The sequence below is a fragment of the Athene cunicularia genome (genome assembly GCF_003259725.1).
Source record: "Athene cunicularia isolate RWA chromosome 4 unlocalized genomic scaffold, athCun1 chr4_part2, whole genome shotgun sequence".
In the NCBI taxonomy this organism is placed as follows: Eukaryota; Metazoa; Chordata; class Aves; order Strigiformes; family Strigidae; genus Athene; species Athene cunicularia.
Genome location: NW_020799099.1, coordinates 26268040 through 26340128, shown reverse-complemented (window position 1 = coordinate 26340128; position 72089 = coordinate 26268040). Strand labels below are relative to the sequence as shown.

General features: G+C 37.4%; 2 protein-coding genes across 2 annotated transcripts in view; one reads left to right on the top strand and one right to left on the bottom strand.

The window, feature by feature from the left end:
- The window catches only part of ASIC5 (acid sensing ion channel subunit family member 5), a 14668-nt gene extending 3685 nt beyond the window's left edge, over window positions 1–10983 (top strand). Inside the window, exons 3-10 of the mRNA XM_026848092.1 lie at window positions 212–443; window positions 1569–1688; window positions 2660–2809; window positions 3404–3551; window positions 5042–5098; window positions 7175–7343; window positions 10083–10174; window positions 10784–10983. Coding sequence (XP_026703893.1) covers window positions 212–443; window positions 1569–1688; window positions 2660–2809; window positions 3404–3551; window positions 5042–5098; window positions 7175–7343; window positions 10083–10174; window positions 10784–10983 — 1168 coding nt within the window. The remainder of the gene's footprint in view (window positions 1–211; window positions 444–1568; window positions 1689–2659; window positions 2810–3403; window positions 3552–5041; window positions 5099–7174; window positions 7344–10082; window positions 10175–10783) is intronic.
- Window positions 10984–29273: 18290 nt separating this feature from the next.
- On the bottom strand, window positions 29274–67965 carry GUCY1B1 (guanylate cyclase 1 soluble subunit beta 1). Its single transcript, XM_026847766.1, has 13 exons — window positions 67852–67965; window positions 56539–56639; window positions 55360–55478; window positions 50307–50504; window positions 41663–41893; window positions 40135–40251; window positions 39189–39322; window positions 38181–38378; window positions 36170–36407; window positions 35211–35351; window positions 34344–34498; window positions 33900–34026; window positions 29274–30568 (listed from the first exon to the last, which is right to left on the bottom strand). The coding sequence occupies exons 1-13, from the start codon at window positions 67914–67916 to the stop codon at window positions 30545–30547; spliced, it is 1848 nt and encodes a 615-aa protein (XP_026703567.1). The 5' UTR covers window positions 67917–67965; the 3' UTR covers window positions 29274–30544.
- Between the last annotated feature and the right edge of the window lie 4124 nt (window positions 67966–72089).

Genomic DNA, 72089 nt, shown 5'->3' with positions numbered 1-72089 from the left:
AGGAGGTGTCCATTTTCTGTGTTCAAATATAGAAAATACCTCCCTAGAAATAGACACTTGTTTATTCATGTCATAGAGAACCACGTGCAGCATGGTGGGCAAGAATCACTTACAGTTTGCAAGCAGACAACAAAACATGTCAGATTTGGCAAGAGCAGCCTTGAGATCAGTCCTATAACTCTGCAGAAATCTTTCTCCTTCCCACTGACAGGTTTCAAGCTCATGCAGTAAGCAACCTCAAAATAATTTTTTTCATTTGGAACATCATTTCTGGAGTTCTCCAGAAATTTGCTGTGGAAGAAAAATATTCTCAAGAGCTAAATGATTTCCTTCTTGGGAACCAGAACTTCAGCATCAAAGACTTTACAAGGAAAAATGGGTTTTATCTGAACAGCAGCACGTTACTAGAATGTGAATTTTTTGGAAAGCCATGTTACCCACAGGTAAATATGCTTATTTTACTAAAACAGTAGCATGGAGGGGAAGGGGATATATTCTCATCACTCAACTTGAGACAGCTAGCTTTGCCAGCTACTCCCCCTGCTTTCCCTTTACAGCCAGACAATGGAGGAGAAAAGTCCTGCCCTATATCACACTGAGGACCCTGATTCTCCCACTGAATGCAGAGACAGCCTGCTGAACTGAGCTGTAAAATGGGATTTCAGTCTAAACTGGTCTCTGCCTAGTGCCACTTCAGCACAGATAGCAGCCTTTGAGAGCTGTCATACCTCCAGGCTGTATCTAACAACCTTTTCCATAAATAGCCTGTAATGAAGGTCAGTTTGAATGGATTTTTTTTGCATTTACATGATTGTGTATCTTTGTTCTTGAGGTCAAGAACATGGACAGCCAGGGTAACTATATGCAGAGTCCAGAGGAATTCTAAATAATGAGGTGAAAATAGCCCATCTTTGGGAATTTTGGATAACAACCAAAGAATGTAATCATCCCATTTAATGTCGATTCTTCCATAAAGCAATTTCCAATTTAAATAGAAAATGTGAATATGAAAGGTATATTCTTTCAGAATAATCTATAGATATGTGGTAGCTTCTAAAATTAGGCATAGGTGAGTTCTCTTAACTGAAAGACACTAGTGCTAATAAATAAAACTAAAGCAATGAGATGCAGTCATATTAAATGCTGAGGCAGCTTTGGGGAAAAATGCAAATACTGTACTTTTGTATGTAACACGACATTTAGTTTTGAAACAGTCTTCACTAAACATCTACTGGAAGAATTTAAAAAGTTATATTGAAACTATACATTCAAAAACAATGTAATGAGTAAAGAAATACAACAGGACCTCATTAAATTATTCTGAGCAGCTCAGGTATTAATAAACAATGTGAAATTTGTCCTTTATAGTTAATTTTCTATAGAAAGGGAATAAATAATTTTGAATACTGTCATCAGTTACCACTTTTCTGACTGTAATATTTAGCACTGCCTTTGGGGGGAAAAAGCCAAAGCAACCCCAGTAATCCATCTCTTGAATTGTAATTCACTAAGAAAGCTTCAAGTGTTCTTTCTTTCATTTTAGTCTTCCCTATTTTCCTTTATTGAAGGATTTTGAACATGTTTTCACTGAATATGGAAACTGCTTTACTTTTAATCACAATGATCTTCCAGCAAGAAGAGTGAGTTTGTCTGGAAGAGGATTACATTTGCTTTTTGATGTCCAACAGGTACGCGTATCTTAAAGATTATAAACAACAAATTGTGTAATAACTTGTAGATAGACAAGTAGAGGTGTTTTGTTTTGGGTTTAGTTTTGTGTTTGGTTGGTTTTACACAGCCCTTCAGAATTTCATGCACAAAATTCTATATCAAGACTACTTCTGAGTGAGAGGGTAACTTTAAAGGAAAGATCTAATACAGACTGAAAAAGTCAGAATTATTATTGACTCTGTCCCCACCAAAATGGTTCTGAAAGTTGTGAGTGAGCATATTTCTATACATACAGAGTTCACTTACAACTGAAACATGTCATTTGTACAGGCACTTCAGGGTAACATAATTTCATTTTAATAAAAAGCCCAGTAGGAAACATCATATGGTGCCAATTTCTTAGTAATACCGAATTTTAGTAGTAGCAGCAGCAGCAGCTGTAAGTGCTCAATGCCAGCTAAGATCTGGTCCCTGCACTGTAAATAGTCTCTGACATTAGAATTGTCTTTGACCAACAAAAACCAGAAAACTGAGGGAATAACACCTTGTGAGATCAGGGAAGAAAACTAAAATCTTGAGTGATAAGTGATTTAAACATTCACTTTTTTTCCTCTAGGAATTATGAGACAGGAGTGACAGGTTCTGGAGAGAGTAATGCAAAGTTTGCTGAAAAGGGATAGGTAGTTGCAAGCAGAGGAATAAATATTCAACTTATGAGTAAATGTTCATCTATGCCTACTTGCTTTTGAAATTGGGAAATAACAGAATGAATAAAAGACCTGAAAGTTTATAATGCCTGGAAGAAAAAGCAGAGATAATCAACAAAGGAAATCCAAGTCAGTTTGCTTCTGTACTTTTCTGTAAATTGTCAAAAATGTGACTACAGACACAAGACCAAATAGAAAAGCATAGTCCCATTTTAAATACAGCTAAAGCATCAGATGGTAAGCAAAGCCAAAACTCTTTTAAATAATTCTTTTTGTATTAGGAACAATTCACTGATGAACCTGCTCTTGGTCATACTGATGCCGGTATAACCTTTGTTATCCATTCACCCAAAGAGCTTCCACGCTTTGATGGTTTAGGTTTATTAACACCAGTCGGCATGCATGCACAGGTTGCAATCCGCCAGTTGAAGGTAAGGACTTTGTCCGTTAAGGGGAAATACTGGTCTTTACTCTCTCTAATTATCTTCTGAAGTGTGACAATGAATTAGATATTTTTAAGTTAAAATATTCATCACGCCAAAGTGACTTCTAAAAAGAACATTTCCTCCAGACATGAAGAAAGTTGCTGCTATTTTTGGAGGGGGTGTCACTGGTCTTCATAACCTGTATCTATTAATGTCTTTCCTTCCTAACATCTTACAGTCTTGCTGGCATATAATGATACAAGGACACCACAGCATTTCCCCATGAACACATTCTGTTATGATTAAGGTTGTCTTGAATTCCTGGTAGAATCCAAGTGGAGGGGACTACGCTTCTGCACGAGGGTCTCTGATCAAGCCCTAATTTTGCTGTGAGAGAGGAGATGATTTTATAACCCCAAAAGCACAAACTGTAATTGCCTCTATTTAAATCACAATGTTACTGCTTCTGTCCTCAAACAGGCTTCCTTCAGCACTTGAAAATGTGAGAAAACATCTAAATTTAAAACAGAGACATTATATATATATATATATATATATATATATATATATATAAAATCTTCTGTTATTATTACCCTACAGTCAATTATCCAAGAATACCCCTGGGGAGAGTGCAAGCCTGATATAAAGCTTCAGTACCACAAGATTTATAGTACTAATGGATGTTTGCGGGAATGCAAAGCCCGGTACATACAGGACTGGTGTGGCTGTTTGCCATTCGTTCTTCCAGGTATTTCTCAGGAATATCATCATGTCATACACTGATCATGTTGCTAGGACACCTCACCTGTTTTTGAACAGCAAAGGAGATGGGGCACATGTTTGAGGGATATCTACAGCTGGGACTAATTAATTTTTTTTATTTTTTTTTTTCTTAATTCAGAGAAAAGAAGATATTTGGTCAGTTCTAGACCTATCATCTGGGTCATTGGCTATTCTTAAGATCCAGACCAAAAAAAATTGAAAGAAAAGATTATGCCTCAGGGTTGTCAGACAAGTCTGTAGGCTTCAACCTGACTTCCTAAAGAGCTGGTACTAAATCCATAAATTTTCATAGATTTTCACATGTACCGTAGAAAATCTACTTTACAAGTGTTTAGCAGCCACAGCAGAACTGATTGCTTGAAAACAGAAACTGAGGTCCTCCACATGGACAATGGAAAGAGACTGGCACCAGAAGAGGTCTCTGCAAAAAAACCAAAAAGCTGCATGGAACCATCTAATCAGCCTGAAATGCAGAGTACAGGTGTATGCTATAATATTCCCCTCAAAAATCCAGACATCTTAATCACTCTAGAAATGTAAAGCAGTAACACTGAGTCCTGATCACTCTCCTCCCTCCCACCTTTTCAGCATTAAAATTAATTATAATATTGTCACCTCCCTCTGAAGCAAGAGCTGGAACCCAAATCTCTGCTCTCACAGCTCTTTTTTCACTATTAGTGGGCAAGAAAGCCACTGTCACACCTATCCTTTCTGCATCAAGTATCCCCAAGCAAAGTAGAATGTTTTCACTAAGGGAGCAATCTCTAGCCTTTGTTTGACAACCTTTTGGAAAGGAGTTTGGCAACATCCTGGAAACTCTCATGGAAAGGGGTTTGAGAAGGAAATTAAGTCTAGATCTCCCATCCTCCAGGCGAGAGCTTTATACTTTGACAGCTAGAGGGCAACACCTTCTCTAACTGTGTGATAAACTACTGAGTAATATTTCCATGCAAGGGAAGAATTAGGGTGAAACGGAGACCATCTGAAATCTGGAAGTTTTGCTGTTAGCTCAGGGTGCTATCACATACACCTTAGGTCTCCAAACACCTCCTGCATGAAGTTCAAAACTTTTGCTGAAACACATGGGGTGTAATTATATATCTTGTCTACCCTACTTTGTTTTTTCATTTCCACTAGGAAAAACAGAAATTCATGGCTTTAGCAGGCTAACACAGAGCGAGCCACAATCTTAAAGGCAGTTCTAGCTAGCACACATAATAAAGATGCTTGCTCCAACAGCAAGCCTCCTGGTTTGATCTGTTGTCCCTTTTCACTACGTACCCCTTTTGGTGTTGGTAACCACACTGTGCCCAACTGAATTGATTTCTCCATTGTATAATGACAAACTTGAAGGGGTGAGCAGGCTTTGATGACATTACATTTTAGTTTAGTACAAATAGAGCTAAGGGTTAGATCATTAATTGAAGTTCCTAAAGTGTGTTGTTTATTTTTAAGGAAATGGAATAGAATGTGATTTGCTGAAGTTTTACAACTGTGTTTATCCAGCAGTCTGTAAGTAATAACTTCATATTCGTATTTTCCAAGCCAATTCCAAATAGTAGACAATATCTATCAATTAAAATAAAATACTGAAAGTAGTGCTGAAACAGAGTATACCCCAGTTCATTTAATATTCTGAAAATAGAGACCAGAGCATTAAATGCCAATTTAAAACAAAACCAAAAACACAACAACAACAAAAAAATCATTTTAGTAATCAGAAATGGTTTAAAATGGAAAAATATTCAATTAATCTGTTTTCATATATCAAGCCTCTGGCTTGCATTTTTGTCTCTTCATGGTATCAATCATCTTTCAAGCTACAATGTATTTTTTTTGTTTGAGTCAGAGAAGTGAACAACACAGTAATAACAGGTTTGTTAACTGATAGAAAGTATAATTCAAAAATCATTGGACTTCAAGGTTTTATCTTTCAAAAGTAAAATGAATTATATGTTTTCAAAGTGCTCCAAATGCAATTCATTTCCATAAGCAAATCATCTGCACACTGTAGATATGAAATTTGTAAGTCACTACAACTGACTTTCTGGAAAATACTACAAACGGTAATCTGAGAAGTATCTTTTTTAATTGTATTGGATTCCGTTATGTAACATGAGTCACTTCCTAACAGAATGGATGATTAAGGTACCAAGTAGATTAAGAAGTTGGGGGGGGCCTGTGTGGGGATTTATTTCTGTTTTGATTAGGTGTGTATAACATCAAGGCAAGATCTACTACTATGAAATAATGACTATTTCTTTTTCCTGGGGCTCTTGAAATAGATTCCACACTCTTATATAATCATGATCTTTGATAGCTTGTCATGGTGTAAATACATATTTTATTTGATGGATATTCTGTGACCAGGTTTCAAAGAAACCACTGAGCAACAAACAAAAATGACCCCCAATTCCTATCAAGGATGGATAGTATTCAGAGCTGGACCCCAGAAAAAACTGGCATCGTAAACCTGGCTTGTAGGCGTTTGGTCCCCAGGACCCCAAGTTAGGTGCTAAGTCTTCACAGGAGAGGTTAGACATCTGGTAACAAAACCTCAAATGAGAGCACACTCCTCCAGTATCTGTGGGACCTACTATTGGTGACAGCATTTATTTTGGGGACTCTAAAGGCCAGCTATCCAGACTGAAATCCACAACCCCAGCATCCCTGGAGAGTTCCTCAAATCCTCAGCTAACAGGCTGAGATATCTATTTCCCTGCGGTTTGCAAAAGTGAGAAGCCCACACTCAGAGGGAACAGACACAATGACCACCACTGCACCAGGACAAACAGACCATCAGAAGCAGGAGGTTATGGTATTCATCTCAGAGTAGCAGATGGCTTCAGGTGATGGCTTATGCTTCAGGAAATATTTATGCCTTACCATTTTTCTTCCACATGAGTTTTCTCCAGTTTTCCAGATTTCTATGGCTCTTTCTTTCTGTTAGAACATCAGAGGAATGGCTACTTTCATGAGCAGTCACACCTGCAGAATTTTATGACTTCTCTTTGGTATTTGAAGAAATAAAGCTGTCCCTAAACCCTTTTAGCTGTCATAAGCCCAACCACCAAATGGCAGGCAGGGGTTAAGGTAAACCAAATTTAGCTTACCGAGATTTTTACGTAGTTATCAGATGATAGCAAGCTACAACTGGCATTGCTCTGGCAGCTGTTTCTATGCACTGAAATGAGCTAGGCAGACATCAAGGCATCAAGACCAAGGATTATATACCTAAATATGTAATCAGATAGCTAGCAAAGAACACTGAAAAGTCTTCTGTTGTCCTACTGTTTAACTGTGGATGAGAAATAAGCATATAAAGTTCTAATGAAGGCAGAAAGACTTACAAAGGCTGGATTTCTTTGGAAAAAGTGACCAAAGAAACCCCTCAACTCCTATTACTGTTCACCAGTTTGCCAAGTAACAAATACATATTTGTTCCTTCAAACTTAGTAAGTATCTGCTTTTCTTGGGATAACAAACATTTATCAAAGTCAGTTAAAAGTAATTTCATGTTTCTAAAAAAGTTTTAAACGGTGTGCTTTTTAAGGAATATTATGTAAATTCCCTCTCCTGAAATTTCAGATGATATAGAGATAAAAGGATTATGTACAGTAGGAACCCACAATTCCACGTGCCCTGCTCCATGTGAAGAAACAGATTACCCTACCACTGTCACCTATTCAAGTTTTGGAGGACAAAAAGCCATAAAATACTTATCTGCAAAATTGAAGAAAAGCCCAGAATACATCAGGTAATCCTGCTTAACACCTTGTCCAATAAAGAAATTATTGGTTGATTGTAATTGATAAGACTAAAGAACATACGATGTAAATAAGATCTTTTAAAAATATTCTTATGCATGGTATTAATAATGTTGTCTGTGAGATAAAATAATCTGACAAAATTTGTTAACATTTATACCTATGCATATATATAAAAAATATACTTAGATACATCTAAGACTTGTGGATAAGATAAAATAGATACTGCAATTAAAAAGTAACATTCTCAATTACCTTCCGTGTCATTGATCTTTTATAATGAAGGGTTTTTTAATCACTTTTGCCATTAAGAATAAAGAAAGGGCAGGGTTATCCACAATCCACATAGTCAATCCATCCAATAGGGAAGATAAATCTTCACCCTTCCACAGCTGAAGTCAATGAACAATTTAAATAGAAGCTACATAAAGTTGTTCTATTCTCTCAACACCTTCCCAAAGGAAGCTTCATAAGCACTAAAGAGCTAGGTTTTATTGCAGCAGTAAAGTCACAAGTGTAACAGTCTTTCTATTGTTAGTATAATTCACTAATACTATTTATATTATAAAAGTTATTTAGAAAATATTTGGTAGAATATTAATTCTCATAAGGTAGCAGAAGAGTGAAATAACATGGTCCTATCTGTGCGACTGAAAATGCTAGACAGCAAAAGAAAGTAAGCCTATAACCAAAAGAAGAGACCTTCTATCATGAAAACATGTCTCTACAGTATTGTCTACACCTATTATCCAGGAAGTGGTGGTAGAATTTATGCATAGAGCTGTGTTGCTCAGTAGTAGCACTGAGCTGACATCTGCATACTTTTAAATTCATAGAAGAGAGATCATGTATGCTTATGCTTTAATAGAGCATATGTGCCTTGCTGTTACAATAAATTGATGCCAGATTTCATTGCAAACACAAGCATTATACATCCAAAAATAGAATGATTTCCAGATTTTTTGCTAGAAAGATATAATCTAGTTAAAGAGCATTTTAAACAGTTTTATAGACTGAATTGCCTCTTACTCACAGACATAGATGTCAGCAGTACAAGTAAGTATTGACAGGTGCTGCATGAACTTAAGGTATTCACAACAAAATATGTTTATAAAGAACTGTAGAAAATTTGGCTAATTAAATGTTTCAGTGACTTCAGTTTTCTCACTCTTGAAGCCATCAGTCTGCAATGTTTGCATATGTTTATTTGTGAAAAGAAACTCTGTGAATCGTAGAATAGTTTGGATTGGAAGGGACCTTTAAAGGTTTTCTAGTCCAGCCCCCCGTGCAATGAGCAGGAACATCTTCAACTAGATTATGTTGCTCAAAGCCCCATACAGCCTGACCTTGAATGTTTCCGGGGATAGGGCATCTACCACCTCTCTGGGCAACCTGTTCCAGTGTTTCACCACCCCCATCATAAAAAATTTTCTCCTTATACCTAAGTCTGAATCAACCCTCTTTCAGTTTAAAAGCCATTACCTCTCATCCTATCACTACAGGCCCTGTTAAAAAGTCTGTCCCCAAAGGAGATTATGAAAATTAAATCTGTTGTTATATGCTAAAGATATTAATCCTTTGAGGACATTTTATCTTTGTTGATTATTTTATTGTCTGTAAACATCATGCACAACCCAGTAATTATTTAATTAAGCAAGTGAAAATACAGAACATTCCCCTGTTACCAAGACTTAACCAATAGGAATCCTACCCACATATTAACGGGTGCATACTCTGAACTATACAACGTAGAGATCTATTGATTGCTGAAGATGTAAGAAGGGAAAAGTTAAACATTTATTGGATAGTTCTGCTAGCAACTCCATGACAATGGTAGAAAGTCTTATTAATAAGATTATTTTTATTACTCAGTGCTACCTGAAATTTAGAATTATCACCTGAAGAGATAGAAGTGATTATTTTGTATAGCAAACACTATTTTCATGAATATTGTTAATGAGCTCGTTATTGCTGTCAACCCAAAAATCTACTGTTGGTTACATTCCTGAAGAATAATTGCTACTTTTATTCTTAAAAGGTCAAAGCATTATGTGTGCAATCAGTTTTTGTGTCTCTTTTATCCCACATCCATTATGTTAATATTCCGTTTAGGAGTTAAGCAGAATCTCTCTGTAGACATGATAACAAAAAGATGAGGTCTTTACTCACACTGAATCATTCTGCAGGTCTTGCTCCAACTGAAATTTACCTACTCTTCTGCTTTTACAGCAGGTAAGAACAAAATTAGGTAAGCAAGGCTAGTAGAAGAGGGTAGAAACACACATCTGAGTATAGGACAAGGGCTCTTCTGCACAAACATGCTAATTGAAATAAGCATATTTAACTAAATTTGCAGTTGCATATAACCAAGAGTGGTAGACTACGCTTCCAAGCACTGTATCCACTGTAGGTCAGGATGTCTGACACTTCCACCCAAGCTTATCCGTGACCCTTAGCAAGCATGAGTCTATCTCACAGTATAGATCTAGAGTTACTTTTTAAACACAGCATGAAAATCCACTCCTCCAATAAGCTCCTGTTATAACCATGGTTATTAGGACACCTTTTTTTTTTCCTTCAGTCATCTAATTAATTTTGCTAACACTCATCTAATTGTTCTTTAAAGGACATCACCACTCTCTCTGAACTCGGTCCATGCTGATAAATGTTGGTAAAAATGAACAACACTCCTGATGGTCTCAAGTAATATTGTATGTATTTGTCATTAGGCAGAACCTTGTGCGTATTGACATTAAATATCATGATCTGAGCTACAAAATAACACAGCAGCAGAAGGCCTTGACTATATCTGAGTTGCTTGGTAAGTGAATGTTTAATATTTATTTATTGCTGATTAATAATTAATATAAAAAGAAAAAACACACACACAAACCAACCCAGTTTTTTATTCTCTCCCCTCCCAAGTCATAGCCTATGTGGGCTTCTAAACAAAAAGCAGTATCTTTTATATTATAATGATAATAAGCATGTCTGCCTCATGGTCATCTTTGATACTGTTTCCTGTCATTCCCTTGAAGAACCTGAAGTTTGGACAGCAGCTGAGAGTAACAGTTAAGTTTGGCACTAATTCATTTCTGTATCACACACAGGACTGTAAGAATAGTGAAGCTAATGGGATTTTGGAGGGGAGAAGAAGCAAGAAAACAGTTAAAAAGGCATACAAGCAGAAAGTATTTTAAATATCTCCTTCACAGTAGGATGTGTTGTGTTGTACTTGCTTTATTTAGAATTTTAAGAAACACATTAGTCTTCTCCAATAAACATTCTTAAGAATATTAATTCTGTTTTCTTAAAGTGATGGATTATATATATTGAATTTATTTAACACTTGAACCCAGCAGGGTTTTGTCTGCTTGCTAGACTAAACCAAGTGCTTGGGATGACATATGTTTATTTCCTTCTATTACAGCTGATGTAGGTGGCCAGCTTGGATTGTTTTGTGGTGCCAGTATGATTACAATCATAGAACTGCTCGAGTATATTTTTACTAACTTTTGCTGGATGTGCATCTTTCTTCTATTGAAAGCTCCTGAAATGCCTCAATGGAACAATCCATCCCAGAACCAACCAACACGCAAAGAAAAAAAGAAGGGGATACAAGAGTGTTAGTGGCTTGCAGAAGCACAAAACTGATTGTTTCCTTTCCTTTTTAAGTTACAAAGGAGACAGTAGTATTTTGCATTACTCCCTTCCCTGCATTCTTTATTCTTCCTGCTTCTTTTATTGCCTAGAACTATTTAACTGTGCTAAGTAACTTAAAAAAAAAAAATGAACTTCAGAATGTCTCCTTTCTCATGTAAAGAAAAATGTAATCTTCACCTAAAATTTTAAATTACCACCTTTTTTTTTTTTTAATAACATAGTAAGTGGTACTGACATACAGTGTAACGCAGCATTTCTGATCCAGCTTTTATCTTCTGTATTTTGAGTGAGAAGTAATACGCATGTCAAATTAACACACAGGTTTAACCACCATAAAGACAGAGCATTGCTGAAAAAGCAGATTCCTTATTAACAACAAAGCCTTTGCTAGTAGGTTACCACTGTTACATGTTCCAATGAAGAATATCATAGCTTTGCCTATCAGAATTAGGATAACATCAACTTCTACAGTGTATTATCTGAAATGCATCCAAAAAAAAAATCTCATTAATCTACCAATTACTATAGAGAACTATAGGGCATCTGAGTGGATGGTAAGTGGTACACATAGGCTAAATTCAGCATCTGATGTCATGAGAGATGATAATAAAGACTAAAGGCTTCATCTATGTCTTACTAAGAATCAGTAAGAATTTTTTCAGCTTTGGTGCTGAATCAGGCTTCCTGGATGTTTATTTCTTTAAAAGTGTTCAGAAAAAATTCTGCACTTTCCTACATCTAAGTGGGCCTATGAAGCAATAGTGGTTTAGAGTCTTATGTTTTTACAGATGACTTTTGTTGTGATTAAATAAACTTCCAAAAAGGTGTAGCGTAAATAGACACCTCTCACACACACGAGCTCATAGAACAAGAAGCGTGCACCGGAGAGGGGGCGCTGTGTTCTTTTTAAGTATAATATCTTGGTAAACAGCATAATCATTTTAAAATGTTCGAGTTAATAGGATAGGTTCATTTCTCTTTATACAATGAAATTATACAGCGTTATCTTTAATACAATTCTTTCTCTGGAATAGGTCTCTGACTACAGCTCTAAACAAATCCATGCTTATCCAAGTCTCCTGACAGAGTCTATCAATCAGAGCTTTTGATGCATTTGGAGGTGCCAAACAGAGCCTGGATGGAGATCCTTTAGGAGAGGCAGACAAAAGAAGAGTGTTGTAAAAGATGCATCCAAGACTAATTTTAAGACTACATGATAAAGGATTATTCTGATTTGAAGCACTGGCTTCTACTCAGTTAATGATACATAATCGTAATAGATAACTGTTCATTTGAAAACTTCCAGACCATTGTCCAGACTTCAGACTAGCACTGCATAGACTTTGCTAATCAAAACATTTTTACATTAGAAAGCTTACAAAGGCTACATTATACTAGTCTGTGCCCTAGGCTCTGCAACCCTCAGGCTGCCCAGGAGCAAGGTTCTGTGATCTTAAGTAATGTCAATGCTGTACCTGAAACTCCAGGTGAGCAATCAGCCATAGTCATGCTCTATAATTCACACTGTTCTTCCCTACCAGTCACTTAAATTCAGCGACTAATAATAAATTAGTTTCTACAAAAAAAGTAGTAAGTGTACTTAATAAGCATCCAAGTCCTTAAGGTTAGATGGAAATAAATGAAAATGCTACCCCTTTGGCCATCATTTGCAACAGCTTCCCTTTAACATAAGCCCTAGGGTAAGCAATTCTGGGAATACATTAAATGTTCCTGCTTTCCAGAAAGAGATGCCTTGATTTTACTCCTCAGTAACTGCAGGCTTGAGAGACCTTAAGGTTAACTTACAGATATTTGCTCTGTTCTTTTTTGTTGGTCATTTCTGCTGGGACATCCCTCCCCTCACTATTACCAAGCACATGCACACTAGAACAGCAGCTGTACAAAAAGGTCTATCTAACCCCACTGCCTGAGGTGTGTATTTGCCAATGCAGAGGAAGAATGGAATACTGCAATATTTCTTTGAAGATTTCTCTTCGCCTCAAACAGTTTGTAGCTGTGAAATTATTGATTCAGGAGAAATTATGGTTTTGGAAGTAGGAATCAGGTATTATCTGGCTTCTGGATAAAAAGAAAAGCAGGGGAAAGATTAAACATAGTGATCTAGCACACTGCATGTCAGAGATCAAAGTGTTTATAGCTATCAATTACAGTGATTTATTTTTGTTTGCTTCTATTAATAAGGGCTAAATAAAATTAGTATTTTAAGGAATAAACAACAGAAAACTAGTATTGTTTCTGCTGTGCTGAAAGTTCAAGGGAAACGAAGCCCAGAACATGCTAAAGAATCAGCAAAAAATGCCAGTTCTCGGAAAGGGACAGTGCTTGCATCTTCACTTAGTTTAACAAGACTTTTAAAACTACTTTTGCTTACTCCACTGACTTTGGACAAGGGCAGCTGAAATCACTGCTTGGTTACAGATTCTTCTAACATATATGGCAGAAGGAGCTCTGAAGAAAACACAAAGACTGGTGTTTTGCCCAAGGTCAAAAGTCACAGATTCGGATGGGGTTTTTTGGTTTTTTTTTCAGCAATGGCTTGTGATGAGGTTATAAAAAGCAATTGATTCCCCAGCACAGCTAAATATAGCAAACGTGCTATGCAGCAAAGAAGGAGGTGTTTTTGATATATGACTACTGTTCTATTAAGACAGCAGAATTTTAAAAAGATTTAAGAAAATATTAGGCTTCACTGGATAGGTAAAGATGATGTATCTATAAGGCCAGCAGAAGCAAGGTATTTTAAGAGTTTGATCAGATCTTCCCACAATTTATCATTACTTTGCTGCTTATTTGTACGTTTTTCCTTTTCACAAGTGCACATCCATGCTTCAAATACAGCTGTCAGCAAGCTTTTCCTGCTAATTGTTTGATTCTAAAACGTTGATCCTAACAATGAAATTAGTGACATGATTGGGAAAGCCCCCTGGGCTCCTTCCAAATCCTTGCCTGATGTGCACAAAGAGATGCAACACAGAATTTTGTAGCTAGAAACACATCAGCTTGAAGATGACACCCTGCAACTGGCCCAAAGTACTAAGTGTTGCACAACAAATAAAATAAAAATGGGACATATTTTAAAATGCATTCTGCAGGAATCATCAAACTTTGTTTAACTTTGTTTATTCTCTGCAGAGAATATAATGCTGTTGCATACAACAACAATTTTCTGAAGACCAGAGGAAAGCAATTGGGTGGTGTGGATAATGACCTGCATTTGGTTGCTCTGGATTTTATGTCCATGGAGTACTGTTGCATTCTCTTATGCATTGCATTCATTTTCACACCCTTGAGCAGCGGATCAGTGTATCAAAGTAGCTCCTGGTACAAGGAAGACAGCTTTATAATCTATCAGACAGAGAACATGCCATGATAGACTGAGGTGGGGTAAGGTTGGAGATTGTTAAAGATCTTCTGATCTTTTGACAAGTTTCTTTAGCTCATTTCCTTCTTCTAACTAAAATAATTCACAAGACTACTATTGCAATATATGGGGCAGACATCTCTAATTAGTGCCAGAAAGTAAGGGTTTACTCGAGAAGAAATTCCAATTTTAGCCAAAGAGCTCAGGAAACATGCCTGGTACTTGCTTATTTGGCAAAGCCAAATGAACACAGAATGGCCTGTACAGAGAAGGATTTGGATCAGGGTTTTGTGCAATACATTAATTCACTGCAGCGTCTCACCAGTAGATGCCCCACTCAGCTTGTGAACAGAAGCCTAAGGTTTCTCATATGTGTGGAACCGATTTCTTGGTATCTATTATGGAATTACTCAGTATAATTTAAATCAGATTATTTCCCTCTGATTAATGATGTATGAGCTGGGAAAATATTTCAAAGAAGTTGCTGGCAAACCTGATGTTACTTAGTCTGAACTAAGTGACAGTGTCTTTGCTGCACAATGTTTAGAATAATTACTGAGGTAAACAAACAAACAAAAATATACAGCCATCCCCATTCTGCATCAAAATAAGATGATCAAAGTATCTGTTTCTTAAGGAGTTTATAGAAGCCAGATGATCTACTGTTGCTTAAGGTAAAATAAGAATCTCCTTAATCCTCACCAACTATTTAAACTGAAACTATAAAGGAAAAAAAAAAAAAGTAATTTCCCTATACAATTACTCAAGTTTGAAGCTAGTTCGTTGTGTCTACCCTCTATCCCCCAATACAAACGTTTGCAGTGTGTGTAAAGATGGTGCTGGCAAAACTTCAGGAAAGCAGCCTTCCTCACCCAAGTACCCCATGGCAGCGTTATGCAGCCCCTTGGCTTCTTACAGCTCCTTTCTACTTTAGCACTGCTCTGGGGTTGCTCTGTATTTTGGAAATCCAAGAATTATCATGCAATTCTAAAAAAATCCCAGTCCAAGATAAACCATAAATGTTCACTCATACTGCCTGTCAAAGCACACAGCATTTTAGAAGCATATATCCCTTATCACACTATGAACATTAGTACATCGTCACCATAATTGTATCCCAAGTTAAATGCTTTCTCCCCAACCTTATACTATAGTAATTACTGCAATGTTGAAACACAACTAGGTTATAAGTGATAAACTCCATATGAATGGGGAACTGTTGTAGGTACAGGGCTAGCATCACTTCTTGTTGATGTTGCTTATGATCATCCCAGTTCTGTTAAACATCTTGCCCTGTAAGTCCCTTTATCTGCCAGAAGCTCACTCTGCTAACTGCTCACTAGAAGTGAAGTCACCACAGGAAGGGAATCTTCTTTAGAAGAGAAAAAATCCCAAATGGCCCTTCCTACTACACACACACACACACACGCCTTGGAAAATTTAGTAATACTTCCAGTACACTTTAGGGTTCTTGATGAAAAGGTTTGTACTCCACATTACAATCATTAGTATTTCTGCTTACTTTGTGACACTTTCAAAGCCACTCTCAACCTAGCCAGTTTTAAAAGGATGAACACCTAGATTAACACAGGGCTCAAACTAAGCACAGCATTGTGTTCCCTTACCTACTTCTACCTATTTAAGACTTGACAAATAGGCATTCAAGGCAGGATTGATGATTATATGTTTGACCATTGCTGATGTATCTATCGCATACTTAAAGGCTTCATTTTACACAGCAGATCAACTGAAAATAAGAAGGAAAACTTCTGTACACAAGCTGTGAAAAATGTGGGCTGCTCAGGGCTGCACATGTGCCATTGAAAATGCAGTAACTGTTCATTAAAAATCAAAATTTTTTTCTGGTGTTGTTCAACTCAACCCATATGCCTCCCACAACAATGACTCAATTCTTAATGCAGTTTCCATAACTGATATTCCCAATGACTTTAGCTAAAAATTTTAGTATAATCTCTTTTCCTGGGGTAATCAATAGGTCTATGTGCAGAAGCTGCCAAAAAAAACATATTTAAAGCCTGCTATGACTTCTGGCTAATGGGACTAGCCCTGGTGCCCTGGAATATTTTCCTGTTGGTCACTTGGCCTGCCACGTTTGTAACCCTAAATGAACCCTTAATTTTTCTAGCCACCATCTGTAGGTCTAATATTATTTGTTACAGACTTGATCTAGAGTTCAGAGGAAATTTTCCAACACAAAAATGCCAAACACCTTCAGACCATGCCCATGTAAACTTACACTTCACTCACAGATTGTGCATGCTCTATGCTGGAAGTGTTACATCACATTTTGATCTTTTCCTGCAGGCTGAACAAATGGAATTTTGGGGGGTTGTTTTAGTTCAAGCTTCTGAGCAATGTATGAATAAAAATGGCAAACAATGTCCCATGTGAAACAAACCAGATATGAGAAAAAAAACAAACTATTTAACTGAAGAGCCATCACAACATGTCTGGTTTAAGACTAATTGTAAGAAGCTGTTCATTGTTGAAACATGAAAACCTAGCAGAGTAACAATTGTGAAGGGAGACATGATATGCACCTGGTCTGTGAAGGAGCAGGGGGCACTGGTGGGTTTGAATAGTGCTGAACAGCCCAGCTTCCTGCCTCCCAGTCATTTTGACACCTTTGAGTTCGCTCCAGCAAATACTCACCCACATAAACTCTGCTGGGGACACTAACAAATACTGGATTATGAGGTTTATATTTAAATTTGCAGACAATCTATTCATTATTGCTGATACATGACTGAATTCTCTCTGGTTGGCATTGCCAGTTTCTGCATATCCCATGAGAAGTTTTTAGTACAATAAGCCAATAAGAAATTTTTGGCCGAAAATTATGTCTGGAAACCTGGAATACTATAAGCAAGTTAATAACTGTATTCAGTCCCAAAGATACATCCCATAGGGAAAATAATCTTTTTGGGGAAGAGAAAGGGGTAGTTTCCAACAGAAGAACATATTTCTTGTGACATTTCTGATGACAGGTATGGTTCATATCTTTGATGAAAATCAGAAGGGCTGAGGATCCAGACAGTTTCACTACTAAAGAAAACCCTAGATATTTGCCTTCTTAACCTCTGTGTCTTTCCTAACACCAAACAGGAAACATACCTTCTAAATGCAGAGCCTGTTACTGAGTTTGCACTCATCAATGGAGTTAGACTCTGTTAATTAACCTAGCTAAAATAGGACTAGGTTTTGGATTTGTGCTGGAAACAGTGTTGATAATACAGAGATGTTTTAGTTGTTGCTGAGCAGTGCTTACACAGAGTCAAGGCCTTTTCTACTCCTCTCACCACCCACCAGCGTGTAGGCTGGGGGTGCACAAGAGGTTGGGAGGGGACACAGCTGGGACAGCTGACCCCAGCTGGCCAAGGGAATATTCCACACCATATGACATCATGCTCAGCAATATAAAGCTGGAGAAAGAGGAAGGGTGGTACATTTGGTTTGATGGAATGTGTCTTCCTAAGTCACCCTTATGCATGATGGAGCCCTGCTTTCCTGGAGGTGGATGAGCACCTGCCTGCTGACAGGAAGGGGTGAGTGAATTCCTTGTTCCACTTCGCTTGTGTGCCTTTTGCTTTACCTATTAAACTATTTTTATCTCAACCCACAAGTTTTCTTCACTTTTACCCTTCCGATTCTTTACCCCATTACACTGGAGGAGAGTGAGTGAGTGGCTGTGTGGAGTTTAGTTACCACTGGGGTTAAACCATGACGTAACCCTAACAGGAGCTTTCATCAGCAAATATATTTCAGACTTAAACTGCATAATTCTGACACTGTTCTCTCAATAGAGCAAAAAACAGAAAACATCCACAAACAGATCAGTCATTTACATGATTTCAAGACCAGTCCTAGGATGTCCTGAAAGGAAGACATACAACAGTCACTTATTAATATGGATTTCCTTAACAACAAAATTCTATGCAACAGTGGTTAAAGCTAGCCAGATTCTGCGGGGTTACATCCAAGATAAAATTTGACCTTTTTTTTTTTTTCTTCCAGTCTCCCTGTCTGGATTTAGAAACACTAACATACCCAAAGAAGCTCTACTTTCAAATAATCAGCTGAAAGAGATGGAGTGTTAGTTTTTGAAATTGTTCAGCAATCAGCCATAAGGACAGAAGAGCCATCCTGCTGAGAAAGCTGCAGAAGAAATGGATTTATATCACATATACTTGACTGCATGTGTTTGGCTATGTATTACAACAGATTAATGAAATAACGCACATACAGAACTTATTAAAATTAATGCATAGTTCAAATGCATCAACAAATTATTATTTGTCCTAAGGAGTGTGAAGGACAGCAGAACAGACAACAGATGCTAGGCAGCTCTCAGACTCATAAAACCAAGCAACACCTCTTTTGGCCATACTTACAGAATCAGTTAGTGTCCAACTTCTTGTCCCTCCTTTGCTTGCTAGAAGTGAGAAAGCAGCAACATCACTTTGTACCATTCCTTTAGGTGCCGACTGGGTGAAAATCCCCATCAGGGACCAGAGCCTCCAGCACCTTGCATGTCAGCATCCCTCACCAAGGTTCCCCACACACCCAGAGCCAGGCTCCCTCAGCCACAGCACAAGACAGGTGCATTCCACATATTGCTCCTCATTCAAATGCCCAGACAGTAAGAGGGGCCTAAATGAGGCCTAATGCTCTGAAAGCATCGTTTCCTTTGTCCTGCAGCCTGCTGATTATCTGTTCCACCTGTCCTTGTTAAGATGGAAACAGCCAGTGAAAAAGTCACAGCAGTGCTGAAAGCTATTCCCTGACTGAGCTGTGTGCTGGTGGGTGGGCTGTTCCTTTCATCATCTAATTTCCTCCTCAGGTCTCTATTCCCTGACTGCTACTAAATTTTTTTGCACCAAGCCATGCACTGATAAAATTCACTCACCTGCATATCAGTTTGAAGAAAGCTGCTTTTTATTTTTCTATGGGCAGGGAGTTTTCCAGCATGTGTTTATTGTTTAGGAGCGGGAGACATTCCAACCTGACCCAGCTACAGTGGTTGGTAATGCTAATGACTTATGGATGTTTTCAAGTACAGTGAGCAAGTAAAACAGTTCTCATAAATGCAACCCAAAGTTCATATCTGCATTACTGAGATACATAAAAGGGAACTATTACATAAACAGGTGACAGAAAGAAGCAAAGATTCTTTAACATCAGTCTATCCACATCCTCAAAGATTGTGCAGTAGTTTGAAGATGATAGAACTGTAAAACAAAAGCATTAGATTCAGGGACTTTTGACATACTCCAGGTATAAGCAACAGTCTGGAAATAATATGATAATAATGTTTCTTTTTTTTGTGAGTATTTTCAGACCTGTTCCCAATTTAGAGACACCTTCAGTAACACTTGTCTTAATAGAACATTTTCTGTTTATTCACCAGAGGGCTGTGGTCAAAATTAACATAAAACACAGAAATAGATGTGTAAAATGGACTGCTCTGCATTGAGAGAGATACTGCTGGTTAGTAGAAACTGGAAACTCCTAGCAGAGAAGTGAGCGTTCCACAACAGAAGCCACTCCTGAAGTGCTAGACAAATTCATCATGGTAATGCTCTAATATAACACTGTCTTGCAGCAATGTTGCAGCTGCCACAAGCCTCCAAGTTCATGTGGGCAATAAAATTGGCCTCTCTGCAACTGAAATGACATGAAATTTTTTCCATGAGAAACTATCCATGGAATATGAAATGAAATGTTTAGAAAGATGTGGTAGTATAGTATCTTTGGCTTGTAAGTCTTCAGCAATTAAACCAAGCAATTACATCTTAAAATAGGATCTGCTTTGTAACACGTTTTGCTTGCTTCTAAGGACTCTTTTCTCCCAAGAGCTTCCTCTAAAGTAGTTATGGGAATACTGTGTGCTGCCTGGGAAAAGTTTAACTCATTTATCTTGAATTAAGTTTGTTATATAACACGGTTGTTAAAGATCAATGGCATTTTAACCATTTCTTAGATAGATACCAGAATATTTTATCCTCATTCAAAATGGTAGGTGATGTTACATCCTTTTACGTGACAGCTGTTACAATGCAAAGTATCAACACATCCACCAGAGGCAAAAACATCTGGTTTGTGTATTCCTGAAGTAAAATGTAATGAACCACATGATGTATGTTTTTGAAATAACATTAATACCATCAATTAGATGAACCAGCCACAAACATTAAACTGACTTCTTAAGTCTGAAGCAGAGTTAAATGAAGTGAAGAAAGGAAAGGCTTGTGATTTTCTTCGGGGTGGTGAGGACAGGCAGGGGTAAGATGAGAACTGAGCACTTAGTAAAAGCAAAGCCAATGAACCAAAAGGATGGACAGTGTCCCTTGACAGGTATCCAGCATGGCTGGGGGACCATTTGCCCAGGAATTAAAGTTCAAGCGAAAGCAATTGCTTTCAAAAATAAGTACTCTCCTCTGTAACAAAATTGACCTTTCTTTTCTTCCAGTGACCAAAGCAAAGCAGCAGTTACTTCCATGGTCCTCCTTGGGAGAAGAATTTAGTACTTCAGGAAAGTAAGTTCCTCCAGCAGCTACTGACTTTAGATTTTGCAGTCTGTAAGCCGCTCTTGCTACTCTATGCTACTGTACTCAGTGTACAGTAATGAGTGCCCAGTCAAAGGTGCCTGTTCGATCAGTAATTAATTCCTTATCTTTTAAACAGGAGTACTGCAGGCATGGCAGAGCACCAACTGCCTGCTTGTCAGGAGAAAGCCAACAACTAGCATGGTGCTGTGCTTTTTCCCTAGCAAGTATCTGCAAGGTCCTGCTACCTCCAACCAAAAGCAAGCTTCCAGCACCCAAGGCAAGACCTTTGCTCCAGGCTGATGGCCAGCTGCTTCTTTTCTGTGCCCTTCTGCCAGGATGGCAACAGCAAAGGGAGATTGACAAGCCCCTGGAGGTGCAGTCCACGGTGATGCCTTTGCCCCTTCCCTGGCTGGCAGCAGACTCTCTGCCCCTTGATTTCCGATCAGATTTCTGGGTGTCTGTTCTGGGTGTCTATGCAGTGCTGGGACAGAAACACTCACCAGAATCAGATCACCTCCCGAGGGCCTTACTCACCACCTGCTCACAAATCCACACCTCCTGAGGCACAGTCCTTGTTCAAAAGGGAAGAGATGCAGTATGCTATCTGTGCATGTCACCGACCCAACGGGGGTGTACATATTAAAGTTGCACACTTGGTAGGTAGGCACAATCTCCTGCACCTCCCTTCTCCTTTTCCAAGTGTGGGTTTCTCAAGATTAGGCCATTTTGAGAGTTGAGGAGGAAGGATAATTGAGCATTTGCAGTCAGAGCTACACTGTGTGCAGGTTCTCCTCAGTTAATTTTGCCTTTTCTTTCTCCTCATTCCTGCAAAACATCTGCAGTCTTATGAATTATCTCCCACCATGATCTATCTGTGAAAATGAATTATCCCTACAGTCTGTTTGTTTTATCCAGAGTTTACTGGCTGCCTTCAATGAGAGTTTTTCCTGGGTATTAGTTGCAAATGCTGACATCCTGTAACACAGCTAACGGGACTGCAGTCCCTGCTCTCTGTAGGGGTGACAGCTCAAGACAATGGCAAGCAGCCAGAAGGACACAGAAAGAACACCCACCAGACAGGAACACTGTGTATTGTGTTTGTCTTTGTGTCACAGCCTAACAAACATACAGTAACTCAGCACCAAACACACAGCCCATCAATTAGCTCCTCTTTTCCAGGGAGAGCTTTATCTTATGATCATGTATAAACAGATAATAAATATTAAAAATACAATAGGGTAAAACTATGCAGTTCACAGTACCTGCTTCTACAGACTTCAGTTTTTAAAAAAAGCCAAGCAAAACAGACACATTTCTTCTTCAGGCTTCTCCTGCTCCACCCTTGGATGACCTGTTTGAGACTGTTAATGGTCCTTTCTGCTGGGGTCAGTGCAAAGCAAAACCCTACTGTTATTTTCCCCCCTATGTTTTCTAGCATGTGTTACTTTCCCTTTAACCAGTTTTGAGTTGCTGCCCAAGAAAAATTACTCTTCCCGCTAAAAATTAACAAACAACAAAAGAGAAGCCTGGACTAGTTGAGCAAATGTCTTATCAAAATTTTTCTGACAATGTTGCGGCACTTCAGCAGATGGCATCCACTGCCAGGCTGAGCATCAGCACAGGTCTGGAGCAGCTGCAGGTCCTGGATTTGGGAACAAAAGCCTCGCACCTTTTTCAAGACAAACACAAGCTCAGCAATGCATCTCATTGCCTGCTTTATTTCAACTGAGAAAAGGTAAGGTTTCCTTTTCTAAATTGTGTTCCTCCATCCTGTTTTGTTACGGTTTTACACAGTGAATTGAAATTATTTTTCAGATGGAGAGTATATTACCCAGTGGGACATGCAGGTACCTCTCCTCTGGTTTTGTTTTTTCCAGGGCATTGTCTTGTTATATGTAGAAAAAGTATTCCTGTTAATTAGAAGTAAGACTACAGAGAAGTAAGTCTTGGCTCTCATGCTGGAGAACACAAACAAGGGGAATCTGAACTCATGCACTGCAATGCTCTAACAGAGCACCTCTGCCAACTTCACTACCATCACCTCAGGATGGCACTCAAAAGTCAGGTCTGAGTCTGACAGCTGTAGGCAGGACTATATACAAAGCAATTGCTGTGGCTTTATTCTGTCAGCCTTGAAGAGCTTACAAAACCTGATGCAACAGTCTAATGCGATACCCTTTTTTTTTTTTCTTCAAAACTGTTGTTCTACACAGATTGCCTGGTATTATTGTAGCAACAGGGGGAGAAGATATTAACACCCTGCAGCATTTAATTAGAAAAAATGACATCATCTGACACAGAACAGACTATTTCATTAGACAAGAAGGAACATAAAAACCAGGGACTGGCAGCTGTGCCAGTAAAAAGCTACCGTTAGATTTATTGCTTGGCTACTGTGTGATCTCCCATGTCGCAGCAGCTCTTCATTTTGCAGGTTCTTTCTGAACAACCTGTTGGATAACTTTTTAGCCTATTGAGGCCAGAAATTAAGAATGTGTAATGAGAAAAGGAATCAGTGGCTTTTTAAAGTGTTAGGTTCACTTTGGCTCTTTTTGATAGGCTATGGCACTTAGTCCGAGAGTAATGTTTTCTACTTTTGCGGTGCCATGGTGGCAGAAAAAATGTAGTCCAAAGATAAGGAAGTATCAAAGTTAAAATGTGACATACCTGGGAATGCAAGAGACAATGGAGATTGTCTCTAGCTGTAGTGCTGTGTTTTCCAACTAAAAAGTGAAGTTAAGATTTACCCACAGATACCACAGCAGGAAAATTAATCATGCCCAATAATGAGAATAAGCAAAACTAGGACAAGTATTTCATAAGCAAATGTTGACTTTTTCTTGTTATCTCCATGATAAAAACCCAATTAATTATAGCTTAATTAATGACATCTCTACTTTAACAGTGTATGTAAACCAAACCTTAAATTTACACAGTATGAACTGTAGATGAGAAAACAATGTTTGTTTGCAATCTGAGACACTTTTTGATCATTCTATTTTGAGCTCAGGTGTTCCCCTCCTGTCCCTAGCTGTACCCTTCCCTGCCAATAATTGTGCTCCTGATTGCTCATACGTTTTATGTTAAACAGAAAAGAAGGACTGCAGGGACAAGGACTAGACAGTGAATACCCAGACCCCACACAAGTGCCTTAATCAGGATTACTGCAATATTGTTGTACTTGTTGTATAGACCTCATGAGTATCGTCTTTTTCCATGGACATAGGCTCCAGCAGCAAGGAAAGAAGAAAGATGGCTTACACAGAAGTTAGTGTGAGATAGATAGATGGATGGATAGATAGATAGATAGATAGATAGATAGATAGATAGATAGATAGATAGATAGATATTTAAAACCTGATGGGTAGGATGATGTGGGAAAGGAAGGCTTTGTGAAAAGGCATGTATCCTCACTTTGTAGGCAAGTTTCTTATCCTCTAGATCATTACACAATTGCCCACAAACATACCCACAATGTGACAGAAGTCAAGGCTTTGGTTTCTTCTACAGGCTGTTAAATCTATGCCCTCAGTGGAAAAAGGATACTTACTCTCCAACCTCCTTAAAAAGGTTATTTGAAAATCAGATTGTTTCTGAACACTTTGCAGACAAAAACTGCCATTTATTAAGTTGACTTGCACAAAACATCTGAAAATAACCTGCTTTCTTTTCTTTTCAGGAACCTTATACACCATGTTTAGATCTTATGAGAAACAGATGTGCATTTCTTCACACTTAGTACATTGCATATTCAGTAAGATTTATGAAGGTGGTTTGATTTTTCACACCGTTCATTACAACACTATGCTCATACCGATGTTAAGGGCTCAAGCCAGCAATACTGAAACCTAAACAGAATTTTATTTCTTGTCTGAAAACTATAGCCATGTAGTTTTTGTGGGGGATTTTTGTTTGGTTTTTATTTTTAAACAAAGGCTCAAGGACTATTGACTGAATTGGTCTCCAGTTCAGGATTATCATTAACACCAGCTAGGAACTATGAAAACTTTCAGTCTTTTGTCTGCACTCAGCTAAGTTCTGTCATTTTAATCACAAGTCAATTGTTTGAGCATTAGACAGGATACTACACTTATCAAAATCCATTTTGGAAGGCTAGAACTACCCTGAGAACCTGTGGTATAAAAAACTACACAGGCTTCATGCCAGAGGTGTCCAACATATGAACAGATAAAAACAAATATATGCTAGCATTGGCTGACTGCTGAAAGTTCACAGACTCTCATCACGCAAAATCGCTTCCCTTGAAAATACAATTGTACTGTAGCATAAAATTTGTACTAGGCAGTTTATATATATTGAAATACCCATAATCATTTGGGAAAAAAAAAAAAAAAACAAACCCAAAGGCAATGTCAGTCTGACTGCTAGATATGTGGAATATCTGGAACAAAACCTTTGTAACAGAGAACACACATCTTCCTCCCAGAATAATAAACACAAAATTGTTCTTACATTCCCTGGTTGTTATCTCCAAAACAGTCACATTGGCAGAAAGACCCATTGGCCATTATGATGAAAATGAACATTAGCCTTTTCCTGCTAATAACAAACAATGAATTGGTGGAGACAGCACTCCATTGTTGCAGTTTTTCCACAACTGTCACCCAAAGCCAGCCAGAAGTCTGAAGAACAATAGAGAAAAAAAAACAGTGCCTTGTCTGTGCATCTATAGATTGGGGAATGGAAGCAATTTTTTTGTCTTTACAGTTAGATTAGCACCAGCTGTGTTTACTGGCTTATTACTTGCTCCCCCTCTCGTTGTCAGGTAGGTGCATGAAATGACAACAGTTCAGACTCTCCCCCAGGAAACAAAGTATCTTGTTAATTAAAAAATAATAACACAAACCCTCTGTGTGTCCCTGGCACTCAAATAAAACAGGACTATAAATCCAGCAACATCCCTTTACTTAGAGATGATAAGCCAACACAGTGACTGACAGAATTCATTTACAATAGCCTCAAACCTCCCCTTTGTACCACTATGCTGACTGCCTGATAACTGAAGAACATAAGTACAAACTCTCTTCAAGTTCTCATACTGCTAGAACATGATGACCTAACATACTTATTTTAAAATTTTTTTTTTATATACGATGGCTCTGGAAATGCACTGAATAATGACTTTACAGTTTGTGACAATATATGTATAGTGTTGAGCTGTCTACGTGGTGAATGAAAAACACATTAGGATACAGATACCTGAGGACCTGCTCTGGCTCCGTGGAGATAGGTGTTGACAAGGCTATCAAAGTTTCAGAGTACAAGAGCATATATTGCAGTGCACAGCTTGGCTGCAGCACACTCAGATGTTTATTAGCTATCGATTTTACTAGAATAAAAGGTTCTGGGGCCTCAAGCTCCACCCAGCTCTTACTCCTATCAGATGCTAGCATATTCCTTCCCATTTCCTTCTTGTGCAGATGCTTGTCTTTCAAACGTGAGCTTGTAACTAGTCAGATGTGTTCTGTACAACCACCTACATTAAACACCATAACCAAGTCATGAAAAAAATCTCACATAACCTAATTGGGTTTTGCACTTTTATCCTGGAGGATGTCCTTTATATGTGTGTATACATACATATTGAAAAAACATATATATATATATATATATATATATATGTATATGTATATGTATATAAGAGCTAAATTACCTTTTCTGGGTGCCGATGAATCACTGCTCACAGTGATGCCTTTGTGAAGTAAGAATAAAAGCATGCAGTTCCTCTAAAAACAAACTACAGACCAACAGCATCAGGGTGACTTAAGACTTCTGGGCAATACTTTTCATCACTGTAGCCAGGACTAAGACACACACTGCTGTTTCCTGTTCCTACAAACCTGTAGTGAAGGTGAACAAAAAGTCCCCATATCCTATAAAGTTTAAGTGTGCATTTAGCTGGACTTAGTAGATGGTCCCAAGAGAAATAACAGCAATAAGGACAAAGGCCACTACTTTCATGAATAATGCATCACTCTCTTACATCATCAAATCTGGGGGCAAGGGAGAGATGCTATACTTTGAAGATCATTACAACTAAGAGCCATGCAATAGTTTGTGATAGCAATCAGACATCAGAGCTGGAGTCCTGACATTCAGTCTTCTGCTCTAGCTGCTGACTTGTTTGTGCTTTCCAGCTACATTCCACTTATGACATCTGTGGATGTGTTTGCCAAAATGGCAAAGTCTGGAAGCCCACAATCTCCTGAAAGAAAATGGAGCTCTGCTTGTGTATCTTTGATCTGTCCCCATGCGTAACTTTTCAGAAACATACAGAGAGTTAAAAACAGCAGTATTCCACCCATGCCCGTCCCATTTATTGAAGTTTCAAGATACTTTTCAAGCTATTCTTTTTTATAAAGCCTTTCTAGTTCCCTAATCACAGCAGTACAACATTTAAATTTTTTTCTAAGTAAAAAATAAAATAACTGTCATAATAATCCTGTAAATAGATGTCCAAATGAGCGTGTCATTGTTTTTTCCAAAAAAATTATCAAACATAAAATTATGTGCCCAGAGTTTGTTCCACTGAGGACTGGATTTAGTTTTCATCTTATGGCATACAAACATAAATACCAACTGACTGCATAAGGCTCACAACTTATAACATCCCAACAGAGCCTGGGAAAACTGTACTGGTGATTAAAAAGTAAATATAGTAATCACACAGCCCTCTTACTATGCTAGACATTATAATATTTTTGCTAAAAAAGTAAACACACATATCTGCCTACTCATATAAATTGTTTAAAAATCAAGTTTTGATAGAATTCCACATGGGGAAGGTCAATGAAAAGATCAGCATCTATAAATATGGTCATATTATCACATGGCCTCGTAGGTTGTGGAAGTCTTTATAATGTAACTTCTAAAGATTGATAGTATGTGCTTAATAAGCTTGCCTCAAGATTTACTGAAGCCAGTGAGAGTCCTTTTGCTGTTTTTCAGGCCCTGTATTAGGAAAAAAAGGGAGTATATTATCCAAGAAACACTAGTAACCATCAGACTACTCAGTATTACAGTACGGAAGCCAGCTGCAGTGCCGACTTTAAGATCTGCTGTAGAATGTCAGAGTTCCCTGCATGGCCACAGCCTTAGTTAACAGAACCCCAAATTCTTTTGCATATCTGAATTCAAAGGAAAGAATATGATCCATAAGATTACATACAGATAAGCATTCCATAATCCACAGTCTCATTGCTGAGTTCCCCTTCTCCTTGTTTCAACTTTTTTACAAAAAATACTAAAATAAAAGATGCTTGTAAATGCCTTTTGAAGCAGACTTTGGTAATTAGTCTGCCTCAAGTTTCATCTAGAGCTTCTATTGAAACAGGAAACCAGCACAGTTAAATAAAACAGGCAATAGAGACCACATAAAAGAACTAAGTACCTGCAGAAGTTTATAACTGTTATCTGAGAGTAATATTTTAGTATCATTTTAGTAACTGAATACGGCATTTAAGTAAAGAAACAGTTTTAGTAATGAAAGTGGTTAAGTGTCTAAATCATACTGGTTTCCTTGAGATAAAAGAACACAATATATGAGCTATTATTCTAGTGCTTTAAGACATTGGTTATGTTACAGAGTAGCATAAAAGGAGCTTTAATACTCTGAAATGATTCAGAAGGTAAAATATAAACTCATACCATTACTTGAGTTTTCTGGCATGCCATCTTTCATCAGCTTGAAGTGTAATACAGAAACTTCAGTTACTTCACATCCATTTGTGTGAATTATGTCAATGCACAACCACAGCTGTCACAAGTCCCGTCTTTAGGAGTCATCATTAAAATTTTGGTAAGTTTGATCAACTTCAAGTGCAAATTGCTGTTGAGTATTTAAGAGAGCAAGGGCAATCTCTCACAGAGTGCAGGGATGCGTTGCTGTCCAACAGTGAGATGATGGAAAGGAATGTCTGTGGCTTCCTCCCTTCATTTCCCGTTCCTAAAGCTTTGGTTGGTAAAGTACATCCTGCACAAAGTGGGCAGCTAATAATTTTAATTGTTAAATATTGTTTAAGAGTTTCAAAGGAGTGTATGCATTTTTGTGACCTCATCTACTGTTTTTGTAGCATTAATCTACACAGTTTGAACACTACTTTAATCCAAGGATGTGATCCATTAACCTGAATGTGGGAGACTCTTGGACATTTGTAAACACTGGAACAATGACTCAATAGTTTATTTAGAATTGGACTTCAAATTATGGAATGAAGAACATACTTGTTTTGTATCAAAGAATGAAATACAGCTTTCACCAAAAAGAAAATCCCAACATTTCTATGTCAGTGGAAAAAATAATTTATTGCCATTTCTTTTGCACATTAACATGAAACATTTATACATATATATTCTGTGCTGATAAGGTATACTGGATATAGACAATTTCTATACACAAATAATTGCACTATCCTATTTTTAATGCAAATATTCAGAAATTATCAGTCAGATAAGAATGGGTATTATTCACATAAAAATGAACTGTATGTTGAAGTTATGAAAGATCTATGAATCTGAAACCTCATCCACTTTTACTAACTGTATCAGCTGATGAAAGACACTATGTCCCCTTAACATCCCTTAGAATATTATCAGTGCCTCCCAAGGAATAAAATAAGATCATTTCTGAAAATCAGAAAGACCAAATCAGAAGGCAAACATGACAACCATGTCCTGGCAGTATGACTTCCAATTCTGGGGGCTCCATCAGAAAAGAATCAAAGCACTACAGGTAGTCTAAAATTGTCCAGCAATCTATTATTAACATGACAACTGAATTTAGTTAATATAAACCAATGGAAAATACACTGCAAGTGAACAGCATTTCAGTAGAAGTACATTGGCACATGCTTCAAATGGCAGTTTCAGACAAACAACTGCCCCTGTTCAATATAGAAAATGTTTACATAGTGTCTACAAAGGGACAATGCAAGATTATACAAAAGAGGAAACTTTTTCTAACCAGGAATTTACAGTGCATGAAGTGTTATTCACAAAATGAATGGAAACATGGTCATGGCAGAACTAAATCTGACAAACATTTATACAAGAATTTTCATAATGCTGCTTTAGGTATTATTTTTAAAAATAGTTCTTTAGGTTCATCGTTCTGCCCAACAACTGATATACTTATCTTTCCAGAGATGTCACTGATTCACGTAACCACTATACTTCAGAGATGAAAATGAAGATGTGAAGCATCAGATTGAAGTGGTTAGTTGTGGTGTGCATACTACAAAATGTTATCCAATCTTATATGGTGGTAGGAAGGGCCACATGACTGACGTGCAAAAATGTGTATCAAAAAAAGGAAAGTTTGAAATACATGCTCATAGCAGAGATAACAATACCAATCATTAAGGAAAAAAAAAATAGCAGGCGAGCCTGGAGAAAAATGGTGAGTATGATTTCAGAAGTAGGGCAAAAGACAATGGTACTGCACATGACAATGGGAGATATGATGTGAAAAAACATCCATAACTCAACCTTACTTCCTGGCACCCTGTTTGGAGACAGTATTGTACCCTATCCAGCGTCTTCTTCCTCTTCCCTCAGCTCAGAAAGCATCTTGCTTTGTTTCCTTGAGTGCATGCAAGTAGAATTTGAGAAGTAAGGGATTTTCTTTGAAGGAACAACATGGTGGGTCAATGTAGTGACAAAATACATTTTACAACTTGCAACCAGTATCAGTAAACAGTAAAAATAATAAAACACAGCATAGATAATGCATGTATTTCTTTCTTATGTGTTGTATGTAGGAACCTAACTCCTACATTCCCTGAAGAACTACCAGCTCTGACAGATATTTTTAATTTGTTCCCATCAGTAATGTGGGGACATGGCAGAAGAGAAAGATATTTGAAAGTGGGCAATGATGGAAATTGCAGTCAGACATCTGAGCTCTCTGCAAACTTTATTTTTTACAATAAATCTGTTTCTCAAAAGAGAAGGGGCAACTGAATCTCTGTTAAAATAATAATAATAGTAATGATTAATCTTATAACATGCAAACAAGTGGATGCAAAATGAGTAATTGGTCACAGCTGCTTTTGTTCTATGTATATTTCTGATGCAGTTCTCATTTTTGTTGTAATGGTATCATGAAAGAGATATTTTAAGTGGAAAAAAGTAAAGGAGCAGTTCTTCAACACTGATTCTTGTAAATCTGGTCCTTCTCAGAAGTAACTACTGCTCACGGTGACTAGCATCAGAGATGCCAACTTTGGAAGCAAGTTTGAGGTATGCTGAGCTGTTCCAACCCTATCATTTTCTACAGGCCTAGCAGAAAGAGCATATTTTAAGCCTTGGTTTCCCATCTCTATATCAGCTGTAAGCATTCTGTCCTCTTTCCTCACCACATATTAATTACTGGGCTTCAGGGTAAAATATTATGCTGATAAATTTGAAAATGCTAAACTGAAAATCACTCTCTGAGAGATATAATGACAAGAAAAATATATTACTAATATGAATCTAACCTAGATTTAAAGATATTGGAAGTAGAAAAGATAATGATAAAAGAATAATCAACAAAAATATCTTCAGGATGATTTAAGAAATATTTTCATGTTTACTTCTATAAGCCACTTCTGCAATAGTCTGGAGTGACCTCTCAGGAAATTTACCATGTAGTTTCTGAATACATGTTAACATGCCATATTTATTGTTACGAACAGTCCCCCTGAAATTAACAGCACTGCACATGATAATACATTACCATGTGTACATGTTTGAAAGGTCAGAGAGAATAAGATTCTGACAGGAAAACCAAGACTACACTCTTGCCTAAAGCAATTACTCTAAGGTAATCAAACACAAAAAGTTGGTTATCTGATTTCTGCTTCTGGACCTCAACTACTATGTATGGCCTATAATGTACCAGAAGTAACATGAAGAGTTGTCACAAGACAAAGAGAAACTGCAAACAGTTCAGAAAATCTTAAAGGAGTAAAACTCAGTGCATCTTTTTGTGTATGGACAGATGAAATTGTGCAGGGAGTGAAAAAGAATTAAGACACTAGAGGATTATATTCTTTCACTTTTCAAAATCACCTCTGACAAAATGATTATCAGTTTCAATCACCACATGAAGTTATCATTCTAGTCTCCCATTCCTCCAAATTTACTAGAATTTAGAATAGATACCTATGATGGGAAAAGTCCTTCTACCTGTAAGAATTACATGCATATCTGATTTTCAGAATTAATAAAAACTAACAAAAATTAGAGAGGCTTTTTGACTGTGATTAAACTGAGTCTTATGTGCTCCTGAAAATCAGGTTGACAGTATTTTTCTGTCAGGTTTATTCCTTCCTGCCCCTATATCCCCCTACACAAAGCTCAATAATTAGACAATAGTATCATCAAGTACCTCTCAGGACTGCTGTGAGGATTAACAAAACCAACTGCTGTACAAGATCTCTAAAAGGAGACTGCAGTATTTAAAATTCTGAATTATCTGAACATGTGTGAGGCTGAAACAAGGAAAATACCCACCTGACTCAGTACCCTTCTGAAATTTTACATTTAAAATTACAATGTGCCCTGCTACAAATGATAGGACATAATTTATAATGCAGAAAAACGTGAAAGGTGTTTAATTAAAACATATTTTAAATACAACTATAGATTTGAAAGAATGGTAGCCATGTGAAATTATAGTTAATCTTGATATAGAATAAAAATAGAAAAGTATTATCAAAAGTGGCACCCAGAATATTATTGTAAGTAATATATACTAAAATACAGATTTCAGCAGAGTTAAAGTACAGGCTCTCCCTTGAAGTTTAACACTGGGGCTAATGCTGGGAGTTACCATAAAAAACTCAGTATTCATATACATGGGTACCAGTGCTAATAAATCTGCACTACGTTTCCTAAAGAGCCAAACAGTTTAACAGCCTAAATTTCATTTTCAGAAGCACATGAGTATTCAGATGTGTCATAGATTTCCTGTGACTTACAAGAATTATTTCAGCCAGGGTAATGGATGACTTTATTTTAGTCAGGTGTATTTTTAAGATTAAATACATTAGCTTAAAACTCAATTTCTTTTTGTATTACTTTCAGACAAAATTCAAGCTATGTAAATTACTTTTACCCTTTTTTTCCTCCCTGTTGGCAATGGACGGACTATATGAACCTGCTCAGCTATGGCAAACCAGCTGGCATACTGTAACCTGATGAAGTGTTTGAGTTTGTAGCACACTTAGGAGTCTAGATTTCATTGGCTTTTAGTAAGATTTTGATTAATACATGCCCAGACTTCTGAAATTGAGACACAAACTTAAAGACCACTCTGTGCTTGAAGAGCTTTACCCTACATCATTTTCAGAAGAGGATTTAGGCCCATATGTAATTTAGAAGAAATAGTTTTCACCCTGTATGTTTCTAAAGCGAGACCTCTATCATGAACAAGCAGGTCCATCTGGGGTTAACAGACTACCATACACATCAGGTGTGAACCTGCCTGCAAGTAGTTGCTGGACTGTTGCCTAAATATCTGAAGGCACATTTCTTCACTCAGCGTAAGCAAATGGTGAATTTTGAAGTGCTGATAACCAAACATGTCAGCTAAACAGAAACAGACACTATATTGAAAAATCTAGTACAGTGGAGAAATCTGTAAGAAGAGGGAGATATAAATATTTAAACACTCAGCATTCCCTCAAGGACTTTTTAAAATACAGAAGTATTCTTTCAGGGACTGCACAAACTGAAAAGACAAATAATCAAGGACTTTAATGTGCCGTCAAGATAGTAAATGCATTAATGAAATAGTGTTGTACAAAACTTAGTTTTTGCTAGGGAACATTTAGTTTTGCAAACGCAAATGGATCTCAGTGGTTTAGATTAAATTTGTCATGCTTATGCCTTGTTTAAAAAAAAAATTACACTTTAGTTAGTCATACCTCTGTCTCTGTACTCTTTCTGGACAAAAACCAAACCTGCATTGGTTCTTTTTTACCCTTCATAGAAACTGGACCCCTGTACTCCAGGTGGAACTGAGGATCTGAATTTTCTGGTGTCATAAGACACCTGAAATTGAAAGAGAAAACATGTAAATGTATGTACTATGCATGCACGCCACTCACTACATAAAATATTAAACATGCTATAGAATTGTGAGGAAATTAACAAGAGACAAATCCATCTTTAGATCATATTATTATATTTGCCTACCAATAACGGTATATTATAATGCACTCTGCCATACAGTTTATGAGAACTCATGTATTTAAGTAATGTGCTGGCAGGAGTCCTATCACTTTCAACTCCAAACACACTTTGATATTATGCTGGCAAAGTGATTTCTTTTAAGATGTCAACACCAATAGAAATACTGCACCACTCACCTGTAAGTATATTCAGAGACATTGATCTTTCCCTTTTCTCCAGTAGTTTCTGTTCTGCTTGTTAGATTGACAGTATTTCCAAAGAGACAGTAACGTGGCATCCTTTGGCCTATGACACCTGTGACTACCTCACCAGTATGGATCCCTATAGTTATCTTTAGAGAGAGAGAAAAAAGTTTGAATAATCAAAATCAACGTAACTAATCTGATGTTTCTGACTAAATACAGGTATTACGCCATTTATGTCTACTGGAGTTTATTTCTTCAGTGTGACACCCCTGCTTCTTCAAAACATGCATCACACTCAGTACTTATTTTGCTCTCACAGCCTTCTGATGAGGACAGGTCAATGAAGCCTCCCCAGATGTGTATTAATGTCACAATATCTTCATAAAATGCTACAATGAATGAACTTCCACTAATATACTGTGTTGCCAGTAATCATTGCCATAACTGCCTATGGAACTGTACTTTTTAACGCAGTATTTTCTCATGATGATGTGAGGATCTGAAGCATGATCAAAATTATCAGTGAGGGAATATTACTGTTCTGTTCATTGAGCTGAAGAAGACTCAACAAATTGTACTTGATGGCAACGGGAATTTGTTGATTAGATTGGAAAATAGACATAAGTGATGTGGACCTAATACAGTCCTTTAAAATGTTAATCACAATAATTAGATTTTGAAGTCTGGGAACTGCACGTCACATCTACATGTGATTCTTTATATTATCTGCACATACCTCAGTCTCAAAATCTAACAGCAACAAAGCTCGCATGGACTGGGATGAGCATTATTGTATTTTAAAGCATTATCATCATAGCAAGGAATGGGTTCTTCATTCAAGCCCACACATTTACTAACCTGTACAGGCTCACCATCTACTTGAACTTGGCCTGCTATTTCCATCATATCCAATGCCAGGTGACAGATAGATCGTGCATGATGAATGCAAGGCTCTGGTAGACCACTCACTGTCATATACTTGTCCCCAACTGTTTCCACCTATCAGGATATATGTTTTTCAATTACTTTATTATCATGGGCTTTCGAGTACTGGAATGGATGAAGTGCTTCCTTTAAGACTGCTTGTCCTTTCAAATAGTTTCCCTTCACTTTCATTCAGATCACCCTAATTCCTGTCATCTCTGCTTGTTATTGGAAAGAATTTTTTGTATGCTCACAATGTAACAAATTAAAATGACACTGTGGTTGTGTGAACTTAAGCCAAGTTTCTTTTGGGGTCTTCTGAATTTCTGTAGAAACTGAGTGCTATGCTTATTTTGATTCACACCCTTGATTCACTTGGTACAGCACATAAAAACTGATTTCTAGTAAAAGCTAGGAGTGAATCTTATACATATAAACACACAAGCATACACATATATATGTGTCTCTGCCTTTTCACCTGCTATCAGCTGATCTGAAACTACACCTCATTCCTATAAACGAATGAAATTCACATTGAATAACTGCATAGTAAGTTATAACTTACAACAAGGAGACCCAGGTAAATGACTGAAAAACTTAAAGCACAGGGCCAGCAGAACCACAAACTACTTGTATCACATCTGCTAAATATGGAAGTAGATTTATATATCCACCTAAGGGGTGACTGTACAGAAATCCTGGTAAGCCTTTTATGTTCCTTCACACATTTAGAGATAAACAGCATACTCTTCTTTAGCTATGTAATATCAGGTAACAGAGTTCAAAGACTGAGAGTATAACTGTTTTTTAAGAAAGCCTAAAATGCGAAGGATGGAAAAGAGTGACATGATAGTAAATTATTGAGAAGTCACAGATTAAATACTTCTGCTTACCTTATAAACAAATGGATTCCTCCGTGAATCAGTCAGAATATCAAATCTTGTGTAAAGATCATTTAGAAGATTAACAATCTTCATGGCTCCCTCTCCAGAGGCATGTTTACTACAGAAGGCATTGAATCCAACAATGCCACTGAAAAGAATGGTCACATTGTCATACCGCTTAGCTGGAACAGGACGCTTGTGTCTCAGCTCGTTTGCCACTGATGGTGGTAGAACAGAGTACAGTAATCTAAACATGTAAGGAAAGAAAAACACAAGCAAAACAGAAAGAATGTGGGGAAAGGTCTTTACATCAGCACTCTGCAAATATTAACTTAGTACCTCCCATTGGGTTTATAACATACTCGCATCATCAAAGAGCTGTTTACTGAAAAGTATCTTATTTGGGAAGCGGGAGCTGATCTATATCAGCATATCTAAAGCCACAGTATTTTAAACATACATTAAATTACACACATCTAAATTATCAACAGAATGAGGTATAGATTACTAACTCTTCTCACAAGATCTCTTAATAGTGTCTTGGACCATTTTTGCTTATTGCTTAAGTATTTCTGCCTTATCGTCAGCTCAATCTGTTTTTTCTCACAGAACCATAAAAACTGCAAAAAGGCCATAAAGAGATCAAACAGTTTTCCACTTCTGATCAATTCATGCTAAATGCCTCCTCTTCTGTTGTGAATGCTGCTTTTAGGGTTTATTGCATTTAAAAAAAAATTAATAGTCTATATGACATATTAAGACTTGTTCATATTACAAATGATGCAAATAAAATCCAATTCACATACACAGCTTCACCCTACTCTCATGTATATTCCTTCAACTTTCTAACTGACATCTTAAGGTGTGTTTCCCTCCTTACACATCTAAGTGGGCAAGCTGAAGATGTCTTGACTGTTTCACAGATCTTGAGCATCACTTTGTATACAGCCTCCTGCACACACCCTATTAGTTGCATTTTTGGCAAGTTCACTACTGCATGAGTTATAATTAGTGAAGACTTTTGGCACATGATATAGCAACTGACACTGTCTGTTCCAGCAGCTGCCAAGAAGGCTAGAATTCCTGAAGATAAAATGACTTTATAAAGCAAGTCAACAGAAATGAATATAAAAAATATTTTGTAGGCTTCCTTTTTCTTTGACTCTTCTGTCCATCCTTTTCAAGTCTTTTTACAATAATTTCCGTTATTCTACTACAGAAAAAAAAATCCAAAAGGAACTCTTTTATTACAGAGATGGGAACTATGTTTTATAAACAAGAGTCAACCATCAACCCCACACTGCTTGTCACACAAACTTTTGTGTAATTTACCTGCCAGTAGTCCTTGAGCTGAGCTGTCACAGACTATGCTATGAATTTGATTTTATAGTTACCTGTGGAAATGTATTTGGGGCCCAGTGCATATACTTATATCTAGATAGTAGTATTATCTAGATAGCCTCAAATCCATTTCTACAGTTAACTATAAAATCAAATTCATAGCATTAGTCTACTGCAAGACTTCACCTTCATATAGACTACTTTCAAAGCTTGTGAGATATGTTTTTCTGTTCTATTAACCTGTGAGCATGGCAATCTGGAAAGACAAAGTGGTCTACAGCTGGTTACAGAACTCTGCCAAATAGTAGCATTTGGGCATTCATCCAATTTATCTTGGTCACAGAGACTGCATGTTAAGAAAGTCTGCAAAACTACTGTTTTAGGTAATTCACAAAGCAAAAAGGACTGTCAGTTCACTTCTCATAACTCTCCTTTTCAGTGAAGGAGACAGCAAAACACCTGTGCATGTAGCAGCCCAGACTGCAGATGACATTTGACAATCTAAATAAAGAAATACCCTATGAGGCGTTAAAGTAAAATGTTATTTCTTGACTCCAAAATTATCGGCCCTGAATATCTCTTGTATTTCTTCCAAGATTCTGTTACTTTTTGAAGAAGGTAGCTATAAATAATATATTGCTGTGACTGTTTCAGCTCAAAATCAGGATTTGGTTCTTACGTGTCTGTCTTTTTCTTTTCATCTTCCAGTGCACGCAGTGTGTGCTGCAGTCTGTCAGTGAGAATCTCAAGCTCTTGAGTCAGTTTATATTCCTCTCTGAACTGCTCTCCCAAAAGAACCAGATCACGGGTAGCATCATGTAATGGAATGTCACTCAGATATAAACCTCTTCTGGTTAAATCATCCAAATTCATCACACTACAATGTGAAGAAACATATAATAATATGGGTACAATTAAAATCACCAAAGGAGCATTTAAAACTCAAATGAACATCAGAGGCTGCTGAATAACAGAAGAAAGATTATGCTTCTGAACTTGTGATGAGCTGTACAACATCCCTTCTATGAAATATCTTATCTGTATTCATTCATGTTAACAAACAGCTCTTGATTTCTGCATTTACATACAGAATTCTCACTGATGAGTGCCATGAACATATCAAATGTACATACTCCAGTACACAAATAAAAGTGAGATTACATTAAGGTAGTCTCTTCCCTTTCAGTCTTCCACTCTCTCCCGTTTACACAGGAGATTAATGTATCATAATTGTGTAATCTGATGTGTTAGCTCAACATGCTCTTAGCTAAAGAAGCCATCCATTTAATCACCCATTCCAACTACTTCTTTATAATCATCACTGCTCTATTACATTAAAACTACTGCAAGAATATATGAATCCATATAGGAAACCAAATCATTGTGACATTTCTTAGCACACTCAGAGTAAGAAACAAAGGGCAACAGTTGCCAAAAATCATGGAACCATGAGGAATTCCCATTTGTACAAACTGGGCCAGATCATCCCAATGTTTATATTCAATTATTTAATAATCAGTCAAGTTCTGATGCTTAAACACTCCTCCCTCTTTTAATATATACACATGAAAATCAATGAAATCAATTGAACCAATTAATGTCTGTAGTACTATTTTCATAAGCATTGTTAAAATTAGTAACTATAAAATGAAAATCAGTATTATAGAATGCTTAAGGTTTAAAGCACCTCGGTGAACAAAGAAAAAGAATACTGTCTGCTTCAGGCAAGTAGATCATTTGCCCTTTCAGGCGTAAGCAGCTGATTTCTGTTCCAGTCAGTTCATCTTCACACTCCAGCTTTTCCACATCCAGCAGCCCCTCCTGGTGACGAAAGTCACAATTATATAAGGGCAATGGTAGATTTATTACACTCCAGGCCACATATGTAAATGCCTTCACTATGAAGGCAGTCAGAATGTTTGAAATAGTTACAGCCTACATTAAAACCCAATTAATTTCTCATTTGAACACCACACACTACCCATATTTTAATATTGTGATTTGCTACCTCAAAGATATAAAGCATGGTATCTTTCTTTACATTCATGTTCATAACTTCTTGTTTTCTTCTGCGTCATTTTTTAACAGTAGTTTGCCAAAAGTATTGCCTATTCTATGAAGTTCAATCTATGCCTGGGAGCATCTCTAAGAAATCTCGTTGGTTTCTCTCAGGTACAGTTTTCTATAAATAAACAGGCTCCTTGACATAGTAGTTTCTACTCTACATGCTGCATTCATTCATATCACAGGCCTTCTCTCCTGCCCTCTCTAGAGAAAAGGACACAGAACTATGTATGAACATATGGGCCCAAGCAAGAACACATTTCATATTTGTCTCCCATACTGTTATGAAGCAAAAGTAAATGTAATTGCCTTTCTACATTTGGTACAATGCTGTGTAATGGGTTGGCCCATTGCAAAGAAAGCATCAGACATGCAGTATATGTACTTTACCATTCCTATAAAGCATTCAACAGCTACACATGAATTCATACCTGTGACTTTTTCTTGGCTCAAGACTCAAAAGGGACTGAGCATACTACTGGGCAAGAAGACTTCTGAGCTTTCAGCACTTCTTAACTCCCCAAAGCATATTTACTTAAAGAAAAGCCAGGTGAATACTCTTTAGTTACCTTGGTCCTCAGTACAAAGACTGTATTGATATGTGAGAGGATCCCATGGAAACTAATATCAATATGAGGCCGGACCAAGGAGAAAACTGACAACAGACTGCAATTTCCTGGTTGCAGCTAGAATTTAAAAAAAAAAAAAAGTTATGCTTTATAATAAAGACATACATGGAGTAATTATATTCCATTTGCTTAGATGACAACACTGAATGGATGAGAATATATACTGTAAGCATTTCTCCATTAAAACACAAGGTTTTTAAATTAAGGATTTTATATCAGAATTCTATTGACTTCAAAGTGCAATTCTAGTCTGCAAGATAAATTTGTAAATTGTGTTAGACTACCACATTCATTATCTGTCAAACTGTTCCCACTCTACAGCAAAAAAAGGTTTCCAGTGTTTTCCTCCTAAGTGACCTCCTTCAAACTTCTTTTTCAATACGCTATGCTCTCTAAAGCATCAACTCTGATAATAAGTATTCTGACAGCTATTCTCAGTAGACTGAATAGTTATAGCTGTTCTGCAAATGCCCTTGGGCAAAATCTGGCAGAGCTACTTACAGGCTCTTCTTTCAAATCTCTCCACAAAATTCAATAGAAATCACCAAAAACAAATTGCAGGAAAAAACAAATAACACAAAATTGCAGTTTAAAAGTATGTCAATGATTCAGAAACAACATGGTATGTGCAACATTAGCCTACATAATTGTCAAGATCCTTTGGTGTTTTCATCATCTTTTGCTTCTCTCATATTACTGTTTTCACCTGTTGCTTATTTTTAGAAACACTATCAGGTCTTTCAGGCAAGAACTGAGGTATTCTATTCATATGCAGTATATATAACTTTAAAAGGACCTCTGAGTACTCTTTTACTGTAAATAACCAGAGGAAATTGCAGCAGCTACATTCAGTTCAGAACACATATCTATATATCACAAACATAGTTTGGCTCATCTTAGTTAATACTGATGCTTTTGATGCACAAGCCAAAAAAGTACACTACAACTTCTGTTATTCTGCTCTTCAGTTACTGTGCATCTGACAGCTTAAGTATCTGAAAACTTTACTGTCAAGTAATATACACAGACTATGTACCCACTGCTACGCTATACAGTAGTATGGAAAAGACCATTTCCTGAACCACAGGCTAAGTTGCACTGTCTCATAACCACTTTAAAAGAGCTATCTCCCACTTTCATAGCAAATATGTCTTGGAGTGAGCTATGAGAAAGAATCGGGTATCAAGCTAACACCTGAACCATGAGGGTGATCATTATTTTCCCTGCTCAAGCTTATTCTCTTACGGCACAGGGACATGACTATAAGAAACAGCTGTTGTACAATTAGGGCTATTTTCATAGATCTTTTTCAAACAAGATGAGCACAATGTAGTAAAAAGTATACAGTTACACAGGAATGCTGCTTAGACAGAGAATCTTAAATCTATTTTATTAATCTTTAAAATAAACCTGTGAAACATCTAGTATTAGGAATCTCTATGATTATTCAGCACGAGAATAATCTAACCTGTGGAAGGACTCTGTATATAGCATTGCCACACTGCGTGACCACCAGATCTCTGTCAAATATTATGTGGAAAGGAAAGGCCTTGCAGAAAGTGTAGGGGCTGATACGAGACTCTTGGGTACCGTTTTCTTCAAATCTGTCAAGGTCTTCATAGTAGTCCTCTTCTTTAGATTCTTTCTCTTCAATTAAAAACTGAATGTGGTCACATTCCTCATTTCTCTGTTGAATAACCTATAAAAATGAAGGAAAAAATGAAAAAGTGAAAACTCTGCTACTCATTAATAACTGGAATGAAGACAGTAATACATTTAGAGCAGAAGGGTGAATTCAAGAATGAAATTTGCATCTTGAAAAATATATTCTAATAAGTTTTTCTGATTTTAGAGGATCTTTATAATTCCAGGTGAATAATTATGCCTTTGGTTAGCCATAGTCGCTCTCTGCATGAACAACACACTGATAATGACTCAAATACAATTTATAAAGCCTGAGTGAAATGTACATCTGAAATCAGGGGTCAAGGCTCAGGTTATGCTTGCAGGTGCCAGAAAGCAAGACCCTCCCCTTGAATGAACATGTGGCAAGTCTTGAATTACACAGACCACTTGAACCCTTATTTTGATGAAAGCTGTTTGCAAGGTCTGTAACACAACAGCAAACAGCTCTGACCAGAGGATGGGCATGTCACAGCCAGCCAGAAGAAAGGTGGATGGAGCAGATGTTTGAATATACAGTCCTTACACATTCAAGCAGTGATGACCGCAAGATGAGGACCAACAGATAAAACTAAAAGCAATTACAATATTTTCCAAGCTGCACTCCATAATAAAATCACACCAAAACCAGAGTCATCTACATCAGTCTACTCTCAAATAAGTGTCTTGAACATGGCACTTCACACTTTAGTAAATTTACTCAAAGAGTAAAAAATATGAAATTAATAGGGATTATTTTGTTTGCAGTGAGAGTCATGTATTGCAGCATAATTAAAGCTAATAACTAATAGAATAACATAATTTACCTTGAGAGGCCAAATTCGCCTCTTCTCAAGCCTAATTTGATTTAATGACTGGAACAGAACAATTCTATTTACACAGTATTGTTTAGCAGCAACTTTCTGGAACATGTTGCACCCGATTCTACTTTCATGTAGAGTCTGATCCTAAAGCCACTGAAGCAAAAAAAGACTTCTTAAAATCTCTAATGCACCCTGACTCTGCCCTTTAAACATAGTCTAACCACAGAGATTAACAGTTACATTATGAAAACAGAACAGATATGTACAAACATATGCACTTGGCCCCTAAGATGTTCAGTTTATCAAATATTTCTCCTCCACAACCATCAGCCATGCTAACTAATCAGTTCGGGGGTGCTGATTCCTTTATTTGTTCCTACACAGACAGAGGAGTGTAAAACAACAAAACCATGTTTTATCACTAAATGATGCTTAATTTAAGAAGACAGTGTTCCTTGATCCTCTATTTGACTATTCATTTAAAGGAAAGAGAGGCTTTTCTGGAGGAGAGTTCAGAGCAGGAGCCTGATTTAGGTGCTCTATACCATGTGCTGCTTCTCTTTCTATCGCACATGTAACTTAAGTGAAAGATCAGCCTACTAAATTTACCAGCTAATGTAGGTACCTAAAGCTGGATGTATGAACAAGTTCAAACGTTAATGACGATAAAACCTAACCTCCTCAGGAAGCTATGTTGGTAAACCATATGGCAGTGTCTGGCAAAAAGAAGTAGGAAATTATGAGTTAATAAGAGGTAAACCTTGGAAAGAGTATGTGGTGGTCATCAGAGGAAAACAAATTATGTAGGTTTGTCTAGGAAAATGAAACATAGTAGATAGAGAATTAGTTTTCCTCTGAATTCAGGATTTAAAGGTTCTCCATGTCCTCCTCTTCTTTTAAATCATTATCCCTGAAACTGTGGCCACACTGAGGATTCATAGAATGCAGTTACTGTCTTCGTTCTTACTTTCTATCACTCATAGACTCCCACAGGTTTTATTTTACTATTACTGTCTCCAGGGATACCTGAAATTAAACACAGTAACGTTTTTCAAATTGTGTAGAATTATCACTAGAATTGATCTATACTTCCAGATCATATACAGTCTTGGATCTTACTTCAAAGAGTTGCTCTTGCCACAAATGCAAAAAAAATGCATACTTTGGATGAAAAGCTTCTTCATTTGGAAAAGCAGTCCTGAAATAATTTTTAAAGATCTAATAATTGTTAAGGAAGTGTTCATATTAACAGCACATCACCTTCCAGAGATATTATCACTGAATGACCATCTTAGTCACTGCATACTTGTATTCTGTACAACCTGCACCTGTACTTAAAGGTTTTTTCCTCATAACATGCAGTACCTAACGGATTTTTCATAACTTCCCATTTTTTTCCATTTATTATAAATGAATGATGCACCAATAAACAAAGCTCAAGTATTAGTTAAAAAAAAACACCTATAAAAATAGAACTGCTACATGCTTCAAGACGTCTAGCTAAGTTTGAGACATGACCCTCCACAGATCTTACAGGCTTACACAGTGATGAAGTCAGTCATCACACATGATGTGCTATTTTCCTAATTTTTAGAGATCAGAGCTGTGTCAGTAACAGTGCAAAGCTGCAAATTTCCCTGGCATCTTCAAGGTTATTTGCAACACTATTTTTGACCAGACTCCAGGGCATCCAGAAATGCTTGCTGTATTAGTGCATCACACTAGTGAGCAAACGAACAACAGGCCAAACACATGGAAATGTGTTGGACCTACAAGATAGGCACAGAGCCAGCTGCAGACTCCTGGTAAACCTGATATGCTTTGGACATGGCTGGTTTACTGAATTTGATTCTAGTTATCCATGCACAGACCTTTATTAACAGAAGCTACAATCATAGCCCTCTCCAGGCTAAGAAAGCTACTTCCTGTTGGATAGGTTCATGAGGTTTTTTCTGATTACATCCTTTATGCACTAATCTTCCTAACGCATGATTTCATCCACCCTGTCAGCAAATTTAAAATGAGCACTTCTGGCCATTAACATAATATAATGAATTCTGTCCCTTCACCCTTGTACTTGCAGATCCAACCTAATTGGACGGACACTTATCTGGGATAAAGACCTGCCCTAGATGCTCTGGAGTAAGCTTAACTAGAATAGAACTTATCTATTGTTCCATTCTGCAAGTGAAGTTTGCAAGCCACAGAATTTCAGTATCATTTAAATATTCTTGAAGAAGTCTCTGTTAAATGCTTGACAAATGAAAGTTCAGTGATAGAAGCAACAAAGCCAGGAATTTAATTCTTCCTCCCCCCGAGGTCTTAGCTGGTGTAGTGACATCAGTTCACCACGTCTAAAAGCTCAATCACCATAGTAACTGCAGTTAAAAACTGAAGGAAAAAAAATCACTCTCCTGGTTCAAAGAGAATATATAACCTCTAACTGTTAACCTGCCTGTGCTTTCCAGAAAATATATCTTCAGAGTTTGTCTTTGCTTAGCTGAGTGAAGTCACACAAATGTTTCAGGGAAGGACAATTCAGTTATTTTACAATGACTTCATGGTTTAATATATTTGGTGAGCTTCACACAAGATATTAAATCAAGCAGTATCACTGCCATACACAATGTATAACATATGCTATCTGTTAAACTTTCACTGATGTATCTACAAGACAAGACTCAGCTCTACAGATATGAGCATGTCCCCAAGATACACTCGTGTCTCAGTGTAAGTGCAGGGACAGAATGTCCTTGGACAGGGATCTTTTTCCACCAGATTGTGAAGATTAATACAAAGCCTGATCTTTGCCATTTAAAGGTCAATACAGGATGAATTTCTTGATCTCTTCTGATCAAAACCGACCATGCAACACCACTTAACAAATTTCATTGCAGCTGTTTCAGGGTGATCCTGAGGCAAAGCAGTTCACTGTGGAAATGGTACCACTCGTAGCTTTGCACATCTTAAGTTAAAACTGCAGGAATGTTTCCACCTGGCGGCTGGTTTCAAGGCAGAGACTCTCATTGCACCAAACCTCTGTGCCTGGAGCTAGTGAAGTTTCCTGCTGCCCTTGTGCCAGAATTAGAGGCTGATTATGCTCCACAATTCACTTACCTTCATCCACAGATAGCATTTAAACGTATGGCTTGTCCTCCATGACAAGTACCTAAGTAGATTTTAGGTCAGCTCTCTGACTGATTAAATTCTGGGGTTTTTTTTAATATTGCCATTCGTCAGAAATTACCATCTTGTCAAGGATTTCCATTGGCCTTTTCTCACTTAATATTGTAAACCATCTTCCCTGCCTAAAAGAAAGACTATGATAGTCAGCTCTCAGATAGTAACAGAACTGCAGAAGTCTTTTTTTTCCCAACACATTTTTGGCCTTTGTAGGATTGTACATCATTCTTCATTGACCCGTACCATTTGCAGCCTTGAGGGAATCTCTGTCCTGATTTTACCTTCACAGGTCACCCCCACTTAAATATTCTTAGCATGTTCTCAAAGTCAGATTTTTGGGACAATACCTGCTGCAAAAAATTTATAGTCTTAGCTCTATTTAGCTAAAAATAGATTACCAGATCAGGGAAGATAAGAAAAATTGGATTTGAACTAATTAATCAATTTTTGTACTAATTAATCAATTATTGCCAACCTAGACTTTCCTGAACTATTCAACTGGAATTGTGAATCCAAATTCAAAACAAATTGCCTTTCTTTCAGTGCTAAAAGAGTTTAACACAGACAAAGTGAGACTTTTTTTTTTTTTCCTTTTCCTTGCCTTCAGCCCACACATGCCCTAGGTATTGAAAGAAAAGGCACGTTTCCTGAAGGACACCATTCTGGAAAAAGAAAGCCCTACTGTGTTTCAGAAGAGCATGTAAATATATAGATGTATGTATATATAGCATAATTCTGTGTGAAACTGCAGAAATGTCATAAAATTAAGCAATTTTTTTTTCTGTTTAGCTATTTCTCCACCTAAAGACACAATTTGGGACAAAACAAGAACAATGTGTTTTTCTCAGTATTTATTTTTCCTCTTGTGATCATGACATTCCTCGGGTTTTCTCTGCAGGTTGGGGGAGATGATCCTTCCCCTCTATTCAGCACTGGAGAGGCCACACCTGGAGTGCTGTGTCCAGCTGTGGGCTCCTCAGTACAAGAGATGTAAGGAGCTACTGGAGAGAGCCCAGTGAAGGGCCACTAAGATGATGAAGGTAGTGGAGCATCTCTTGTAAGAGGAAAGGCTGAAATAGCTGGGACTGTTCAGTCTGAAGCAGAGAAGGCTCAGGGGGATCTTATCCATGTATACAAACACATGAAGTGAAGGTGAAGAGGACAGAGTCTGCCTCTTTTCAGTGGTGTCCAGTGCCAGGACAAGAGGCAATGGGCACAAACTGAAATACAAGAGGTTCTGTCTGAACATGAGGAAATACTTTTCTGCTCTGAGGGGGAGTAAACGCTGTCACCAGTTGTCCAAAGAGTTTGCAGAGTCTTCATCTCTAGAGACAGTTGAAAGCTATCAGAACATGGTCTGGAGGAACTGGCTCTAGATGGCCCTGCTTGAGCAGCAGGGGTTGGACAAAATGACCTCCAGAGGTCTCATCCAACCTCTGCCACTCTGTGATTCTGTGTAACCCATAAACCAAAATCTAACCACTTAATGAAATAAAACCAGTATTATTGTAAACAGTTAAGATCTGCTACCACCTTCACAGAAACTAGTAATATGTAAGACAAATACAAGCAAAATTTAATAAAAATACAGACTTAGAAGCGTGCATTCTCTCAAGTAGATTTATGGAAGCATTTGTTTTAAGCAGCCAAAGAAGAAAAGCGGATAATAAAGTACTAAGCATCAAATTGCAGATACCAACTTTACTATAAAGAGACATCTAGACCTTACTAAACCACTCCTGATGGATTGTTACCTAAATGCTTTGGATAAAGAGATCTGGAAAGACAACTTGGAATCTCAGCTCTGTTCTTGCAAGTCAGAAGGCAACTCCCATAACATCAGGCACTTAGGGCTAGGCACTGGGGCTCTTGTCAGTTCCAAATAAAAATTCTTCCTTCAGCAAAATTCTAACTAAAGTTCAAACCAAGAATTTTACAGAAGAGGCATTAATTGGTCCACAAACACTGGGGGGGTGAAAAGCAACTCCATTGTTTTTCCATTCTGTGCTATTTCAAACGATGCATTATTAACAGTCTGAAACACGAAAGCATTAATTTACTAAATTACAAGGCAAGGGACTGAGATTAAAGAAGTCAGTCCATTTTTTTCTCCTGTTCTCATTTTTTTGAATGGTGTAAAAGTAGCCAGGTACCACAACAGCAGACTTACTCTGCTATAAAACCCTCACTCTGTACCATTAATGATTAATAGTTGACCTGCAGAGTAATAGAGGGAGACTTTCATTGTCTGTGTGGATAAACTGCAAATTTTGGCACTCTCACCTTACAGAAACAAGTAGCTGATTATTCCCTGCTTATCGACCACTGAATTCTGTGAGTACCTGTGGAGCAAAGCACTACTGAATGTCACTGAAGGTGTCAAAAGCTAGACTTTATTAACCAGCAGAGACAAGAAAAAGTTCAGGGTTGAGGGCACATGAATTTCTAACAGGGACAAGGGAAAAAACACGGTAGCAGACAAAATAAAATACAGACAGTATGCACTTTCTTCAGTTTAGAGGTAATACTAATTTTTAGGCACCTAAGTGCTTTTGGCTCAGATGGTCTGGAAGAATAATTTGGATTTTAATTAAACTTTGTGCTCACTTACAGTAGGTTTGACCAAAACTATTCAATTTCTATTTAATTACTGTATAACAATTAAATTTCCAGAAATGCCTAACAAAGTCAAATAAAAATGAGAAATAAATTTAGAATGAATATTTAAACCTCTTTGGAACATGTATTATTTGTGGGATGTCCTAGATGGATACCAGTACCGTCCAATACAATCTCTCAACAAAGTAACGTTCAGACTGATTACACAGTTTGTCAGAAGTCTATTCTGGTAGCTGCTTTGTGCAACCCAGATTTCTCCTCTACCCCACTGATCACTTTTGACTCTGCGTGACCCCTCGACCATACTGGCAGAACTCTCTCTGATAGACAGAACACCAAACCACATAAAGGAACAGATGTCAGTAAAAATAATTCATTAAAAAAACCCTGTTATTTTGAACCCAGTTCATTTCCTCAGTCTAGTTTATTTTACAGCTTCACAACAGCTGGAGAGATACAGCTGAAGAAGCTGTCGTGTGACAAGCTTGAGCAGCAAGAGAAGGGGGACTGCGTAAGCTGTCTGTGCTACCAAAATAAATGCTGCCAAGCAACAGCTTCAGCACTCTTGCAGCCAACTTTCCAACATGGTCCTCCTTGACTGTGAATAAACAGGGACCTAAGAAAAGGATTGTTTTGATTCTGTTGCATCCTTCCGTATCTGATTACTAACACCTGCTGTAAAAGTTTGAACTATGGATTTCTACAAAATAGAACCTAAATGAAGACATCAAGTATATCACCACCACTATACAGAACTAGCCATTCAGTATAAACCTGAGCTAGCTTAGAGCAAGAAACCTAGAAGGCAAATACTCCAACAAAGCAATACAAATACCTTTGCCATTGGGTTCCTTAAACATCTCTTATCTGAGCAAAATCATGTTTTGTGATACACTCATGAAACTGGAACATTTTCTGAACAAGTATACAATGAAACTGTGCTAGAAATGTAGTATGACTAGGGAATTATTAAAAAAAAATGCTTGCTGTACCTGCTTAGATTCTTTATTACTTGATGAAAAGTATTTTCTATCAGTTGCAGTATTTTTAGCATCAGAAAGCTTTTATTTGCTGTTTTCCCCCAGATATATCTGCGTCTTGGATCAAGCTCTGATGTTATACCATTACATATGCAAAGCGTATCAATTAAATCTTTCTGTTGCTCTGTATGGACACAAAGCAGAAACCTCTTTCCCATTTCACAAGTGACTCAGCACACATGACATTATGCAAACTCTGTGACTGAGGAACATTTTTCCACTTCTGGGGCTGTAGGTGTATGTCTAGCCACACTCCCACACAGTGGTAGTATAAGACCCACAAACACATCCTGGTTCTGGGATGGACCTGGCATGCAGGCTGGGAGGAAAATACTCCACTCGCCAGCCAGGCCTCATCAACATACATCACTCTCGCAGTCTGCACATAGATGAAGAATCTAGGACACAGAGACAAAATGTCCACATTTTCAAAGAACACAGCAGACAGTAAGAAATATATGCCAAATATAAAATAAAATGGAAAAAAGCACCCCAAATAATCCAGTACCTAATCTCTGTGCATGTCATCTTCTCTGAATAAGGGGATATTTTTCTGAGCTGTTCCCAATTGGGTCTGTTTGCAAATCAGTGCTGGCCATCTCAGCACATGGCTGACATAAAGCAACGCAACGATGATGGCTCTTCCTGAGTCAGTACTGATGCCATTGCTTCAAAGAGGACAGCATCAATGAAAATGATTGCTTGCTATCACTTAACTTTTGATTTTCTTAATTTTGTCCTTAATGACATAAACTTCCAGCGTGTACTTCCCTTCAGACATTACCTTCATATCTATTTCTGTACCATGGATCTGCTGAGCTACTGTTTTGATGATTCCAATGACAATATCCTGGAGACCTTCTCTTTCCGAATAGTAATGCAGAATGAGTCCCTTCCCCTTCTCTGCATCAGTGCATCTAAAGGAAGGGGCTCGCATACCCGGGTAAATAGTAGCAAGGTGGTCATGCAAAGCATCCAGGTTCTGGAAGAAGAAATCAGAAACATGATTATAAAACATTCACTTATTAGTTCTGAAGAAAGTAAGTACATATTCTGTCTAATCTGCACATCGCCTTTCTCCTACTGCTCACACTCTCCTGTGCATTTGCCTTATTATCTATAGAACTGTTATCATAGCAGGCTTTTCAGGTAGCTTGTGATTGTTCTTTCTATCCCCTCTGGCAATATGTGGATGATGAATGGCATCAGAATTAGCACTATTAAAAATTACTCCTGATAGTAAGAATTCATGCTTGACTATGCATTCTGAAACACTCCAATGATTAAAGACCTTGTCTGTTTTTCTCGCTCCTGTACCTCACCCATTTTCATCCCTTCCAAATTCTAGTCCCTATAATCACCTCTTCAGGTGTGAATTTAGATGTCAGATACAAATACACGTCTGAATAAACATGAATCTTTTTCCTTATTTTCAGTGAAACAGGATAGTTCTGACATCATAATAGTCAACCCAAGTTTACAGGACCTGGCAAAGTCTCACATTTAAAGTGAAGATTTTAATGATTGAAAGACCAGTCTCAAATACATACTTTATTTGTGAATAACTGAAGAAATACTAAAATACATAGAACATATCACAGCTGCTGTAATAATGTTTCAGAACAGGTTATTCAAGAAAGGGAAGAGATCTCCTATTTTTCCTGCTGATGTCCTGGACATCTTATGTATTTAAATTTTGACCAGACAATTTGCTATCTGGGGAGGAAAGACAAATGATAAATTGATAGGCATATCGAATACAGACATTAAAGAGAACAATGAGATCAAAATCACACTAAAACACAACTCTAGCTCCAACTTTGATTATGAAGCAATTATCAAGGCTTCAGTTTACTATCTACTGTATATTTAAACAGAAAGAGCAACCTAGAGCAACCCTGCTGGGTAGCACTGCAACCCACATAATGATTTACCTATGCTGTAAAATTCATACAAGTCCTTTATATCTTAAGTCCGGAACATTACTGCATATCTTAAATGTTGTTCTCCCACCTGCCCCAGGTAACTGCTAGCGTAAGGTTTTGCAAATTGTCTTCTCCCAACACAAGGAGAAGTAAGCTGGATATATTTTTAATGTGCTGTCTGGGCCAATCTCCACCTTTCATGAGCATCAAATTTGTGGAAGCATACTCAACATGGTATCATGTGAGCTGTGAAGTGCTGGAACAGCTGCCTCTTCTCCTGGGAGGCCTCCAGAGGAAATGAGACTCAGAAATTAATTCCGTAGGATGTATCAGCCTGGAACTTCCTCCTTCAGTTTTTTAGTGTGTTTCAAATTCATGTTTTTGTTGCTACATCAACACTTCTAAATTAAAATTTGAAGAAGTGACAATCTGGGAGTCAATTCATTCCAGCTGTCAGTGAGCATTCAATTTCAGAAAGTATAATGCTTGAAGGCAAATTCTGTAAGATCTTTGCAGAGTTCAAGACAATAAATTGGGAGAGATTGCTTTGAAAGAGTGTGGATGAGAAAAGAGTGAGAGAGCTGACTGGCTCCACAGGGGATTGCCCCCCTGTCTCCTTAACAGGGTGCAGAACTGCTTCTTTCAGTACGCATGCCTCAGGAACAGCTGGGATATATTGACCTTTTGGAAAAAAACGCTTAATGAGATACATGGGAAAAGATTATAATTCCAGCTACACAGTCAGCAACATCTGAAGAATTTCAAAAAGGAGTTTGTTATGGGAGGATAATGTCAAGGACAGAATTTTTATAAGGTGGTTGTCTAATTATTCACATTTAAGTCCAGCACAAGTGTTGTTAACAAATGGCAGTAACCCCATTCTACAAGATCACTTTGCCACCCTACTACCCATTGCTGACTTTGTCCAAGCAGTGTCACAGGCGAGCCCATGTGATATGCCCTTCAGACTTTACTCTCTAACCAGCCAGAACAGAGGACTTGTCCAGAATGTATTGCAGCTGCTTTCCAGTCCCCTATGTGTCTTTTCTTCCCAGGCTTACTGATTATGGGGTGAGCTAAGCACTTACTGTATTCAGAACCCTGCTACAACACACAGTGAAGCAGTACAGATGTGCTTCCAGACAAAGGAGCTGAAATCACTCCCAGATCCTGTCACTTAGACATTGTTATCGTCACTCCCACTCCTATTTTCTGTTGTGTTTGATCCATTGTAAGGTGACATTGCAGCTTCTGGAAGAATAAATGTGTCTTTTTTTTCTAGTTTGTTCACCTGCTGTGGGCCAGAGATGCAGTCAGGAACAGAAAATAATAGGTTAAGCTCTCCCCCTGAATACTTGGCTCCCAGGCTGCTGAGATGTATGCCAGAGCTTCTGCTGGGACCAGAGACACTAATCCTAGAGCATTGGAAAGCAGTGATCAGCTCCATGGTGAAACACAAAGGGATCTCCAAGCAAGAACAAGCAGTGATACTATATCAGGCAGGTCCTGGCCTGTCTAAAAGCAAAAAGGTTGTGATTGGCACCTGAAATACAAAGATATGCTGTTCAGTTCCAAGGGGTACAGAGCATCTGGAAACTTTTCTAGAAGAGGAATTAGTTCCCTGAAATTTATTGCCCTGCGATTATGGACAACTAAATAGACATATAAATGATTCCCTAAATGAGAGAACTAACCACTACTCCAGTGTTTGATTTTCATTCAGTAGAAAGCTACTGAACATAACACAAAAGCACACTTTGGGTTTCTTAGGAAGTATCTCCTTTCACACCGCTTCTCTTTGGCACAGTGACTTTCAATATGATTTGCAATTTTTCCAGGCCTGTATTTTTCATAGAAAGTATAAATATTAGATTTAGTTGTGCTATCTTTTTCCTCTTTCATGAAGACTGAAGTACCTGTGTTTCATCTATGAATAAACTAAATTTTCCCTGAGATGTCAAGGGAAACAGAACATTAATACGAGATTTATTTTCACAAGCTTTAAAAAACTGCAGCCCTCAATTATTTCGCATAACCTGGACTCAGTACGGATTTCAAAAATCACATTTTGGAACTCAATTATGTATTTTAAGAATTTGACAAAAGTTCAGCAGATTAAAACCAGTCTGCACCTTTTTTGTAATAGGTTTTAGCAATTAAGTTTCCTCACCTAATCTGACTGCTGGAAGATGCAAAAGTAATAAATCACAGATAACATTGATTTTCCATCATAATAAAAAGTTAAAAGGTACACTTCTGGAACATCTACCAATACATTAGTCCTATTAAAATTTACAGAAGTGTATAGTAACTAACATCATCTGTTAACACTGACATTCAAACAAAGCAGCTTAAAATACAGTCATTACAAGAACATAATTGTAAGCTGTTCACACTTTTACAGAGGTTTGGTGTGCACTACAAATGTGTCCGGTCTTTTATCATCATACACGGTAAGTAATGGAAAAAGAAGTATGCTTTATGGGAAAGAGGATGAGGGAAAGCAATAGGGAAGGACTGGTGTATGCATGTGTACCCAAACTGATAGAGTAACGGGCCAGCTACACCTTTTTTTTTTTCCTCTTCCCCTATTCTTACTCAACACTAACCACAACTTCAGTACATAAGTCATCTTTAAAAATTACATTTATCTGAAGGCTTCCTTTGAGGGCAGCCTGTGAATGAAGCTATGAAATATAAAGGATGTCACATCCCATAGACAGACAATGGTATACAGATCACACACAGTATGCGCATGCTGGAGCATACACATACCCTGTCTGTCTGCCCAGCAATTACACTCCATGTGTTTATTCAAGAAATCTGGGTTGAATACATCTAGGATGCTCTGGAACAATCCATATTTTGGGGCAGGTCATGAGACACAGAAGTAAATATTCTAATAATCCAAAGAACTATGCACTATGTTCTTTCCACTTATTATTGCTGGACAGATTTTAAGGGAACAGATGACAAGAGTCTGATAAATTTCCTGTGAAAAACAATAGAGATTTGACATTCAGGTTTTGGGCAAACTCCTATGAAATCTTAATCAATTCAGTGTTTTTAAAGTCACTGCAGCACACAGTTCTCTCCCAGAGTGATATCACAAATTTGAAATCTAAAGTGGTTTTTTGAAGTGAACCATTTTCAGGTGACATAAAAAGGAAGTGCATTTCTTCTACACTTAGAAATCATAGTTTAGAAAAGTCACTACATTTCTCCCATGCTACTGAAAAAATAATAATTTTGTTTTGGTTTACAGTGCAGTATCACACTGTTCTGCAGCTAGGAAAGGACAAAAATTGACTTAAACACTGCTCTTCTATCCCACCCTCACGGATAATTATGTCTTAGAGATAAGCTGTTTATGAGCCATAGCTCTGTACATAATGTATCTATAATTAGTCAAAGAGAACTTAGGAGAAGAAATATACTACAAATCCGAAGACCACATTTTCTGTTAATAAACAAGGTAAGTCTTTTTGAATTGGTGGGTTTTTTTCATGTTTCTTGTAGTCCATACTTTTGCTACATACAAAAACTTCTGTTCAAACGTTTCCTTTGGAATTTCAAGTGAAATTTTAGATTTATGAATGCCTCTGCAACCCCATCTTACCTGCCTTCTCACTCCTTTTTAATGAGACTGAACAGTCAAAGGTGCTATGGGAAAATTATTATTCTATCAGGTAATTGAATAATATATTAACTAAGAGGGAAAGAGAACAATGCCAAAACTGCTGAGCAGCGGAAAGCTCTATAGAATAACAAGGAAGAAAGTTTTCAGACACCTCTCCACAAATAACTGGAAGATTATACAGCACAACCTGTATCTCCAAATCTCAATCTAATCTGTTGACTAGACCACACTTCTGTTCTGGTATCTGAAATAAATTGGCATAAAATTCTTACCTGCAAAAACTCTCTGACATTTGAGCCCAATACACGCAGAATTGTATCATAACCAGATTCTTGACAAAACACAAAAAACATCTTCCCAAACATTTGAAGAATCTCACCAGCATTTAGATCTAGTTAAAACAGGAAAATATGACTCAGTCCAAACACTGCATTTCATGCACTTTGCTTACTACTTCAGTCTCATATTCATAAATAAGAAAAACAGTACTTAAACTTTACCCAGATACAGTACATCAAGAATATGAGAAAAACGAGATTCAGGGTCCACATGGTAAATAATGAGTATCCAATACAGGAATTTAATTAGGATTTACCAATTACCATTATGAATTTGCCACATTGCATATTTCACACATGTATACATTTTAGATTTTGATATAGGTAAGACATGACTACTTGAAAATAAAGGAACTCAGTACTGCTCACCTCAGGGAAGTTACTTCTGGTTTACAATAGCATGAAAACACATCAGCTGCTCCAATTCAACACAACTGCTACAGTCATCATAGTCTTACGGTTCTTGGCTAATTACTGATTCAGAATAAATTCATACATGCTTGGGTCTGCAGATAAAATAATGCTCATGGGCATAATTCTATCTTTTTAATTCCAGACCAGAGCAGCAATGATTGATAAAATAATGTTCATGGGCATAATTCTATCTTTTAAATTCCAGACCAGAGCAGCAACGATTGAAAATGAATGAGACCCAAATCAATGGCAAATGAGATGTGCCCATGTCACAGATATTTCTGTAACTCAGCAGGCTTGTTCAGCAGAGAGATCAAGGGTTCATTCATGGGCTGCTCTTGCAGCAGTGGTTGAAACCTAGGTGTATTGTCAAGGTAGTTACAGCCATATATTGTTACTTCACAATTCCTTGTAACAGACCATGCTCTGTGGATGAGTTATATTACTGCAGTTTAAGGTGTACCTGTGACTTTGAATACTTTGGAAGTGATAAGTATCACTTCAAGGAATAAAAGGAATAACAATATCTTGTATAAATTTAAAAAAAATCCTTATTTCTGAGATTTAAAAAATCTCTTTGACCAATACCCTATTTTCACTTCCTCTCTGCTAAATCCTGCCCCTCTGCTACACGGATTTTTGTGGAGGGGTTTATCTTTTATGTGCTAAATGGGCAAAAAATATATCCGTATTACTTACTAAGGACCTTGCTTGCAGCTGCCACCAGATCATAGGTTTTGGAATCATCATAAATTATTCTGACAAGAAACTGCCCTTCTTCATCCAGCTGTGCCTCCTTCCTGCAAAGAAAATAGAACAAAATATTTTTGGCTAAGGAAGAAGCACCATATTGGTAAGTCAATTACATATTGTTTGGTATTAGTCTTTTAAATAAAATGTTTGTAGGTTCTATCTTTAAGAAGTTACTTAAAATAGAAAATTAGAAATAAATCTGTTCCATATTGCAGAGTCATTAAGGTACAATATAAGTATTTCAGACCATGTGTGTTCTGAAAATAATAATTAGCTGTGAGAAAATAAAAACAAATTTTCAGTACATAGCCTCACAAGGAAGTTGCTGAACTAATAAATACAGAATCTGAATTTTAAAATAGGGGAATATCCAATAATCCAGCCCAAGATGGGCTCTTTAAACACTTTTTAAGCAAGTGCTTTCATTCCTTCCAATTTTCATTACACTTTATTTACAAAAATATCTTCAAAGAGGAATCTAAAATCCAGATGTTGGTACCTAATCAAATACCTTTTTTCTCAGAATTCTACATATACCAAGTAGATAGGAAGAAAAAAAAAAAAGGATGCTAGGATTTTGTAAGGCCTCGTTCTAGCATTGCACATCAGTTCTTCATGAGTAAAGTGTCACCACCTAGCCAAAGCACAATAAAAATATACATTTCTTCACTAAAGGAAACAATTCTCAACCCCAGGTTTAAGACAAGACTCATGTATATGTCACATGCACACTTACTAAGGTGCTAAGTAAAAAACCAAAACAACTCCTATGTTTTTCAGCATCATTTATTATTCTTTCCAGGTTGAACACTGAGTCAGCATCTCATCCAAAAGCAAAACAACTCTGTAGGCTATTTTTTTTCCCTAAGGAAAACAAGTTGATACCCCTAGGCAATGAACTGTTGTACCTTACAAGGCTTGCATTTGACACAAGTGAGTTACTGGGGAGGGCCCACAAGTGTCTTCCTCCTTGATTTACCCCATGTGCTTAACACAGGAGCCAGGCTACTGGTGCTGCAGTGGTGGCTGAGTCCCAGGTCTTGGGAGGAGTACAAGGACATGGGCAAGCAGACCCCAGGACCCTGAAGGGCCATCTGCCCCATGTGGCTCGTCCTGCCGTGCACAGAACATGCCAATGGACATGGCCCCAACTCTGCCCTGTTACAAGTGCAAGACATATACTGTGTTTGCATATTTTCATCCCCTGGCACATTCTCCTTCAGCAGAGAGAGTGGGACGTGCAGGGGGCACACTGCGGCCTCTGATGAAGGCATGCTCTGTTTGTTGAAGTCCTCATCTGTCAAAGGAGCACAACCTCCCTTCTCAGTGTGTATTTGTTTATATCACGTTCTGTGGTCCTGTCTACAATGACCCTCTACAGAGACAATGTGCTTTGCAGAAATAGTGACAAAAGAGGAGACATTTGCAGGTACTAATTGTCTAATTTATGTGCTTAGAATGTATTTTAGCTCAGCAAACCTAATATGATCATGGCATGGATAGTATCTTTGCAGGTGGAGGGTCACAGCTACCTCATTAAAAAGAAAATATACCCTTTCATCTAAATGCAGCTTTATGCTGCATAACACTTCAGAAAGACAAAAGAAAGACGAAGAGGTAGAAAAGCCTAGAATAGAATGACTGAATCACTCCATCTTATGTCACACCAAAAAAAAAATTAGTACAGGGAGCTGGTTCTTCAGAAAAAGCATTAGAATTAGATAAAATATCAAAAAGGCAGAAAATGAGGCAGTTTTTTATAAAAAAATAAGCACATCATGCAAATCAAGACATTCATCAACTCAGGACTGGAATAATTCTTTTTCTAACATACAATGAAAGAGAATCATCAATACAAAGTTATTTACTAGTACCATGGTAATGAAGGGCTTTTACCAGAGTAGGACACAAATGTTCCTTGAGATAAGGCTCAAATAAACACATTAAGAGCCAGTATTTATAACTGCTCTAAATTTCTAATGGTCATCAGAGGAATTACAATCCTATAAAAAGTAGATTCTAAATCTACTATGTAAAATCCTATATCCCCTTTTACATCAGAATCTTTGTCCCCATCATCACAACATGATCAATCATTAATCAAAAGTCTCTGACTGAAACCTAGATTCTAATTTTTAGAGCAGCATAATATGTTTTAAGAATGAAGTAATACAAAATAATAATGCCTGCACAACAATTCAAGCATTTACAAGTTGTAGTGGAATTATCCAGCCATACAAACAGATCATTTCCTGTGTTACTCAAAGGGGAGAGAGGTCTGAGAATTAAGTACTCTTGATCGTCTTAAAACTACTAGAAGGCAGATGGTACTGCTGACAAGGTCTCATATGGTAGTATTCTATTGAACTAAATGAAATTATTTGTCATTTAACCCCCCAATTAATAATCATAACTCTTTAATAATTTGTTCAGCATCAATGAAGTCTGGAACCCATTATCTTCTTTTTCCTCTTCATCTTCCTTTAATCTTGCTCATCACATTCTTCCTGCTGACCAGAAATTATACTATATGGCTTTTATATTTAAAAAATATATCTACTTTTTAAAATTAATTAATGAAGTGTTGTAACTGCTACCTGAAATATACATTTCTATACTCACTCTATGAATGGGTGTAATGAGCTAAAAACAAGCTAAGCAAATGCCTAAAGTGATATGGCAAGGCTATAGGGGAGAGGAGACTAAACATCCTACATAATTCTGCATAAAAGGAACATCATTCCCTATCGAAAGGCATGAAAAATATTAATAAACTTAATGGGGGTGGTTATTTTCAAACTCCAAAATATTTTCCTACTCCAAAATACTACTTCTGGTCCACTCCCCCTGACATACTCTGAAAAATTCAGATCAGCCTACAGGATATTGTCTCACTGATTCCTGAAAAAGCTCCCATGCCACATATTCCTTCTTCTCCTAAGTAGGAGGAGAACTGGAGTTATTAGTGGGAAACATTGTCTTGAAGCATACGAGGTCAGTCAGGGACAAGAAGGTAAAGTTTACATTTCCTAAGAACTAAACTGAAATTAGTATTAGAAAAGAAAACCATCTTGATTCTTTGATTCTCATACCATGATATGTAACTGTTATGTAACTAAGTCAGATACAGTTTGGAGGAAAGTTTGTGAAGGGCGAACAGACTTTCCCACATCTCTGATACACGCTGTGTTTTCTTTTAGTCTCTCTGATCTCAGCCAAACCACAAAGGATAACACACACATCTGGAAAAGCAATGAACATCCTCAAAAATACTGCATGCTTGCACAATCCAGTCAACAACAGTTTTTGAGTGTGAGAATTTTCTCTATTAAGAATTGAATCTGATGATGCTGGTATCTCTTTAAAAACTTCTTACATTTCCTTCCAATTGCATTGACTGGAAATTTTCCTGTTTCCTTCTTTGTACCAAGACACACTTCCCTTTTTCTTATTTTGTCTTTAGTTTACTTTGCCAAACTTTTTCCTCAATGCCTGCAGTTTCTCTGATGCACCACTTTTTAAAAGCATCACTGGTTATTTCAATGCCTATTCCATTTAGATTATTTTAGCAATTTTGTTTTTCTCCAGATCCTTTGGATCACTTAGCAGCCATTTTTCCCATTAAAATAACTTTATCAATAAAGCTAAACAAAAAAATAGTTCAATTAGCAATCACATCTGCATTCCTTGGGTATAATTTTCTGGGGTGAAACTCACTGCTCTAAGGCTTCACTCTCACTCAGTATTACGTCTTGTCAGGCATTCCAGCAGCACAAGAAAAGGACCCAGTGCTTGTACTGCAGGCAAATACTCCAAAACAAAACAAAGTCCTGGCTTTTAGTTCTTTTTATTTTAAAAAACAGAGAAAAATATATTTTAACAAATGTAATTCAACAAAAGCTAATCACATTTTGGGAATTTCTAGAAAACTTGTCAAATTAGATATTTACTCCTGCAGGGGATTACACTCCTCACTCAGAACCCTGTGGACAAAAATCTCTTTGCTTGTCCTACAAATATGGCAATCTCATGATAATGTCAGATCTAAACCTCGCTCAAAAGATTAACTGCCTTTTTTAAAGCCTGTGCTTGAAAATTATTACATTCCAGAACTTTTTTTTTCCTTTTCAGGAAAATTCCTTCTCCATATCTCTAAGACCAGTTGTGCTGGTACATTCCAATTATTTAGATAGATGCTGAGCTGAAATATAATTCAGTTAGATATCTGTTTTTCTGGGTTATTTTTCTGCTTGATGGACTTCCCTGTCTGCTTCATCACCTGGTCACAGAAGTTGCTGTGCGTACAGAACAACGTGTAGCCAGAGTGGCTGAGGACAGGATAGGAGGTTCAGTGAAGCCAGCTGAAGCGTTTCCCCTGCCTCCAGTGAGCTTGGTCTGCAGCTTCGAAAGCCTTTCCACCTCCCTCAGTGATCCGATAGCATCAGATAGCATGAGAACTTTTGAAAGTCCTTCTCTCTGAAATATTTGATTAGCCTTAAGACTGCATGTGATGGTGAAATGCTGCTGTAAGCTTATCCAAATGCAATGGGAAAACACTCCTATTTTTACAGGAATACTTCTCCTTCAGTAAGTCTACAAAATTGAAGGTCCTCTAATGAACTTGTTTCAGAAAGCATAGCATCACAGCTGTCAGCACCAGAGAGGCTGACCATGATGCAACTAGCAGCAGTCTAGGAAACTGAATAGTCACTGAAATACTCATTCAGGTGAATGGGCAATCCCTAAATTGTTTCCTCATGGCTGCAAGTTCTCTTAACTAATTACCTGACCCCTACCTGATCTATCAAAGCTGCCTGCATTTACACTAAGGAGTTGGTTCTACAACAAGGGTGATATGAAGAAATACAGGATACTGTTTTGAAAACTGTTATAATAAATACTAAAATGCAGCTGCTTTGTCAGCTTTGTGGAGCTACTGAGGTTGACTATCCATCAACAGTAATTCCTCCAGTGTGACACAGCTGTATTTACCTCCATAATCTATGAGTGCCATGTATGAAAATAAACCTGTCTGCGTGGAAGAATAAGGTATGGCTACAAACCTAAGTATGTGAACTTTAAAAGATCAGAAGGCCACAACTGTTCTCATCTTAACAGATTCCCTCTCTGGCTGACAGATGGTTCATGAGCTGGGGTTAGAACTGCAGTATAACATGGCATCTTTAGATGCAGAGAATTTACATTTGGCTGACCATATTTCATAGAAAACTTCATAATCCATAGCTTTATGAAAAACTGTGGCATTTCCCTTCAAATGCTTTGCTTCAACCTTTATTCCCAGTTTTTGACCAGATAAAATTATGGGAGTAAATTAGCATAACTAATGTTTTCTGCAAACCGTGGCATTTGATCATAAAGGCACTAACAGTAATAACATGTTGGTGGTTTTCTTAAGGGCTTGACTGGAAAGGAGCCAAAAGCAACAAGCTCTGGCAAACTCCCAAGCCCTGGTTAATTCTTCAGTGAAGGAGCAGGACTACAGTAGCAAACTTTTAACTTTTATATGGCCTTTCTTTCAAAATAACTTCTAAGTCAAATAGAACAAAATTTACAATTAATGTCTCATTTACATTTCTACAGGAAAAAAAAAAAAAAAAAAAAAAAAAAAAAAAAAAAAAAAAAAAGGTGAGTTTTGCTCCTCAGTAAGTTTACGTTCAAAACTTTTTAAAAAATCCAAGATTTTAATGCTGTTGTCCAAACTGACTCCTGTTGTCAGCACATGGGATGTGATATTTCATGGTTCAAAACTTACATCCTATGTTATGCCTGTCCTAACCGCTACAGTTTGGCAGCCCTTTTTATTTACTCTAGACTAATTTTGAATGATTACACAGTGCTATTCAAATTGTGGGAAACAGATTCCAGCCCAGACTTTTCTAAAATGCTGTTTTCCTCCAGAATGTTTATACTATCCAGGTTAATGTGAGGAAGTTTACTTGAGAAAGAACTTTAACCATTGCACCATGGAAAATAACACAGCTATATTGAGGCCATTTTTCACATACAGGTTTGACCCTGAAACCAATGGGAAAATTCCTATTGAGTAGATCAAAGCAGGATCAACTCTTAAAGCAGCCTTTCCTCCATCAGTCATGACAACACCCCCCAAACTGCTGTCGATCTAGCAGAACAGAACAGTGTTACAGGTGATACTGTGTGTGTACAATGGGCACTTTGAAAATCTTTCCCATTGTGAAACTAGTTTAGTATTTGAAAACACACTACTAATGTTCAAAGGTAATGTTAATAATTCACAGAGATGGATGAAATGTTAAGTGTGGACAAACATTCCAACAAAAACCATTCTTAAAATAGATCTTGCAGTGCAGATTTTTAAACCAGAGATTGCACATGCTTTTACTTCACACAGAGGAAATATTTTCTCAATTTTGATGTAGTAAGGATTTTTTTTTGCCATCCTTAGAGACTTCACAGACAACACAGTTGGACAAGATGCCACATCAGGTTGGTCTTACTTATATAGCCCGTTATGCACAAAGTAGATTTTAATGTAGTTTTGCAGTCAGACTGTAGCATTTAAAGGGAATTTGAATAAATCATAATCAAGAAGAAGGTTGCTGTGGTCAGAACTTTTTTTATTTCTGTGAAGTAGCACTTGCTATCCTGCCTCTGTAGTCAGTCATTAAGCTGGAATTAAGAAAAAAAGTTCTTACAGAAAAAGAACCCTTCCCATTACAGAACTTTGCACGCAGTAAATACTGAGAAAATGTAATGGATACAAACAGGAAAAAAAGATGGTACAAGGCTGCACGGAACAATTATTTTCTATCCTGAAGATGCACAGGCTTCTCTGTGATACAACAACATTATTATTTAGAAGCTGCTGGTGTCACTTTAACAGATCATCTAGTGTCCCAAAAGCACAACTGGATCTCTTCCTATCAAAACTCCAGTCTGAAGTGCATGCCCTGGGTGTGTTACCTTGAACACACCACAACAACAGCCAAGACCACCTCTAGGACTTCTTCCATGATAGGTATTGTTTTTGTTGGGACTTTTGCCACCATTGTACTTAACTATTCTTCATGTACCAAGGATGGAAAAAGTGCTCATTAAATTGAAGAGACGTCAAAACAATCTTAATGACAAAATAACACTACTGCACTTAGAAAACCCAGCATGGTTCTGATCTCACCGATAGGAGCACATCAAGTTTAATTCCCTTCCAAGAGTAACACTATTAAAGAGAATTACATGTGTCAGAACTAAAGATGTTATCAGTGAACCAGAACCATCACTTTGCAGATATTTTACACTAAAATGGCAAGCTCAGTGCTCATTATATTACTTCACAGATGGTCTGTGTTTTCAAAATGCTTCTCATCTTTGTTTCATGTTTCATAAAGTTGCTTTGTTAAAACTTACTTAAAATATTGAACCGCTCTTCTCACTCCTCCCAAAATGAAAAAAAGAAAACAGATTTGTACATGTTGTGGATGGTCCAGAGATATTTTCAAACACCCAGCTGGGAAAAACATAAATTATATTAAGTTACAAGATTAAATAAAAACGGGAATCTGTCCAGGAAAATGACGTTCTGGGTAAAATAAATAGGTGTATTTATAGACTTCAGCGTTCTGAGCTATTTCCCAGTTTTACAGGTTGGATATGAGTGTTTAATGTAAGTTTTCCAAACAAGATAATCCTAGAAGATACAGTTAACAAACATACAAGTTCTTTGCTACTATTCCAAATACTAAAAATATTATTAAAAATATAAAGCTAGTATTATTTTGCTTCCTTTTACATAAATGGACTAAAAGGATTGGTATTTTCAAAATATTCTTCCAAGCATTTCATTTATAAGACTGAGTGATACAACACCTGGTATCCTGACAGGTCTAAAAGCACTTCCCAATCCTGGGAAAACTGCAAAGTACCTGAGAGACAGTACAAGAATAGTCCCATCATGTTCCACGACATGCCACTATTTCCTTCTAGCCAAGTCTTTCCCAGACGAATTAAAGAATTTGGCATCCACACAGTTTAAACTCCTGACCTCCAAGCAGGTCCTTCCGCTGTGAGGAACTGAAGGAGCAGGAAGTGTTGTGTCCTGACCCTATAAATCTTGTGAATATTAACCTCCAGACCCATGAAGAACCATTTATTCAGTATCAGTTTCAAGAAAACTTGAAAAATACTGCTTAGAACTTTGGAATCATATGAAATATGGACTTAGAAACATAAACAACAATAAATGTTCCTACTTAATGTCACTTTCTGGATAAACACTCATTAATGTTGAGGTGTACGGATTAATAAAATTAATCTATTGTCCTTTCACCACTAATTGTTGGAGAACGGCTTGCAGAGAGCAAGGCCATGGGTCTCTGCAGGAGCTGATTGCAGCCATCAGAGGTAAACAAAGGAACAAACCGAGGGTACAGTTATGCTAACAAAGGACTGTTCTGTTAACAAAGAGAGAAACTGAGGTACATTATGGCCTTGTGTATGATAAAGGAACGGCCCTGGTAGAAAAACAGGTTCAGAAGAGGGAAGATGTTGTGACATGCCTGAGATGCCACAAGGGGCTGGGATATTACAATGTAGCCTTTTACATGTATCAATAGATTTGTGAGTAGTATGCATGATTATTGTAGAGTGCTTATGTAAGGTGTGATTTCTTTCAATAAAGTTGAAGCTTGCTCTATCATTCACATTGAATCGGCTGCTTGCTTCCTCCGCCCGCCGCAATTAATGGCTTTCTGAAGTCTCTTTCTGACATCTATTTATAAGTAATATGTATTTTTTTCAAAATTGTTTTGAGATTGATTGAACAGAACACTCCATCTTCAGCACTGGGTAAGCGCATGTGGTGCTAAGGAAGCAGCAAAAAATCAATTTTCATTGTTTTTTCACAACCACTGCAATTAATTATAACTGAGTCCTACATGATGCAAAGTAAATATGGATTTCCAAACCAAAACTCTAGTAAATAGCCTATTTTTTCATGTGTTCATGGTAAAAAGACAATTAAGATAATTAACACAGTATGTCTGCAATATTTTGGGGCATGAAAGAATCAGTAACTTTAAGTAAACCGTAAAGCAGGCATTCTTTATAATAAACTAGTTGTGGGCTGGGAAAAGGACATACCAAGCAAGCGCACAAGCGGTTCAACAAAGAAGGATTCACATGGGACTGATTAACACCACTGCAATATACAGCTATACATGGCTATGTGGTAAAATTCATAATCTCCCCTCTGTTAGCCAACTGGTCTTTTCTGACAGTTCTGGGAGGAGAAGTACATAAGAAAGGAATAGGAAAGCCAGCAATTTGATGGGAGAAATCCCAAAGGCATTAAGAGGATCATAAAAAAATTGAAGTCCTAGGCACATCCAAACCTACACTTAGACGTTTAAAAGGAGTTTGGCACCAAGGTTCTCTTGCAAATCAGCCCTTGTTGAGAAACACCACAAATAACTAGGTGGCTTTTCACTCCCTTCAACTACCCATGATAACTAAAAGAAATGCCACACCTCACATTCTGTACAGATCTTTGATTCTTATCTCCTGTTTAGTTTTGCATTTTTATTGCCCAGGACACATTGTGGTTGTGTGTACATAATATGCACACACACACACATATACATACACATAAATATTTATATGCATATGTATCTACAAATATAGTTTCTTCAAAAACTTCACATTCTAAGCTGATGATTATCCATCTTCTCTCCTAGCAGAAGTGACACTGTTAACACTGTAGACATACTGGTATAGACTATGGTACTGCTTTATATGCTTTTTAAAGGGTTGCCCTATATATAGAAATTACGGTCAGCTGAAAACAGAAAACATGACATTTTCCAGAACGATTATGTAGAGATAAAATGAGTGTCTCATAAAGAGCCATAAGCATTTGATGAACTTTTTTTTTTTTTTTTGTACAGGAAAGATGGATTCAGATACCACTTATACCAGCATTAGTGAAGTCTGCTCCAAGCCACTTCTGCTGCCTCTCCCTGAGCCTGCATGAGACAACCTATCAGTCACAGCCCTGAGTCCACACAACCTGTTCTTTTTCCTCCAGGCTACCAGTTCTTTCAGTACTGAGGCCAGATCCTACCCAGTTAATGCACAACTACTCCGTATTTTATTTTTATCCCATTCATCAATACATAACTTCAGGCTTGATTTACAGCGTAGTTTTCAAATTAAGCTCTGAAAACAGAACTTTACATGCCACCAGCATCAGACCTAGGAGTTACCTGAATTCCAACACCTCTTAAGAGTTTACTGTTCCAACCTGTAAACAACAGTCTCTCATTACAGCTTTTGTGCCTATTTTTCTAGGTTTTAAAAAGGCAAACTACGCTACAGTATGAATTATTATTCCATCTAAACATTGTGCTAAGCAACAGTAACAGGCCCAAAACTTGATTTTCACAGGATTTGTCAACAAATATAAATTGAGTTTGCCCTATTAGTAAGCAGAAAAAAAACCTCTTTGAGAGGTGAGATTCTGAACTCAGTATATTAACACAGTAATTCAAGCTAGTGCCTTTATTCTGAAGCTACAAAAGGTTTTTTATTATTTGCTTTGCTTAAGATGCATAAAAATGGGCAGGTTCTGCTATGCAAGAAATTCCCAGGAAACAAGGCGAGTTTTTAAAAAAATCCAATACTGTCGCCGGTAAAAAAACCTGTAATATATATTCTTAAAGGCAGAGTTGAGTAGGTTTTCTATTATATTTGGTTTTATATTATTTACTATTTTGGAATGTAACTGCAAATAAAATTAATCAGAACATCACATCCTGTCAATGAGTTGTATATAAATTCTAGTGGAAGTCAGTGGAAGACATTTTTAAATGCATAAATGAATAAAAGCATCTACCTCTCCTGGCTTAACTAGCTAACCTGCAACAACACTGATGTACCTAACTGCTAGTAATGCCTCAAAAAATTTACTCAATAACATGTATCACCCACATTTTACTGCAAAAGTCACTGAAGTCTGACCTGTTAACCTTCACTGATATGATGCAGAAGCTTCTGTGTCTGCTTAGTTTTCTAAAGGCAAATGATAGGCCTGCAGCTTATTTCACTCCTTCAAATTTTACAGAATTTCCTACCACTTTAGTTGAACCCAGTTTGAAACTGAGGAGACAAGCTTTCCTCTTACATTGTGCCAGGATAATTTATCAACCCTCAGTTTTAACCACAGCAGGACAGTTACAGAAAACAAATTCTAAAGAGTCAACTAACCTGAAGCCTTGGTGGGTGATAATGTGTGAAGTCTGGGGGAGAACAACAGAAACTTTCTTCCTCATAGGACAAGTGATTGACTTTTGCTCTTCCTTTGTGTGCACTTCCAGATCCTTGGGTCCATGTAAAGTTTGTGCTGCTCAGCAGGGTCCCTAGACCTGGAATCTTGGCATGTAAGAGCGTGTGTGGACAGCACATGCCAGCCTAACCCACAGAAGGAGGACAAAAATGGCAACGGCAGGATGATGCCTTCATTCTACATTAAGCATCGAGCACCAGGAAAATAAGACTATTACTTGCTTTCTGCATCCCACACTATGATAGAGCCAGTAAAGGATACATGGCTCTTGGGGCACAAAATGCCTGTTTTGCTACTGTGCAAGTTTCAGCACAGATATTATTTTCTAGAATCAATTAAAAGTTAGTTGAACCTCTATGTAGTTACTTTTTGCAAACACACAATTTTTCAACTTCTCTTCTAGTTCTTCCATGCTTATCAGGCTACCCATGTTTTTGTGGGGACTTCTACATAGAAACAGAAGGAAGATGAAGACTGATGTTGACTGGCTGTGCCATTTAATTTCCCAAACCCAGATCTTTCACGTATCTCTATAGGAAAAATATAATTTATTCTACAGTGTTGTGATGAAGCATTTTAATGCATTTCTTAATAAGATATTTGAGTTTTCATTCCCTTTCTTGGCAACATATGCAAAAGTGTCATGGTTTGAGCAACTAACCTGACATATATTCAGATTTAGGAGCCTGGGGGAAAACCCTGTATTCATTTCATCAAATGATACTGTTGGGAAACACAGCAATAAATGACTACGTACATACTCCCTGTTGACAACATTGTTCTAGCTCCCACAGATTGTTCTGGAGCTGTTTCAAGAAGACATCCCTGTTAATGCTTGTTAGATAACTAGCCTTTAGAGCTGCTGAATTCAGTCCTCAGAACTTCCCATATACTGGCTGTTCAGCTCAGCAAGATGTGACACCTGTTGCAGAAGAGCTCAGATTTTGCCATGATAGAAGTCCCTTTCAAATATATATAACCACAGCCCTGTTTAAAAATGTCCACCACAAAATATACCAGAGAAAACAGTACTTCATAAACCGTGGATTTTGGGGTTTTTTAATGCAGGTAATCTGTTTTGTTTTGGACAGGCACATAGACAGTAAATCCACACACACTACTTACTATCACATTCACACGCTACCATATCACTCAGCTGTACAAATTTGGCCTTGATCAGACATGAGCACACAACTGCATGCATGTGAGAACGGTCAGGCTGGACAATTTTTAGTTTATGTTGGCTAGGGCTTAGGTTGGCTGCAGAGGAATTGAAGATATCTAATGCCAAAGGAATCCTGGGAACCATCTTTTCAAGCCATTACAAGTGTGGCCACAAAACCTGAACTAACTCTCTGGATGTAACGAGGGATTTGAGAGACGTTCTCTCTTAAGCAGGGAAGGCACAAATCAAAAGGGTCTTCTCAGCAAAAATGTGGTTAGCAGCTCTAAGTAACAGTTTATTTACTAATAACTCTTTGCAGAGCTAGTGAAATGCTTATCAGAGTCATGTCTTCATGTATTCCAGGTCCTAAGACTCCCAAGGACTGAAGGACTGAACAATGAGAAGTGTACACGCAGTTTACAACTGCCAGCAAGCGAAAGAAATTATTATGCTGAATCATCTTCACCTTCCACTAAGAAAAATCTGCTACTGCAGAATTCAGCAGCTGCAGAAGGACTCTCCCAAGTGGCTCTCACTCCCCCTCTCTTATCCAGCTTCAGTAAATCCCGCTAATGCTTCTAGGACTTCTTAACAAAAAAAATGTCCACAAGCCCAAATTCTCAATTCTGTGAGTGGTAGCCAGAGAAAACCTAAGGAGAAACAAATCTTTGAGACTTTATGGTTGAGAAAATGAACACAGGCTTCATAAATCAAGATTACCTTTTATCGCTCATATGCCATCTTTCTTCATCTTATTTTGAATTCAACATATTTGGGATCAACAATGTTGGTTCAGAAATAGATGGCTTTGAATTGGTTTGGGTTTTAAGCATTTTAATTCTAGTTCTTTAGCAAAACCAAGCCATATTTCTATTGAGCTAGCAAAACTGAAACTCAATAACATTTCAGAGTATATATTGTAATTTTTCCATGAGCTTATTGCCTCATTGTAAAGGTTGCCTGATAAAAAAAAAAAAAAAAAAAAAAAAAGTCTATTGTTTAGTTATGATCTGTTTTAAAAGTGGATAAAAACCCATGGAGTCTCACTTTCCCAGTAATTCAACTCTGGGACATTTAACAAAATCAGTATGTATCTTTATCAGATAGATCATGGTTTCACAAGAATGCTGAAAAATGAATGAAATAGCAGAAATGAGACTTGAAATCACCATTCTGACTCAGTGAACAGTAACTGATGGCAACAAAAACATCACTCTCATAACAGCATAAAATTCAACTACTTGGTCTCCCAATTTCTATATTTAAGAACTTCATTCACTGTCACTTTTCACTGAAAAAGCTACAGAAGGCAAAAGCGTTCATGCTTCGCACGGAGCATACCCTTTCAGTTCAGTATTTAACCTTTCTGAATGTGTTTTTTTGAAGCACGACCCGTTTTCTTCAGTTTATTCAGTTCTATGCTTTGTTTTCACTTCTATCAATATTAAGTGCAAATTCACCCACTGGCATTTCAAAATCACTCAGCAATCATAACCCACCACTCTGCAGTGCTGATTCATAGCTTCTGCAGTGACTTCAAGGAGAACGAAATAGCAGTATGTGATCAGCTCAACATAAAAAAAAAAAAAAGCTAGAGGCCCAATTTTTTACTGAACTACCCAGAGGCCTTTCTGCTTCACAGAAAAGCTTAAGTTGTTGCAAATCCAACCACACTAACAGTGTAAACTTCCTCTAATTTTTTTTTTAAACAGACAAAGCCTGTTGACTTCAACAATTACTCCTCCAATGCAATCATCAGTAATTCAACTCATTCAACCCAGCATGCCACAACACTGGTCTGTATCTTCCCATTGTTTCCTAAATGACTAACAGTTCTAACAAAGCCTCTGAAAGAAGTCTGTATTTGATTACAAGGTAAAACCTCTAACCTCTTCCACAACATCTCTCCAAGTGCACCACAGGAACTTAAGAGTACCTCAAACAAGTATTTAGTGGCTATCAGCTGAGCCTGCACCATCCCCTAAAGCAGCACCACTATAATCTGTTCCCGAGAGCTACGTAGGGGGTTGTTTGCTGGTTTTTAAACTCTGGGATGCACGACTTTTTGAGATAAATCCTGCTGAATAAATATCCTGTTGCAAACACCTTTAGGAGCTATGGCAGCTGTTGCATATACGTTGGCTCTTTCTCGCAGATCATGTCCCATTCTTCTGTTTGGGTGGTGTTCTGGTACAGTTTCCTTCCAGAAAGCCATCTTCTCTGGGAGTTAATAGCAGAGCCTAGCTGTTGGGCTGCTACAAAACAGAAACATTTCTCAGCTGAAAACCAGAAATGGGATGTGGCAGCTTTGTGAATTTTCACAGCTGGCCTTAGCAAAATATTTCATATATTTCTATTAAATTTCTTCAAAATGTTAAATGACTAATATTCCTCACAGGCTTTAGTTATCTTCAGTATTCTGTTAGGCATGTGCAAAACCTTAGAGATAGGATGCATCAGGAATTATGACAGGGTTCTGACAGGCTGCAGCATGATCCTGTACAAGAAGATGAAACTTTGTATCTTCTCAGAGGGATTAATTTTAAATACAAATTCTCTTCAGTGGGTAATCTGGACAAAAGTAAGCATAATACTCAAAGACACCTTGCTAAGGATGGCATGCCAGGAATGTGTGAACATTCTTCATTATATTTTATACACATTTATTATAATTTTCAGGGAAATTATATATGTATCAGTATTATTTTTATTAAGTCTCTTAACTTACATGTGTCATATAAAACCAGTATCAAACCATAAGAATTCAAAACAGATCAGTGTGTTTAGTATGTAAGAAAAATAAATATATAGCTCATTTAACTTACAGTACAAAACTGTGTGGCATTCACTGAAGACTCATCTATGCAATCCATAGAACTGCATTTGCAAAAACTAATTTACAGACTAACTGTCAGGGATCACTGGAACAGTGAATGTCTGCTAAACCAGAACTGTGGACTCTCCATCTCTGGTGATTCTAAAGACTCAGCTAGT

Coding starts and splice junctions, on each gene's coding strand:
- GUCY1B1 (XM_026847766.1), bottom strand. CDS start 67,916: ATGAGGAAGAAAGTTTCTGTTGTTCTCCCCCAGACTTCACACATTATC. Junction 50,505..55,359: donor ATGTCAGAGAGTTTTTGCAG/GTAAGAATTTTA, acceptor TTCTTCTTCCAG/AACCTGGATGCTTTGCATGA. Junction 41,894..50,306: donor GTACAGAAATAGATATGAAG/GTAATGTCTGAA, acceptor TCATTTTTATAG/GTTATTCAACAGAGAAATGA.